General features: G+C 47.4%; 3 protein-coding genes across 5 annotated transcripts in view; 1 reads left to right on the top strand and 2 right to left on the bottom strand.

Annotated features, from left to right (window-relative positions):
• NR0B2 (nuclear receptor subfamily 0 group B member 2) overlaps positions 1-1,331 on the bottom strand; it is a 2,486-nt gene extending 1,155 nt beyond the window's left edge. The window contains exon 1 of the mRNA XM_069079118.1: positions 812-1,331. Coding sequence (XP_068935219.1) covers positions 812-1,331 — 520 coding nt within the window. The remainder of the gene's footprint in view (positions 1-811) is intronic.
• Positions 1,332-14,892: 13,561 nt separating this feature from the next.
• Positions 14,893-28,642, top strand: NUDC (nuclear distribution C, dynein complex regulator). The gene is made up of 9 exons (XM_069079224.1): positions 14,893-15,135; positions 16,392-16,469; positions 25,879-26,082; positions 26,201-26,281; positions 27,094-27,222; positions 27,306-27,500; positions 27,761-27,844; positions 27,942-28,060; positions 28,341-28,642. The coding sequence occupies exons 1-9, from the start codon at positions 15,055-15,057 to the stop codon at positions 28,390-28,392; spliced, it is 1,023 nt and encodes a 340-aa protein (XP_068935325.1). The 5' UTR covers positions 14,893-15,054; the 3' UTR covers positions 28,393-28,642.
• A 921-nt stretch (positions 28,643-29,563) lies between these two features.
• KDF1 (keratinocyte differentiation factor 1) lies at positions 29,564-44,858 on the bottom strand. 3 transcript variants are annotated; one of them, XM_069079223.1, is made up of 7 exons: positions 44,714-44,858; positions 34,866-35,036; positions 34,654-34,727; positions 33,455-33,597; positions 31,929-33,021; positions 30,797-30,871; positions 29,564-30,209 (listed from the first exon to the last, which is right to left on the bottom strand). In XM_069079223.1, exons 5-7 carry the CDS (start codon positions 32,998-33,000, stop codon positions 30,127-30,129), a joined length of 1,230 nt encoding a protein of 409 aa, XP_068935324.1. In that variant the 5' UTR covers positions 33,001-33,021; positions 33,455-33,597; positions 34,654-34,727; positions 34,866-35,036; positions 44,714-44,858; the 3' UTR covers positions 29,564-30,126. The 3 variants fall into 3 exon arrangements, with proteins under 3 accessions (XP_068935324.1, XP_068935321.1, XP_068935322.1); XM_069079220.1 differs by having other exon boundaries at positions 33,368-33,597; positions 44,714-44,854; XM_069079221.1 differs by having other exon boundaries at positions 33,368-33,597; positions 34,894-35,036; positions 44,714-44,854.
• Positions 44,859-69,892: the final 25,034 nt, after the last annotated feature.

Below are 69,892 nucleotides of genomic sequence, written 5' to 3'. Positions count from 1 at the left end.
TTCTGGGAGGGTGCTTAGAGGATATCTAGTCAAATCTAAGGACAGCTAGGTAGTGCAGTGAATGGAGTGCTAGACCTGGGGTCAAGAAGACCTGAGTTCAAGTGTGGCCTCAAACTCTTGCTAGCTGTGTGATCCTGGGCAAGTCATTTCACCGTGTTTGCCTCGTTTCCTCATCTGCAAAATGAGCTGGAGAAGGAAATGGCAAAACCACGTCAGTATCTGCCAAGAAAACCCCAAATAGGGTCACAAAGAGCTGGGTATGACTGAAAACAACTGAACAATAAGTCAAACCTTGCATTCTATAGATGAGGAAATTGAGGTCCAGAGAGTTTAAGTGGTTTCCCCAATGCCATACAACTAGTTAGTCCCAGAGGTAGCATTTGAACCTAGGCCCTCTGACTCCAAATCCAGCTCTCTCTTCACTATATTATATTAATTCTTTCCCTCTCCCAGCCAGACCAGGGTTTTGCCAAGAGGGCGTTTTCAGGCTCGGGAGCTGGTTATCTTGTCTGATACTTTGCCAGTGGCTTCAGACTTCTTCATCACCATACACGTGGTGATGCAACTTCTTCCTTCTTCCCTCTTCCTTTCCTAAGGAGGTGTGTAGGAGGGGAGGGGGGAGTCCTGGAAGTTTGGGAGTTCTCATTCTCCCTGGACATAGGGGCTTCTGTCCCCTAGGCTCCCCCTAGGAGCTTTGGCTATGTGAAGATAAGGCAAGAAGGGGACAGATGGGGGGTGGTTAAGGTACTGAAGTGATTAGCTAAAAGGGAGGTGGGAGTGGGCTAGGAAGAGGCAGGAAGCTTCCACTCACCAGGATTAAAGAGGATAGCTCCTTTTAGGTAGGCATACTCCTTGGGGCTCAGGTCCAGACTCCAGAAGGTGTGTAGACAGCATTGGAGTCGTTGTACCCCTGCAAGCGTGGGCTGGGGTCTTTGGGGTTCTGGGCTCCTTTCCTCCAGCAGGATCTTCTTGAGCATACTGGGGGCTGGCATCTCAGTCACTTCAATGGTTACTGCATCCTGGGCCAGCCCCAGGAGGAAGAGGGGGGCCCAGCAGTTGGCCAGCAGCAGCCTCTGGTCCCCTGGGGGCAGCAGACTGAAGGAGGGCAGGTTCTGCAGGAAAGCAACCGTCTTGGCCAGCACGCCCGCTGCTGCCAGGCAGGTATGCTGTGGAGCTCGGAGGCAGACTGTGCGGTGCCGGGCACAGAGGCAGTGGGCATGAGTTGATGGGCCCCGGGACTGGCTCAACAAGGAATAGAGAATGGCGTGTTGGCTGTCTCCACCTTGGCACTCACATGCTCTGGACCCTGTAGCTGGACTTCCCAGGCTCATGTTTGGGCAGCAGGCTGGGGCTGGGAGGTCAGGCAGGGAAAGATAACTCCAGCACACCGTTCACTCCCTCTGGGGCCGGCACAGCTATTCTGCCTGCTTGACACACCATCCCAGGCCTGCACTTCTGATTCTATTTATAATCCCTCGGGTGGGAGGGGAACCAGCCCCTACAACCTTGACTCCTCCAGGGAAGTCCTATTCATTGAAAAACAAGCTGACCCTGGCACGGTTGGCTGGGGAAGTGGCAGGCGGGGAGGAGGAGGGCAGGCGAGGGCTCCACGTGGCCCTGATAGGGCTTTTTAGTCAATGGAAGGACCAGCTGGGGTCACCAGGCAGCCCTCTTTATCGGATGACTCAGGCATAATAAACAGGGCCATTAACCCAGCCGGTACCAGGACCCCAAGGCTCTAGGTGTACAGTCAGCATCGGGGACATGGCAGGTGTCAGCGCACACACACACACACACACACACACGGCCCTTGTCTGCACCAGGGGCCGCCCAGAGGGGAAAACAGCCCCAAAGCCAGGCCAACCTTGGACAGCCCGACCTGGAAGTCACCTTATCAGCTTCTGTGTGTTTAACCTTGGGGCCCTACACTGGAGGTTCCTGAGGCGCTGACTTCTGGGTACACAGGATCTGTAAAACTGGAGGGTGCTTATCCGGGCCCCTGAGCCTCAGTTTCCTTATGAAAAAAGTGGGGATAATAATAGGCCACCTGGCTCATGGGGTCTCAGTTTCTACTTATGTAATATGATTTCTTAAGGTCTTTCTAGGTTGGACAGTTTGTGTTCTAAAGGAGCTGCCAGCTCTGACATTCTCTACTCCAAAGGCCCTCCCACCTCTGACATTGTCTGTTCTAAGATCCCATTCAACTTTGACTTATTCTGAGAGCCTTTCTCAGCACTTACATTGTATTTTCTTTTTTTTGCAGGGGAGAAAGTAGGGCAATTGGGGTTAAGTGACTCCCAAGTAAGCAGTTGGGGTTAAGTGACTCCCAAGTAGGCAGTTGGGGTTAAGGTCACACTAGTAAGTGTTAAGTGTCTGAGACTAGATTTTAACTCAGGTCCTCCTGACCCCAGGGCCAGTGCTCCATTCACTGGGCAACCTAGCTGCCCCTACTTACATTGTATTCTAAAGGTCTTTCTGGCTCTGACATTCTCATGTTCTAAGGCCTTTCAAACTCTGACATTCCCGTGTTCTAAGGGCCCTTCCAATTGTACCTGAAACAGCTCTTCTCTTACCGTAACCTAAAGTGGGGGCACCAGGAAACTCTAGAGGAGACTCTCAGTCAGTCAAGCTGATAAAGGGTTCTCCTGTTGCCTAAAGTTAGAGTCAGGCTTTGAGTTTTTGTTAATCATGTGACTCCAGGAGGCTCTCTCTTCATTGGCCACATTTCCTTTCAAAATGGCAGTGCTCTGTCTGGGTAGGGGTCACCTATGCATCTCTCTTAGCTTGGAGGGCAGTATTCAGCCAAGCCTAGCCCTCTGCCTCTTTGAAAAGAATCCCTCACAGCCAGAGGGCAGGACCTTTTATTAAGAAATGTAAGTGTTCCATATTCCCTGTCCTTGGTCATCCAACCAAGCACCAGCATACCTTGGACCCAATTGCCTTATTCAGTGTCCTGATTCTGCTCTGTTCATAGGGCAGCTAGGTAGCACTGTGTTTAGATGATTGAACTTGGAGTTAGGATAGACCTGAATTCAAATCCTCCCTCAGACCCTTTCTAGCTGTGTGGCCCTGGGCAAGTAATTTAACCTCTCAGTCTCAGTTTCCCCATCTGTGAAATGGGAATAATAATAGTTCCTATCTTACAGGGTTAGTGTGAAGATTAAATGCAATAATATTTCCAAAATGCTTTGTAAACCTTAAAGTGTTATATAAATACCAGCTATTATTATGACTTTGTTAAGGCACCTATCTTAGAACAAGCTCCCAGAAGGCATGCTATTTAAAACATGGAATATCAGAGCTGGGAGAGACATTAAAACATGAAAGATCACAGACTCTGTCATATAGTATGCCAGAGGTGAAAGCCTTAGGACATAGAGTACCAAAGCAGAACCTTGGAGATCATAGTGTCAGGGACTCCTTTGGCAGTCTGGTGGAGTCAGAGGTAGCATGGACTCCTGATCTAGTCTAGTGCCTTCATTTGACCATTGGGGAAACTGAGGCCCAGGGAGTGTTAAAGACTTTTCTTAGGATCTCAAATAAAGTAAGCGACAGAGCTGAGGTCCAAACTCAGACTCCTAGATTCTCAGCCTTGCTGACTGACTGACTAGTTTCTGCCTCTGGACATGCTCCCTCGCTGCATTTTATAGCAGAGTACTCCAGGGGCAGTAGCAGTAGCCACACAAGGTTGGAGTTTGGCATCTTTATGATCCACCATATTGCCTCTCAACATCTACCATCAGCACTACAGAAGAAACTTTGGATGTTCTTTGGTGATCCCTGAAGAAGAAGATGGGGGCACCAAAAAGAACAATTAAAATCTTGTACACAAAGCATCCCAGAGGCGAACGGCAGAAATGCTCACATCTTCTACCTAGAAGGAGGCTCAAGAGTTTATTTAGTCCAGCCCCTCGTCTCCAGGCAAGTAAGTTTAGCACAGAAGCCCTGGACTTTGAGTCTTCTCATTGTCTATGTGTGTGACTCAGGAATTGCTGAGGTAGAACTAAGCATACATACATGCATACAAACATGCATATATACATACACATGTACATACACACATACAAAAGGTGGCATCTGCTAATGTCTCAGCCTCTTTGCTTTTCTGCTGCAATCGAGTCAGGACATCTTTGAAATGGTCCAAGTTTGGGTAAAGTGTTTGGGAAAGGGTAACTGCCTGGTGTCATCTCCTCTTGTCCAGCAGTCACTGTTAGCACGTGGCTGCCTGCCTCTATGTAGATCCCTTTCCTTCCTGATAGAAGGCAAACAAGTCTGCCTGCCTCTGTGTAGATCCCTTTCCTTCCTGATACAAGGCAAACAAGTCTGCCTGCCTCTGTGTTGATCCCTTTCCTTCCTTATAGAAGGCAAACAAGTCCTCCAACATGGATGTGTCCAGGAGGCAACACGGTGAGTTTGGAGGATCCAGAGGTGCCATCAGAGGTCCCCCCTGCCCCGGCAATCAGGGTGGGCAGCAGAGTCCACCAGAAGCAATAGCCACAGGAAGTGGGAGGTGACTGAGAAATCATAAATATGCCTAGGAAGTGAGTGACCTTATGAGTACCACAAGTTCTAGGCAACAGGCGAGCCTGGCAGGTTGTCAGCCCAGAACCTGAGCAACAGCTCCCCTACCTCTGTTGACTATGGAGGTCTGCCATTCAAGCATGAGGGTCCAGCTGTGATTGTTTTGTTCTCAGGTGAGCAGACAAGATCCTGGTCAGGAGTGCCTGCCTTGTGTGGTTACTGTTACTGCCTCTGGTGATTGTGGCTGTAAATGTAGCAAGGCAGACATTAGTCAACTGGTTAACAACAACAATAATAGCTAACATTTATATAGCACTTACTAGGTATCAGGCATTGTGCCAGGTGCTTTACAATTATTGTCTCATTTGATACAAGTATTTATTAAGTGCCTATTGTGTGCAGGACCCTGTGCTAAGGCAAAAACAGTCCCTGCCCTTAAGGAGATTCCAGTCTAATAGAGAGACAACCTGCAAACAACTATGCACATAGAAGATATAGACTAGTAGATGAAGGTAGCCTTGGAGGGAAGATTCTCTAAGGTCCCTTTGAATGCCCACCTCCTGGCTGCTGATGACACTGCTCTCGCTTGGTTCTTTTCCTATTTGTCTGATTACTCCCCAGTCTCTTTTGCTGGGTAGCATCCATGACCCATTTCATAAATGTGGATCTCTCTCCAAGAGGTCTGACCAGCGACCTCCCTGCTTTTCTCTCTCCACACTCTTTCTTGGTGATCTCATCAAATCTTACAGGTTTGACTATCATCTTAATATATGACAGCTAGATCTAAAAAGCCAGTCATAATCTGCTTTGCAGCTGACTGGCGCAGTGGCAGAGCACCCGACCTGGAGTCAGGAAGACTAATCTTCCTGAGTTCAAATCTGGCCTCAGATACTTGCTAGCTGTGTGACCTTGGGCAAGTCATTTCACCTTGTTTGCTTCAGTTTCCTCATCTGGTGGAAATGGCAAACCACTCCAGGATCTTTGCCAAGAAAACCCAAAACGGGGTCACAAAGAGCTGAACGTGGTTGAAATGAGTGAACAACGAAGACCTAAAAAGTCAGTCATAGTCTTTCTCTTGAGTTCCAGTCATCTATCACTAACCACACATTGAACATTTTACAGTTGGAGGCCCCACAAGCACCTCGATCTTGAAATGACCAAAACAGAATGCATTTTTCCTTAGTCTTACCCAGTCTTACCAACTTCCCTACTTCTGAGGTCTCTCCTTCCGTCCCCTTTTGCCCCATTCTGTAATAAAGAGCTAGGCTTTCTCCTCTCCATGACCATCCCCTCTACTAGGACCCTGGATCCCCTTCCCTCCCAACTCTTCTATGGGAGCATGATCAGCCCCCTTCTCTCTAATCTTTCATCTTTCCTTCTCTATTAGTTCCCTCCCTACTTCTTACAAACATTCCTGGTTTGCGTCTATCCTTTAAAAACCATCACTAGACCTAGTTATCCCCTCAAGCTATTATCTTATTCCTTCCTTTCACTATCCTATGCCCTTCCTTTCTGTGTCCACTCTCTGCCTCTAATTCCATTGAATCTGTCCTCTCCAAAGTTAACAGTGTTCCTCTAATGACAAAATTCAAGGACCTCTTTTCTCAGCCCTCCTTCTTCTTGACCATCTGACACTGTGGACCACCCTTTCCTCCTAGATATTCACTCCTCTGTATTTCTCGTGATACCATCTCTCTTGGTTTTCTTCCTACTTGGCTGGTTACTTCTTCCCAATCTCCTTTGCTGGATCATCATACAAGTCCCACTTCCTACCTGTGGATACATCCTTAGCCTTTGTCCTGGACTTGCTTCTCTTCAATCCTTATGTACTTTCTCGGCAATCTTATAAAATCCTAGAACAGTGATGTGGAGCCTGTGGTCCTCAAATGCGGCCACAATCTCTCTATCATTTATCCCCTTTCCTTTGCTCATAGAAACATGGATCCTAACTCAGGTCCTCATCAGCTGTTGCCTATATTTTTGCAGTAATAATAACAGCATCTAGCATTTATATAGTACTTACTGTGTGCCACGGCATTGTGCTAAGTGCTTTACAAATATCATCTCGTTGGATCCTTATAATAACCCTGGGAGGAAGGTGCTATTATTATCCCCATTTTACAGATAAGGAAACTGAGACAGAGGTAAAGTGACTTGACTAAGGTTGTATAGAAAGTAAGTGTCTGAGGCTGTATTTTAAACTCAGGTCTTCTTGACTCCAGACCTGGTTCCATATTCATGGCATCACTTCATTGGTTCCTCTGCCCCTGGTCTGTTTAAACTACACTGTCTGGTTGGTGCCTCTCTTTTCAGAATGAAAATGAAAACGTTTTTAAAAAGTGAAAACTCCGAAACACTACTCCCCATGGAATTTTGATGTCCCTTAGTCTAGACTTTTCTTTCCTCTTTAATGTTGAGAATTCCTTGGCCATCCTGGTTCAGATGTTTCAGGACTTCCTCCTTGTCATCTAAAACCTTGGGTGTGGAGTCACTGACTTCACTAATTTGACCTATCTCTGTGTTTTCCCATTTCCATTCATTTACTCAGTTCCATATATTTATTCAGTATAGAATCAGTTGCTGCCTTTTTCTTTTTGGCAGCTAGTTGGTGAAATGGATAGAATTCTGGGCCTGGAGTCAGGAAGACATGAGTTCAAATTCAACCTCAGACACTTACTAGTTGTATGACCTTGGGCAAGCTACTTAACCTCTTTTACCTTAGTTTCCTCATCTGTAAAATGGGTATAATAATAGTACCTGCCTCCCAGGGTTGTTGAGATTATCAAATGAGATAATAATTGTAAAGTGCTTAGCACAGTGCCTGGTACATAGGAACATAAATGTTAGCTATTATTATCAAGGATAATATCTTCTGTAAAGTAGCAAGTCATCCATATGCATGGTATCCCCAGATTAATCAATTGCAATACCTGGGCAACAATAGTGGTGAACTTTCCAAACCATTCTCCATCTGTCAATAGATGACAAATTGAAATTCCTAAAGCATGGGTGTTTTCACGTCACTTCCATGCTCAGAACTCTCCAATGGCTCTCTATGGCCTCTAGAATGAAAAACAAGTAAAAAGCCCCCAACACACAAATAAGCAACAACAAAAACAAACTTTCTTCTCTGGAATTTGAAGCCTTCCCCAATATGGCTCCAGCTGACCATTTCTAAGGTTAGGATGTCTTACTCCTTTTCATTCACTCTGTGGTAAGCCACACTAGGCTTTTTACTGTCTCCTGTCCAGGTAATTCCCTCTCCTATCTCTTCCATACTTGAAATGAACTCCTTCCTCACCTCTCCTTAGAAGCTCCAGCTTTCTGCCAAGCTCACTTGACCGCCATCTCCTCCCAGCAAGGCCTCAGGGATTCCCCTTTATCTCTTCGTATTCCTTTGTATTTGGTATTTATCTGTTTATATGTTGTCTCCTCTCAAGAGAATGTAACCTCCCTGAGGGCAAGCACTGTTTCTGTTTTTGCTCTTGTATGCCCAGCAAATAGGACAATGCCTGTTAAATGAATACTGAAATGATGGGACTTTGGGGGCTCCATAACATATAGTTGTGGGAAGAGTAGGCTGATAATTTAGAATGACTTTGAGGTAACTGCATGGTTACCTTACCTAATCCAGGCCTTTGTCTCCCAATGCAGAAGGTCAGGATTGTTTGTACTGGACAAGTGAGAGAGGGAGAATCAGGCTTTAGCTCACACTGCCCCAGCTCCCAGAAAGAGGGTCAGAAAGGCTGGTTAATCATTTATAGTGAGGAAATAGCCTTTCCTAATAGGGAAGCCAACTTGTGAAACCAGATTAAAAATTCAGTTACCTAGAGAATATCTGAGAATGGTGTGGTTCTCCTGCTGGCTGGTTGGGGCTCCTCCTCCCCTAGCCATATTGGAGACTTCCTCCCCCATTTCTTATCCCGCTCTGCTTTTGTAATGGTTCTTTAGGCCAACTCATATCAAAAGGTCCCTGATTTTATATCAAGAGTCTGATCCCTCCTCTAATCTCTTAGCACTTTGTACTCCTGCTGTACTTATCAAATTAGAATTTTTATTACATTTATCTGAAGATTACCCTTGTAATCTTCACTACTAGGCTTTGATTTCCTTGGAGACAGAGGCACATCTTAGTCTTCTTTGTATTCCCCTCACCCCCACCCCCTAGTTCTGGTGCCTAAAACTTAACAGGTGTTTAATAAAGCATATGGTGAATGAATGAAGGCTTTCAGGGAGATGACCTCCGGGAGTCTTTCATCTCTCGGCCTATTACCACAATCAGCAAGGTAGGGCATTTGAACTGTAGGATCAGAAAGACAGTATTCCTAGTTCATAGCCCTAAAGAGGAAACTGATCTCTCAGGCAGAGATAGGATAGCCTTTGGTGCTGGGGTTAGACTTGGCTCTCTATAATGATTGTTGAGTTGAGGATTTTGGAAGGTAAGAGTGACAGGGAGTCAGAGCAGAGAATTAAAATATAGACACTGGGGGAAAACCACCCAAACAAGCAGATGGCCCAGAGCTGCAGCCCCAGAAACCTGGGTTGTCTCTGTCTATATATAGACCTTCCATTTACACAGCATATCTTGTTTGTACATAGTTATTTGCATGTTTTCTCCTCCATTAAAATGTATTGCTTTTGCCTCCCTTTGTGTCCCCAGGGGCTGAGCACACAGTGCCTAGTAAATAAGAACCCTTGGATAAATGCTTGTTGACTGATTGACTCAGTCAGTCATGTTCCAGATGAGGAAACTGAGGCCAAAAAAGATTAAGTGGTTTTTCCCTTGATCATGTTGCCCTTTAGTTTCAGAGGTGGGTTTTAGAAACCAGCTTTCCTGATGCCTCTATACTGTACTAGCTAAATAGTGCTGCATGGAGAGTCAGAGAACCTAGGATCGAACCCTTGGGCCTGCCACTTACTGCCCGTGTGACTCTGGGTAGTTCTCTTCAGTTCTCTAAACTTTGGTTTCTTCATCTGATAAAGATACAGGTTTGAGCAAATGGACTCTGAGGTTCCTTCCAGTTCTAGATTTATAATTCCATGAAATCACTTTGCCTCTCCATGAGTTTCCTCATCTGCAAAATTAAGGGATTGGACTCAGTGGACTCATGGGGTCCCTTCCAGGTCTAGGTCTATGATCCTGTGACCTCTCCTGTTCCCTTGGAGAAAGAGGACCCATCCTGAGGGCCTAGTATCAGAGGGTATCCTTTATTTTTTTAATTTAATTTAAATTTTTTTTAAAGCAATAGGGGTTAAGTAATTTGCTCAGGGTGACACAGCCAGTTATTCTGTGTGGGTGTTAAGTATATGAGGCTGGAACCGAACCCAGGTCTCCCAACTCTGGGGCGGGCGCTCTTACTCACTGTGCCACCTGGCCGCCCCTGAGGGTATCCTTTAGACCCACCCCTGGCCTGGAGATTCTGGGAACCAAGGCCTTCCCAAGCCATCTTGCCCATTTCCACATCCCTGCTATTGGCACCTTTATTTTCCCAATCACTCAAGTTGAAAGCCTGGGAATCTTCTTTGGCCCTTCCTTCTCCTTCACTGAGCACATCCAATCTGTCCCCAGGTCCCATCAGGCTTTCTTTGCAATATCTCTGAGTTTTACCCATTTCTATACATCCCAGTCCTTCTCATCTAACATCAGGATTACAGTATTAAGTTCTATGCAATAACTGGAGCATGTCTCCATGCCTTCCTCCTCCCTTCAGCTTGCCCAAACCCTACTGATCCTTTAAAACACCTTAAGATGCCACTTCTGCTCAGGTAGACTTTATCCTGGAGGCAATTCACTGGGGCCAGGGGAAGGGTAAGAGCATCCCTCTGCCTGGGCAGTCAAGTCCTCTCCTCTTCTACTCTGTACAGAAGGTTGGAGATCTAGAAAGATCTTACAGGAACTCTAATCCTGGGCACATAGACAGGTGTATGTTTACCTCCACCATTCGCTTCAGCAGGAATTCTTGACACTGCTTCTGCCTCAGTTGCTGAGAAAGTCCACTCAGAAAACTGTGGACAAGCCCATGCAAGTGTCATGTGCTTCTGCTTCAAGGCAGACATTAATGGCTTATTGGTGAGGAGGGGAGAGCTCCCTCCTCCCCCTTCCCTTACACTCAGGAAATAAGTTGAAAGGAAAAAGTTAAAGACAAAAGTCCTGAGAGCAGACTGCCTCTTCTCTCTCTCTCCTTTTTTTTTTCTTTTTGGAGGGCAATTAGGGTTAAGTGACTTACCCAAGGTCACATGGCTAGCTTTTGTGTTAAGTGTCTGGGGCCAGATTTGAACTCAGGTCCTCCTGACTCCAGGGCTGGTGCTCTATTCACCGTGCCACCTAGCCACCCCTGCCTCTTCTCTTATAGGACAGCCCAGACGGATGGCTCTCGCAAGACGCTGTCCTCTTAGCAACCTTAGTGTAATATGAGTTTGCTACTCTGGCTCCACTCTGAAGGTCAAGTCTGCCCTGACTACTCGGTAGGTTAATGCAAGACGTCCACAAAGGTACTAGTTCTTTTGTCTCTCAGAAGCAGGTCCCCAGAGGCTTTCAAGTGCAGGACTCTATGTTAGCTGATCAGGATACATTACTTCACATTTCTCTAAGCCTCAATTTCCTCATAAAATTAAAAACAGAGTTTGAGTAGATGAGCTCGGAAGTCCCTTCCAACTCTAGATTTATGATGCTGTAAAATAGCTTAGGTCTCTAGGTCCCCTCGTCTCTGGTCAATGTGGTGAATTTCCAGTGGGATTTTACTTAGAACTTTTGTTTATCCACTAGAATGTGAGCCCCTTTGAAAGCGGGGGGGGGGGGGAGCATCTTGCCTTTTTCATTTGTATTATCCGTGTCTCACACTGTAAGCACTTAGGAAATGCTGTGGTTATTCTTTCATTCACTCATTCATCTCTTCCTACAGAGGATATTTATGGACTGTATGGGGTGTTTAGGGAGGACTAGCATCTCTTACTGAGCCCTTTTTAGGGCTGCTCGTCTACCTTTGATGTCTAGCTTTCACTCAACTCTCACCTGTGGCTCCAAGAAGCCGTACCATGAATAGCAAGCATACCCAGTAAACTGTCTGGCAGACGAGCTAATGCAGGTTAAGTGTAACCAATGGGCCTCAAACCCACCAGTGAGTTCAGGGGTATCTACCTCAAGCATGTGAAGATTCCCCTTGTCAAGATGAGAACAATTTGTTCCAACAGCCATGAAGGTTGCTAAAGTAGGCATTGTTCAATGCTTACCATAGAGCTTGTTTAGACATCAAAGATGCCAAGGTCACCCAGTGCATCCTGGGACATAGCCAGTTGTCTTGCCAGTGTACTTTAATGACTCTGGAAGGAAGAGTGAAGCTGATGATTTTGTGCAATTCTGCTTCTGCTTTGTGCAATTCGTCGCCCTGTGATGTCATTGGTCACAGGGCGATGTCATTGGTCCTCTTCAAAAATGAAGGGTGAGCTAACAACAATTACTCTACACATATTGTTAAGAGGCAAAAGAAGACCCCTGTTTAGGTCTCAGTGACTGAGACTATCCCAAGATAAACTGACTGGTTTGGAGCTACTCCTTGGTGCTTCCTTAAGGGTAGCTTTCATAACTGGAAGACACTAGTCTCATATAAGTCAAAGGAAAAGACAGTATTCAAGAGTTGGGATAGTAAATAGGGTCAAAAGCTGCTGAGAATCATAGAAGGATGGAGACTGAGATGTGGCCATGGGATTTAGCAATTAAGATACAATCCTTGGTTCAAAGAGCTATTTGCAGGAAACTCTTTCCATTGGTGGAGACTGATTTCTTAGGGCTCATCATGCTTGAGGGCCATGAAGAGCAGAGTTGGTGAGAGTTTGGGAGAAGAGAGATTCTGGTTTTCTCACTTCCATCTTCAAAGAGAAGACACATGATGCCAAATCTAAGAGATCCCCAATAACTTACTTTGGAAAGAACAGTTTGAGCCTAATTAGAAGCCAGAATGCATGTGTTAAGCAGTGAGCTAAATCTAAGCAAGTGAGGAAGGGTTATCAACAACCTTTTCTGTTTTCCTTTTTTGGAGGGGGGAAAGCAAGGTAATTGGGGTTAAGTGACTTGCCCAAGGTCACACAGCTAGTGTCAAGTATCTGAGTATGGATTTGAACTCATGTCCTCCTGATTCCAGGGCCAGTACTCTATTCACTGTGCCACCTAGCTGCCCCGACAACCTTTTCTTTAAGGCCATAAATGGGAGGAAAAATATAGGGTGATAGTTGAGGAGATGGCAAAGCAAGATGAAAGCTTTTCAAAGATGGGAGGGATCACACTTAAAGGATGTGTGTAGGCAGCAGAAAAGGAGCCTGTAGATACATAAAGATGAAGGAAAGGAGGAAGGAATAACTAAAAAGGCAAGATCTCAGAGAAGATGGGATAAAGGCACAAGTTGAGGGGTTGCTACAAAAGGGCCACCTCTGCATCACAGACTGGAACAAAGGAGGACAGAGGGGCATGATGTATGAGATTTTTGAGATGATGGGAACTAATGACAGATGGCCTCTGCTTTCTCAGAAAAGTAGGAGGCAAGGTCTTCTACTGATGATTAAATCAGGGAGTACTTGGTGATGGAAGGCAAAATAGATGACATATCCATTAAAGGCGTTTGGTGTGCTCTAAGTGATGGGGTACTTGGGATCTATGTCTGTAATATCAGTTTGGAAAATCAATTTGTAAAACCAGTCTGTAAAATCACATTCCCCCACCCCAGCCTCAGAGCATTAACTCTGCCCCTTCCCCCTGCTAACACTCTGCCCAGCAACAGCTCATGAACTGTTTATTTCTGCTTGGAACAATAACAAGCTACACCTATGAATCCTTCACTAAACCATCTATAAACATTTTAGCTTAGGCAAATGTTATCTCCCCTTAGTAAAGTGCCCAGCTGCACCTATGAATCCTTCAAGGCACTATCTATAGGTTAACTCCTTAGCCAATTATACACATACTGAGTCTCCATTAGCCTTGGTTCCCAACATGCATCTTGTCAAACATGACACTGATGGGTGGCAGACTAGGCACAGTCAGCCTTTGACCGCTAGCTGACTTAGTGACATTTCAGGCCTAAAACCACACCTCCAGGTAGCCCCCATCCCCCTCACCTTGGGCTATTTCCCAGTGAATTATGGGCAATACGTCTTCGAAGTTGACATTAAAAGTGCATGTTCTTTTAAGCACTGACCACTTCTTAACTCCTCCCTAATCCCACCCTTACTCACCTAGTTAGCATAATTGACACCTGATTTACTGTCCAGACTCCTTAAAACTATTCCTGTGACTTTAAGTTTGCAGGTTCCCTAAGGACTCTCGATTCGCTGTACAATGTAACAATAAACTTGCAGGTTCCCTAAGAACCCCTGCCCGCTGTAAAGCTGTAAAGCGTAACAATAAACTTTTACAATCCTGACTCCAAGTCTGCTTGGGCCTACCGAATTCTTTCCAGACTGAATCGCAGGGATTCTGGTCATTGATATTGATCAGAGTTCTTGTATAACCTATTGCCTTCCCCCCCATCATAAGGGACCTTGATTTTAGCTGCACTTCTTCTCACCTTCACAGAGTCAATCAAATGTGGATCTTTGGTGATGGGAGAATGAAGCGTTCATGAAGCGTTTAAATTTAAAGCATTTGTTAAGACTTTGCTCTTCTTGTACATTTTTATTTTATCATTTTTGCACACATTTTTATCTTCTTATCTATCTGTGCTGTGTTGTTCCCCCCCCCCCCAAGGGTAGTACATAAACTTCTTGAGGTCAGAGACTATTTTATTTTTAGTGGTTTGCATTTCTACAGTCATTTCCAAAGCAATTGTTTCCAGTGGTTTGAAAACAGTTCCTGAAAGATGATGTTTAATAAATACTAGTTGAGTGACCAAAAGAAAACTGTCTAAGGCCTGATTCACACCCAGGTTTCTCTTTGCTCCGGGTTCATATTCTGTCTGGTACTTCATGAAAAAATGACCATGAATGGACAAACGAACCAATGAATGAATAAATGGCTCCAGTTGGGGAATAACACTGGAATCTGATTTGAGTTTCTTTAAGCACAAGAGCCTTGAAATTAGGCGCTTAGGCCTTCCCTAGTTGGAGCTGTCCTGAGAGAAAGACAGGAGAAAAGTCCAACCCTTGGATCTCCCAACCCGTGACTGCCAGGCTTTGAGTTAGGCCTAGAGTTTTCTGGAAAGCTCGAGGGCACCTGGTAACCATAGCAACACAGCCAAACAACCGGTCTAATTCATCTCCTCCCCTCGTCCCCGGATGCTCTCGCCAATTGGTCTCAAGGATAGCCAATCCTCGGGCGGAGAGGCCAGCTTCTCGCGCAGCCATTGGCCGAGGGCGGCGAGGCGGGTTGGGGAACTCCGAGCTCCGCGAGTCTGAGGCTGCGCGGCGGTGGTCGCGCTTCCGGTTCGGCTGCGGAAGGAAGGCGGAGGCGGAGGTGGCCGCAGGGAGCCGTTGGAGCGGCCCCGGGAGTGGTAGTGGGGCCGGGACCCGGATCCGAGCGAGCGGCTGAGCCGAGGTGCCGGCGAGATGGGCGGGGAGCAGGAGGAGGAGCGCTTCGACGGCATGCTACTGGCCATGGCCCAGCAGCACGAGGGCGGCGTGCAGGAGGTAACGGGGCCTCGGTGGGAGAGAGAGGGACCGGCCGCCCCCACGTGTCTGAGCTGCTCGTGGCGGGCAGGGTCCTGTCCCAGCTCCTCCGCCGCCCCCCACCCTTAATCCCATCTCCTCCCGTCCTGGCCCCCAGATCTCCCTTCTCGCACCTCTCTACGTCCTCTGCCCTCCCGCCCTAGCCTGATCTCCGGGGCCCATGACTATCTCCAGATCTCCCTCCTAATCCTGGGCTCCGGAGTTCTCCCCCCCCCTCCCCCCCCCCCCCCCCCCCCCCTCCCCGCCCCCCCCCCCTTCCTGATCTTCCCTTTTCCTCCCCCTCCCCCACCGGTCTGGTCTCCAGACATCCCCCACTCCCCTCCCCCCCCAATCCTGCCTCCTTCCCCTTCACCATCCTGGGCTTTTCCAGGATTCTTCTACTGACCTCCAGTTCTTCCCTCTCATTCCCTATCCCTGATTTTTTCATCTCCCTCCCACCCCCATCCTGATCCCTTCCAGGTCCCTGTCCCCCCCTTCTAACTGTAGATTTCCCCTCTATTGAGCTACTGCTCCCTAGTTCTCCCTGCGGACCCCTTCAGCCACTAACATCTCCTCTCTCGGGATTTCCCTCCATTCTGCTCCTCCAGTCCATCATTATTCCCCATGTTTTCCCTCCTTGTTCCATTCCTTCAGAGTCTGGCCCCCAGGTCTTTTACTTGCCCCTGTCTCCCCTCTTCTCCTTCCCCCTCCCGTCTGCAGCCTCCTTTTCTGGCCATGGCCAGCCTTCTCACAGCCATCATCCAGCAAGCCTTATTCTTCCCATGCCCTTCACTTCCAGCCTTGCATAGACCACTAGGCCAAGGCAGCACTTCGGTTTTTGTGCTCATTTTGGGGTAGGGGAAGGCATGGCTTCCTCCCTAAAGTGGGATAACCCAAAGGGGAACCCACTTTCATAGCCGTGGGGATCAGAATGCACAAGCAGCATTCTAAACCGTAACCAACGAACTACACAGAACTTACATTGGAGGAGAGGGATGGTTGTGGAGGGCCTGAGCAAGTGACTCTCTGGATTCAGGCCTGGAAAAAGGCTTGCTTGAGGAGGCTTGGAGGGTGGGCAAGGATGAGAGGAAGGAGGAGGATCAAATCCTAGGTGGGCCTTCAGCTACTCAGGCCAGGTTGAAAAATTGAACAAATTCATTATCAGACAAGTATTTAAAAGCATTTAGAAGAATCCCAGTTCCTTAGCCTGTATCCTCAGCTCTTTCTCTGTCTTCCAGCTTGTCAACACCTTCTTCAGCTTCCTGCGACGAAAAACAGACTTCTTCATTGGCGGCGAGGAGGGGATGGCGGAGAAGGTGAGGTGTCAGCCTTTGGCTGTTCTCTTGGGGGCTTAGAAATAACCTGTTTGTGGTCTTGCCTCTGTTCCTTCAGCGCACCGGGGCCCTCTTTTTGTTTGGGAAGTTGTCTATTGTACAGACCTTCTCTCCGTTGCCAGAAGTGCTTAGTGAGACATTGAGGGTAGCATAGCCAGCCCTTTTCTGGCCAGAGCCCAAATGGCTAACGACCACACACGGCAAAATGGTAAGAGTGAGGTCTGTGAAGACCTAGAAGGCCTTTTGACTCCCAGTAGTAGTGATGGCAGCAGCGAGGCCAGTGATTTTACATTTCATCCCTTTTGGTTTTTGTAATTTTAGAATGAGCTTTCCTAGCATCATAGACATAGAACTGGAAGGGCCCTTAGAGGTCATCTGTTATAACCCCCTTATTTTACAGATGAGGAAACTGAGACTCAGAGAGGTGAAGGGACTTGCTCAAGGTGGTAAATGGCAGGGCTAGTGATTCACTGGCTCAGATCTGTCTGCAAACCTTGGGGCTCACTGCAGTGCATACCAACCTGCCTTGGAAGTTAGAGCTGGCATTACAACTCAGCCCCTGGGCCGCAAACCCAGGGTTCTTTCCATTAGACCACACTGCCTCCTGTGATTCCTCAGGAAGGGATTAGATACCATCTAGGCCAGCCTCTTCACTTTACAGATGGGAAGCCGAGGCTTGGGGAAAAAATCATGAATTGTCATAAGACCACACAAGTAGTAAGGAGCTAAGAGCCTTTATTGTGGTGTTCTGGGCACTTGGGAAGATCCAGGTTTAGAGAAAACAGAGCAAGGCTTCATAGATATCCATCTGGAGAGGTGAGGGGTGAGCACTGACAGAATGAACTAATTCACCAGGTGCTGTGTGCAATCTGATGAGAAAGCGTACAAGGTGGATCTTCCACAGGGAGGGAAATGGCAAACAGAAGCATGGAGGTGGGAAAGTCTGGGCAGGGGCTGAGGCGTTCCAACAGCTACTATGTGTGCTTCTTGAAGAGGTCTGTTTCTCATCAAGGCATCCCCCTGTACCTGCTGTCCTGCACTGTGTGTAGCATAGAAGTCTAACTGTAAATACTCTGGTTTTAAGTAATTGCCTTCTCATATTTGTCCAGTTAAGTCTGCAAGCATTCATTCATTGCCAGCTATGTGCCAGGCTATGTTGAGCTGGAGTTCCCAGTCTGGGGGTGGGGGGCAGGGCTACATGCAGACAACGATGGATACAGGAAGGTGGAAATGGAAGATGATGCATGGAGAGAAAGGCCACACCTGCAGGAGCAAGTGGGATTTCAGCTTAACCTGGAAGGAAGCCAGGAGACCCAAGAGAAGGGAGAATACTGCTGGCACAGAGGACAGCCAGTGAAAATGCCTTCAGTCAGGGGCTGGAGAGGCCAGGGCCAGTGTGGGGCCTGGTGGAAAGCTGGTGGAGGGCAGGTTAGGAAGGGCTTTGAATGCCAAACGAGGATTTTATATTCAATCTTAGAAGTGAGAGAGCCACTGGAGTTGATGGAAGGGTATGTTGGGGAAGAAGAGAGTGTGTGGGGAGGGAGCAGGGAGGGAGGGAGGAGTGTCAGTCAGACCTAGGCTTTAGGAAAATCACTTTGATGGCTGAGTGGAGGCTGAACTGGAATGGAAGGAGACCAGAGGCAGAGAGAGCCCAAGCAGGCTGTTGTAATAGTCCAGGTTTATAGGGATGATGGCCTGCCCCAAGGTGCTGACAGTATTAGAAAAAGGGATATGTTTGAGAGATCTCATGAAAGAAGAGTCGACAGGTCTTGGCAACAGATTGGATATGGGCGATGGGAGGAGAGAAGGAGGATTCGAAGATGAGCCCTCGGTGGGGAGGCTGGGTAACTGGGAGGAGGGCGGTACTCCTAACAGTAATAGGAAAACCAAAAAGAAGAGAGTTTTGGAGGAAGACACCTAGGGGATGTCCAGTTTGAAATGTCCAGTAGGCAGTTGGAGATGTGAGTTGGAGCTCAACAGAAAGGTCAAAGCAGGTTAAGGAGATTTTAGAATCATTAGCACAGAGATGATGATTAGATCCATGGCATCTGGTTCGATCACTAAGTGAAACGGTATGGAAGAAGAGAAGAGGGTCTGGGACAGAGCGCTAAAGAATGCTCAAGGCTCACAGGCTTGTCCTAGATGAAGATAACACCAAAGGAAACTGAGAAGGGGTAGGTATGTAGGAGAAGAAGCAGGAGAGAGCAGTGTCAAAAAAGCCTAGAGAGATCACCAAGAAGAGGGGGCTCAGCAGTTTCAAAGACTGAAGAGAGGTTGGAAAGGATGAGGATTCAGAAAAGGCCATTGGATTTGACAGGAGATCATTGGGAATGTTGGAGTGGGCAGTTTAGGAAGGATGGGGGGTTGCAGAGAGAAGAGACTGAGCCAGAAGGACATGGGAGACCCCGACTGTGAATGGACTTCTCTAGTTTAGCCACAGAAGGGAGGAGAGAGGCTGACAGCAGGGATGGGCGTTGGGCAGCTTATGGGAGGGTTTTTGGAGAATGGGGGAGCTGTGTTTATGTTTGTAGGCAGGAAAGAAGCAGCTGGTGAGACAGGAAGAGTGAGATTGAATATTAGTGGAAAGTGGTGCTGCTCTGCTGGAGGTGACAGGAATAAATGGGGTCACTTGTGTACGTAGTAGGCTTTGTCTTGGCAAGAAGGGTCACCTAATTGTGTGATAGGGTGGTGAAAGGCATCTATCTGACTGAGGGGAGAGGGCGCTCTCTGCAGATGGCTTCACATTTTCCAGTATGTCATGTGAAGTCAATGTTTGTTAGCTCTTAGCTCCCCAGAAAGCTGTAAATCAACAAAATCACCTTTATCGACTTCTTCATTTCTACAGTTATTTAAAGATTGCTTTGCTGATTCTGCCCCTCCAGTCTTTCAGTCTTAATTCTTGACCCTCAATCCCCTAGGCCAGGTTCTTCACTTATACCTGACCAGGAAAGCCTGAGTCCTGGAGTCATACAAATTCCTTTCCTTCACTCAACCTGAGTTTCTGTGAAATCTGTGAAACGAGAAGGTTGGAGTTGATGGACCCCTAAGATCCCTTCCAGCATGAAATCTGGGATCCTGTCAGAAATGAGCTAAAGGCATCTTGGGATCTGAGGAATGGCTCCAGTGTACGGGGCCTACTGGCTGAGGTGCTGAGATGCAGGGCCGGTCACCCATCGGCATGCCAGGCCCCTCAGTAGATGCCATGGTCACTAGCGACAGAGGTCCCCTTTCCCAAATGGAATTGTCTGTGTCCTCCTTGGCCACGAGCAGCGATGGCAGGTATCCGTGGCTCACTTGGATGTGGCCAAGGCTGTGGGTGTTGTGGGAAGGGGATGAGTTTTCTTTCTAGCTTTCCTTTGTGCTAGGTGACCTTGGGCAAGTCACCTCTGGATTTCCTTCTGTGTGAGCTGAGGGGGTTGGCCTTGGGTAACGCTGGTCCTTTTTTGCATCAGTGGATGTGCTTTGTATGACATTTTTCAATTCTGGTGTCATGAGTTTCCTGCTTTCCATCAGTTAAAATGTAACTTAGATGCAGCACTTAAATATGAAACTTGTTCCTGAAAACAATGGCCAGGAGAGTATTGGTTCAAGACCAAGTCCTTATGTTCTGTGTTGGTAGCCAAGGCGTCGGATTTCGTGCCTCACCATCATTTCCTTCCTCATCTTTCCCTTTGCTGACTGTCCGTCCCTACTGGACACTTAGGGGCTCAGCTGCCCCTCAATCTTTGCTTCTCCCATCTCTCTTCTCCTGGCTTTGCTCACTTGGGTTGGTGGTCATATGGATCTCTACATTCCTTGTGTGGGTCATTGCTTGGTTGTCAATGGAATGTGGCATGTGAACATGTCTTCACCTCCATTCAATGTATTCTGGTGAGCACAGCTCTGTTTCTGGCCTGTTCTTTCAGGCAGTTTCAAAAGTGAATGGATTTATGGGGTGGCTAGGAGGCTCAGTGAATAGAGCACCAGCCCTGGAGTCAGGAGGACCTGAGTTCAAATACAGCCCCATACGCTTGACACACTTATAGCTATGTGACTTTGGGCAAGTCACTTAACCCTAACTGCTTTCCAAAAAGCAAAAAAAAAAGTGAGTGGATTTTCAGCCTTGTTGGAAGCATTTTGTCATTTTGGAACATGCGTTTGTCTCCATTTTGTTCCCTGTATTTAGTGTGATTTCGAGGAATGCATTTGCTGGCCTCCCTAAGTCCTTGATGTTGGCCACATCACCTTCCTTCTCTGGTACCCCATTTCCTTATCTCTAAGAGGGTGATAATATCGGTAGCACCCACCTCCCAGGGTTGTCTGAAGTTTGTGAGCTGATGTAGGAAAAGCATCAGCTGGACTCTGAAACTGCCTAAGGCTTGGTTTCCCCTGGTCATTGCCATGCTTGGCCCTCCCAGGTGGGGCTAGACAAATTTGATCAACAAGCGGCCAAGGGCCCTAAGGGATTCCATGCTGGCACCAGGGGTTTGTTTGGTTTTGGTTTTGAGTTTTTTGGCCAGGCCTTGCTTGAGATAGAGGCCTTGGCCCTGTTCACCTCATGAGCCTGAGAAGTAGCCCTGTTCTTGCCCAGGGATGTTGGCCGGGTTAGCAGATGGGTTGAAAGGACCCATGGCCCTCGTTAAGGGTCATCTTCTTGAGATCAGCCTTTCCTGGGCACCTGTGCTAAGCTGTCATCCCCTCAAACTCCCTGGCCCAGAGTTCTCTGGGAGGCCTCTGACTGGAGCCTAGCTCCTGGGCAGGGCTTCCGATAGCCCCCGAGTCTGCACCATTCCCTGTGGGGATTGTGGCTGTTAGAGAAGATAAATCTGACCACGAAAGTTTGCCTGAGTTCTGGCTCTCCTACTCAGCACTTTGATCCCTTTGGCCAGTGCTGGACCAGGCTGCTCTGATCCTGCCTCCCCCCACCTTGATCAGATATGGAGAATAATAGGGATGAAACTGCCCAGAGTTGTGGTGGAAGTGCTGGGGGAAACCCTAAAGAGCCACCTCAGGGTCAGAAACAAATTGGGAGCTCTGCCCCACTGCTTTACTGTCAACCATCCAAATGGAGCTGAGCCTGCGGGTGCAACCAGAGGATGGAAGAAGGGCAGCAGGACAGAAGGGAAGAGAAGGGGGTCCCATGGAGGCCAGTGAGAGTGACTGAATGCTGGCAAAATTTTAGATTGTGTTCTTAAGGAAGGTGTGTGTAGGGAATGCCTAGAAGAGGGGACCCTGTGATCAGAAAGCAGTCAAATCCAGGCCAGACAAGACTGATCTCCTGACTCTGGCAGATTGGGGGATACTTCATCTTTAACCTGAGCTAGCTTTTCTCAGAGCACCTCTCCTCTAGGAAGGCTGGCCCAGAAGGCATCTTCTAAGAGGAGGCAGGAAGGGGGATTATGATGACTAGAGGGAATTCCCTCCTCCGACTGCCTCAGAACCCTAAGGGGTTCTGCTTGACACTAAGCAGCTTTGAACAGCATTTTAATTTGTTGGATAGAGGCATAGTGGGGTGCTTGGCACATTTACAAATGTCCCATTGTTGGGGAGACAAGCAAACGCCCAAATGGTCTCCAAACAGGCAGTCAGAGTCAGGTGAGACCAGCTAGAATCAGGATAAAGTCTTAGACCAGTCCAGAAAATCAACTTCTGAAGTCCAGAGGGGAGGCATTGTTAGATACCAGGGTCGGGGCAGGAGGGGAGGGTTTACTGGCCTGCCAGCTTTGTGTGAGTCAGTAATATTAGAAAGCAGCCAGAGAAGTGACTGTAGCTTTGGGCTTCATTAGACTCCAGGCCAGGCAGGCCAGGAAGGTAAGAGATTCTCCCTGATTCCTCCCCTGATGTAGCCACATCTTCAGGACACCGATGAGCTAGGTCAGGTGAAGGAGCTAGGGATGGTGAGCCTGGACAAGGTTGCCCCAGGTGTCTGAATGGAAGAAATCCCCAAGCCCCACCCCATTCAGAAGTGGGAGGGATAGTGATCCCCCTCCACCACAGGCCTCAGACAGAGGGCGGATGTGGTTCTTGTTCAGGGACAAGATGACTTTTTAGGTCCTTTCCAACTCTGATAGCCTGTGATAATGGTGGGAGCTGCCCTCCTCCCTAATAGTTGGGTGTCATGGAGCCTATACCTTTTTTCTAACTCACTCCCTTTGTTTTTGCTCAAGGCTCCCTAGTCCCTGCCTGTCTCCATTCTGCTTCACAGACAACATCTTGCTCAGTCAAGAGACAGATCATGGGCCTTGCCATAGTCCCTCTTCCCCATTCTAGACCATTGGATGCCTCCTGGGTTGTTGGCATCCCAGGGGGTGCCTCAGGCCAGGGGCTTGCAAGAGCCACAAGGATGCTTGGAAGCATCCCTTGTTTTCCTTGGCAGCCCTGGGGCCCAGTTGTTCCAGGCAGGGCCCAAAGCCAAACCTTGTGGCCACACCCCCACCACCCATATCTCCCAAGCTGCTGTGTGGGTGTGGGAGAATAGCAGCCCTCTTGCCATCACTCCTCCTTATTTCTGGGCTTCCGCTTTCAAATATGTCAGCAAAAGGGAGACTTGGATCTGTTCCACCTGTCCTCACTGCCAGCACCAGATCTGTGGCATGAGCCTGAATCAGCTTGAGGGCTGCCCAGCCGAGGCCCAGTGGCTATTTGGCCCACCTGCTGGGGAGGTCGAGAGGCTAAGGCATTTGCTGTGAGTTCTGTTCCTTCCCAGTCCTTCCCCCCTTCACTCAGCCCCAGGGCACCTGGGAAGGGGACATGACTCACTGAGACACCCTGAAGCCCACAGCAGGTAGGCTGTGCTTCCCTGTGGCCATTGGTATGAGCAGATGGCTTGAGTTCAAGGTCTGGGTAATTTGTGCCTTAGGACCCAGATTCCTGGGAGGCGGTCTCTGCATGCTGACCCAGTAGCCCAGGCAGTGATGACTTTCTTTTGGTTCCTTTTCCTCCCTGGGTTATAAGGGGTGGTAGTAGTAGCCTCCCTCTCTCCCCTGGCACTGTTTTGCCATCCTCATCCTCTGTTTCATTGGTGCCCTTTGTCCCATGGTGGGGCTGCATCATCTGGTGGTGGAAGGGGATGGAAGATGGCAGATTTGATTGGCCCAAGCACTGAATTCTTGGCAAGGACTTTCCAGATCTTAAATTTGTAGTTAATCTCCTGGCCTCTCCCACATGGAGCCCTCACCCTCCCTTCAGCTCAGGCTGCAGGTGCTTGAGAGCTGATTTGTTCGAGGCAGTTGGTGGCACATCAGGCGGCATGCTGGGCTGGGAGTTGGAGAACTGAATTCTAATCCACCCTTAGACATTTCCTAGCTGTGCAGCAGATCTCAGCTGTAAAATGGGGCTCATAATGGAACCTGTCTCTCCAAGATGTGAGGATCAAATGAGATATTTGTGAATGCTTGGCAGGAACCTTGGACTGTATGAATGCTGTCACCACCATCATTATTCTTATCATTTGTTGGCCTTGGTGAAGGCTATGACTTCAGGGTGGTAGATCCATAGAAGAGGCTTGGGCCAGGTTACAACTTGTGGGGCAGGAGGACCCTCGGTGATTGTCTGATCACCCTGTCCCAGGTACATAGCCTCTTCTCCCTCCCCCAGCTTACTCTAATAGAGCTGGTCCACTGTTCACTGACCATGTGGATCGATTCCTTGAGAGATTGCTGCCACCCCTTCTTGTGGGCATCTCTAGGAGAAAGCCCAGGAGAACAGTGCAGGCAGGGAGGTAGGGTCTGACCTGTAGCAAATGGGGGAGAGGATGTGACCCTGCCCTGCCTGGGCCACAGGGACCATCTCACAGCTGTGGACTCACAGAATACCACAGCTGGTGTTAAAACTGAGGCTGCACAGGGCAGTGGAAAGATCAATGGCTTTGGATCCCAGCTGATCATGGGCAAGTTTGAGCCCTCAGTTTCCTCATCTGTAAAATGACCTCAAAGTCATCTTAGGTTTGGGGGGAGTCTGCGTTTAAAAGGCTGGTACAAAGGGGTGTGGGATATACAGATGTCTCATGGGGTGTCCAGAAAAATCAGTGCTTTGTATGAGAGGTACTTGTTTGTTTAATTTAATTGGAAGGTCCTTTGAAGTAGGTCTATGAAGCTGGATAGGACCTTACTTAGCACTGAGTCTGACAGAGCTGAATCTTAGAACTCCATCTTTCTCAGTGCCCTCATTTTACAGAAAAGTTGAGACCCGGAAAGGGGGTATGTTTATTAACTAAGGTTATGTAGCCACTTAGTGACCGAGCTGGGCCTGGACCCCATATCTGTTGCTGCCAAGCTCCTGTCGGCACACCCACAGCTGTTACTTCCACCTTGGCCATCCTTCCCCCTCTCTCTGTCTCATTGTAACAAGCAGTGATTTGAAGAGAGATGAATCTTTTAGCTTTGCCATTTCCAGGGTGGCAGAAGAAAGGGCAGCCCCCTTTGCTATCCAGGGAATGGAATCCCAAGCAGGAGTCCTTTACCTTGGAAGCAGAGGAGGAGTTCTTTCTGCTCCTTCCTTTCAGCTGGAGAGGGAAGGTTTTCAAGAAAACCCATGGGGTTTGCTGACATGGGGGTTAGGAGCTGGCAGTGCCATAGGCTTGGGCTTCAGGAGGTTGGCCCTGACCTTTGGGGCATTTGCCAAGATTTCCCTGGGATCACCTTTGTATCCCCCACCCCAAGCCTTCTCACTAACATCCCCAACTTGGAATCTCCATCCTCAGAAGCCATTATAAATGGGAACCCCGAAGGAGAACCATGTCATGGGACTCGGAGAACTGAGGGGCTGGCTCCCAATCAGAAGCTCTGCCATTTGTATCTGCTTGGGGACAGCCTGCTCTTCCAGCCAAAGAAGGGAACAGTTCCCTTGTGGCCGTTATTAGACAGTGCACAGGGTTTCTTCTGTGGCATAATAGGGTTATTGAAACTTGCCCACATCAAGAGGGAGAGTAGGAAGAAAAGGTGGTGGGAAGAGCTTGAGCAGCTTTCTCAAAACCCAATTTCATCATAAATTCTGGGACAAATCACTTCATTTGTAAAATAAAGGGGTTGGACTTGGATAAGCTCTGACATCCTGTGCTCTAAGGGCCTTCCAAGCTCTGACATCCTGTGTTTTAAGGGCCCTCCCAGCTCTGACCATCCTGGGTTCTAAGGGCCCTCCCGGCTCTGACCATCCTGTGCTCTAAGGGCCCTCCCAGCTCTGACATTCTGTGTTCTCAGGCTATAAGTTTTAGACTCTGTCCTGTACAAGATGGACGAGGGCTGGGATGAGCAGGGAAGACTTTCTGGAGTTTGAACTGGGTCTTGTAGGGTGGACTGGCTTGGACTGGCTCTTCCTGGGGCAGGGATGCAGGAGGATGCAGAGGAAGGAGGAGAGCTCAAGTGTCTCCCATCTCAGCTGTTTTCAGGCATCACCTCTATCTTTTCTCCTCCAGCTCATCAGTGAGACATTCCGCCACCACAACCAGTTGGCCCAGAAGGGGCGTCGAGAAAAGCAGGCAAGGCAGGAAGCTGAGCGGCGAGAAAAGGCTGAGCGTGCAGCTCGACTGGCCCGTGAGACCCACCAGGAGGCCTCTGGGCCCCAGATCAAGGAGCTGACGGACGAGGAGGCCGAGAGGCTCCAGCTGGAGATCGACCGGGTGAGGCCCGGACCTGGGGCATGGCGTGCATGGGCAGTTGGGCCAGGGCACCTGGCATGGCGTGCATGGGCAGTTGGGCCAGGGCACCCGGCACACTATGCTTGTTTTTTCCCCATAGAGGAAGGACGAGGAAAACAATGAGAAGGGGGATGGACCAGCTCAGTCCTTGAACAACTCCTCCAACTCAGCGATGAAACAGGTGAAGAATGGCAGGTGTCTTCACCTCCCCCTCTCCCAGGGCTTTATGTTTGGCTTATTTCTCTTACACTGCTCCCTTTCCTAACTTTCCTTACATCCTAGAAAGAGCCAGACCTTGGCCATTCTAGATTTCTAGATCCCCTTGCCTGGAACAGATTAGGCAAGTCATGTTCTCTGTTGAGGCCTTAATTTTCTCACCTGCAAAATGGGGATAATTCCTACCCCACCTGTTTCCCAGGTCTGTCATGATCAAATGAATATAGTTGATTTAAAGGCACTTTTAAAACTATAAACATGTGGGATGGAGAGCTGGGTTCAGCTCCTCCCTCTGGACCCCTGCTGGGTGTGACCGTGGGCACACCTCAGGGTTCTAGGCAAATTGACCTGAAGTGGTAGAAAATGTCCACCCCCAGAAGTTTCTGTATCATGAACCAGTGGAAGGTATCCTATCACAATGGGCCTTCTCTGCATGAAGGTGGGCTGACTTTCCAGCATCCCAGGGCAGGCTTCCTGCAGTCAGGCTGGCCCGGCTGCAGTCTTCATCAAGGGTAGGGTACACATCAGACAGAATGACCAGTGCCTGATGGAAGGGGCGGGTGTAGCACTGGCCATCTTTGAGCTTCACCTTCTGGACATGCCCAGCTCTGGATTTGTCTGGCCTGGGAGGTCCAGAGCATGGTGTTCCTCATTCCTCTCCAGCTGGGGACAGGAGATCACATAGACCAGGCTGGCTCTTTTCCTGAGGGCTTCCCACAGGGGTGGAAGGGGGAGGTGAGCAGGGGAGCCAGGAGCCTGACCTCTGGTTCTGAGCAGGAGGCTGATGAGGAGGAGGAAGAGGAGGAGGAGGAAGATGAAAAGGATAAAGGGAAACTGAAACCTAACGCAGGCAATGGAGCCGATCTCCCCCACTACCGGTGGACACAGACCCTGTCTGAGTTGGATGTGAGTGGTCAGGGAGTCGGGCGTGTGGAGGAGGGCCCCCTGCAGCCCAAGAGGCCTCACCTGCTGTAACGTCTCCTCCCCAGCTGGCTGTGCCCTTCCCCGTGAGCTTCCGGCTGAAGGGTAAGGACGTGGTCGTGGACATTCAGCGGCGGCATCTGCAGGTGGGGCTGAAGGGGCAGCCCCCAATCATCACTGGTGAGCTCTACAATGAGGTCAAGGTGGAGGAAAGCTCCTGGCTCATTGAGGATGGCAAGGTGGTGACGGTGCACCTGGAAAAGGTGGGGCCCTAGCAACTGGCTGTCACCCATTGAGGGTTAGAGATGCCCTAGGGAAGCTGAGGAATCAGGGACAGTGGTTTGGGGTGGGGAATAGAGGCTGAGGAAGCAGGGGGAGGTTGGGGTGGTCCAGAGGGTGAGGATTGGAGAGGAATCTCAAAATTCCTCAGGGCTAGTCTTGCTGTCTGGTGGGAGAATCCAGCGAGATTGAACCCCGAGAGTTACTTCCTGTGTACAACCCATCCTTCTTCCTTCTGCCCCAGATCAACAAGATGGAGTGGTGGAGCCGCTTGGTGTCCAGTGACCCTGAAATCAACACTAAGAAGATCAACCCAGAGAATTCTAAGGTGAGCTAGGCAGCTGGGTGCCCAGGCAGGGCTGGCATTGGGCCCAGGGTGGCTCAGAGTGGGGGGTACTGATAATTCTTCCTGCCTCCTGTGCCAGCTGTCCGACCTCGACAGTGAGACCCGAAGTATGGTGGAGAAGATGATGTATGACCAGCGGCAGAAATCCATGGGCCTGCCGACCTCGGAGGAACAGAAGAAGCAGGAGATTCTGAAAAAGTGAGTGTTGTTGGGGCCCTGGTGGGTACCTGGGAAGGGTTGTACTGGCCCAGGGCCATGGTGGCTGCTGCCCGCCATCTTTATGCCTTTATAGCACCCACACCCCCATAGGGCCATCTCCAGGGCAAGAGTGGTGTAACAAGCAGGCATCACCCCAGCCTTGGGAATGGTGCTGGTGTTGGCACCTTCCAGCTGCTTTGGGGATGTTCCTGGTCATCAGGAGGAAGACCTCATCCTTTGCCCTTGTCTCCTGGCTTTTAACTCTCTCTTTCTTCCCTAGGTTTATGAAACAGCATCCGGAAATGGACTTTTCCAAAGCCAAATTCAACTAGAGCTTCGGCACCCCCAGCCTTCTTTCCTTTGGGATTCTAGGCCCCTTCTCCCCCTTGCCTGACCTCTTTGGACACCTCCCTTGGAGGAAAGATTGTAATGCAGGAATAGTCACAGGCCCCCTGGCCCCAGGGTGGGCCTTCAGCCCCAGAGGCAGCTCCCAGGATTTCCTGGAGCCTCCAAGGTGGGAGGAGAAAAAAGCTTGTAATCCCCACTATGCCTGTTACAGAAGTAAAGGAATGTTTGACCCTTGTCTTGCCTTTTCATTAACATCTCCCAGGGTGCTCCCTGACAAAAGATGGGATTCCCCCCCCCCCCTGCTGTCCTGTGCTGTGAGGGTAAGTGCCTGAATGGTCTCTAGCCAGAACTAGGCTCCTGCCTCCTAGGCCCTGGGTAAAGTCCAGCTCCGAGGCCCCTTGTTTGTTCCCCTGCAAGGAGCCAAGGTCTTTTGCTGTGCTTGAGGTATCTGGGGCCAATGCCCTGGCAGCCAGTGGGGAGGACACAGCCACCTGCCTAGAGTGATTTGTCAGGAGCATTCCTGGGCTGTGGGCCCCCAGAGGCTTCAGCAGGACACTTGGGGGGGACCTTAAGTTACCACACCTGCACAAGTTTACAAGCCCTAGGATCGTTTTTCAGAGTTGTTTCTGCCTTAGCACATTACTTGTCTGTTGTTGGGGGAGGTTCAAGTTCCAACTGTGATGTTTCATACCAATAACTTGTTCCAAGTCCCTTCATTTTTCTGCCCTGCAGGGGAAGATGTTGGGGGTGTGGGTCAGGTCTCTCATCCTAGACCTTGGCAGTGCTGGTCAGAGCCTCCCCAAGGCCATTGGAACAGGTGTTTCCTTCAGGTGACCTTACCCTTCCCAGAAAGGAAACATTCTTCTGAGAAAACTAGCCTCTGGCTCCCACCCTGGGCAGCACTGGGAGTGGGCACAGGGTTCGAAGCTTGACTGCTGCTTGATGGTCTTTCAGACTATCCCTTGTCTCCCTCCCTACCCCCAAGCCACAGGACTCTAGGGTAAAGAGTCGGTTACCTGGATTCCTGCTCCAGGCACCAGCTGTGCAGCCCGTTATTGTGTGACCATGAGCAAGTGTGTGAACTCCAATCGTCCCTCCTTTGCTGCCCTGCTACAAACAGGCGCCCAGAGGGGCCTTAGATGAACTTGACTCAGGTTTGCGAGAACAATTAGCCAGCAATTTTATTAATCTCATACAAGCTTCTCGATCAGGTGAGAGAGTTTCATGTGTTAAGAACCAGTTGAAGTGTAGGTAGCCAGTAGTAAGAACCAGTGGATCTATGGCACAGCTTTGCAAAGTTGAATGGCCATGCCCACATGATCCACAATGAATCGGTAACCCAAAAAGGCTGGGGAGGGCTTAAAAGTGGGGAAAACACAAACCCCCAGCCCTTTGTCAGTGATACTCACCGTATCCACTAGTAAAGCAGAAAGCCCTTGGGGATTAGGGGAGAGGCCCTGAAACCCAGTGCTTCCTGGTATCAGGAAATTAATCGGGTCTGGGGAAGGGGTAGACAGTGGGTACACTGAGGGAAGGGTGGTGGAGGATGTCATACACCCAAAGCCATTTCCATCTGCAGCTTGCAGTCTGCTTAGTTCAGGTGCAAGTCCTCACCCCCAGATCTGCTTAGAAGGTGGCCCACTGGAAGGGGGAAATATTGTTGGTGGGACCCATCTGTCCTGCCTGCAGTTCCAGGAGGCCCCAGGGCTGGGGTAGGGCTAGCTGTACACTTGGAGCAGGGGTGCCCCTGAGGAGTCTGTCTCAGTTCCCTGGAAGGAGGAGTCGTGGCTTGGCAGATAGCCTAAGGAGAAAAGACACGGGGAGGGAGGTGAGGTTCAGGTTCCTGGGGCTGCTGCCTGGCTTTCTCCCCATTTACCCTTAACCAGCCAACAGCAATGGGAAACTTCTCCTCTGGGCTTCAGCTTCCCAATCTGCAAAATGGGAAGAATGTCCATCTTCCTCCTTCATAGCCTTGTCATGAAGACGTCATGGGGTCACAGCTGATGAGTGAATGTGGGTGGGGCTTGGCTCCATCTCTTCAAATCATTTTGGCTTAGGCCCTGCTGCTGTCCCTTCCCCCCACAAGGCTGCTGGATAAGGTCCTTTTTATCAGATAAGAAGGATGCTAAGAGATCACCCATCCAGAGAAACTGAAACCCCAGTATCATACTGAGAGGTGACAGGCTACTTAGGGGTCATTTTATAGATGAGGAATTGGGCTTAGAAAAGCTGTGACTTGGACAGAGGTGGATGGGGAGCATGCAGTAGGGAGCAGAGCTGGCATCAAAACTCTGGTCTTTGGACTCCAAGCCTCCATGGTTCTGCCAGGCCCCTGCCTCCCCTCCCTGCCCCGCCCAGCCCCCTGGACACCATGTAGGGGATCTAGACCTGGAGCTCCATAGGGCCTCAGTTTCCGGGCGATGGCATCTGACGTCGTTTCCTGGGAGATCTGCACGGTCAGCTCTGAGAACAGGAGTGATATAGGTTGTCTCAATGTCCAAAGCCGCTCATGAGCCTTGGGTATGGCTTACCTTCCCCCAGCTCCCATTCTGCCCTTCAAGGGCAGACGGAAAGCTCTGGGGTTTGTTTAACCAGAATACAACAGAGGGAAATGAGGACAACTGTCCCTGTATTAGAACACCCCCTTATCCCAAGACCTCTCAAGAGCCGACCCAGGAAGAGTGGGTAGCAGGAAGCTGTTCAATTATCAAGGCTCTCCCAAAGTGGAGTGGGTGCAGAGGTGAGCCCCATCACTACAAGTGGATGGCCCCTTGCTAAGGACGTTCTCATATAGCTACAGGTTGGACTGGATGACCTCTTGAGTTCCCTTCCCGCCCAAGCAGGCCTCTCAGGAACCCGGGCCACTTCCACCAGATCTAGACCAAGCTGGTGAAGGCAGAGGCCAGGGATGAGTGCAGGAACCACAGAATGATGGCCTAGAAAAAGAGCTTAGGGTTGGGAGTCAGGAACCCTTGTTCTAGGCTTTGTTCTGCCATTGGTTAGCTCCATCACCTCAGTCAAGTCAGATAACCTGCTGGTGCCTTAATCTGTCAAATGAGGATAATATCTGCCCTTACATCCTTCCTTCACAGGGTTGTTATGACAGCCTATTAGTGTTTCATAAATGAACTCTAAAGAAAACATACAAAAGGAGTTATTGCTAGTGAGAGGTGAGAAAAACCCAAGAAAAGGCCCCTTCTGGCCAGAGAGCCTACAGAAATACATGCTATTCTGGCTGCTGTATGTGGGTATGTGTGTATGGATCCAGCTCCCTTCGGCCTTCACCCTGTTCCCTTTCCTAATCCATGACCTTATGCACACATCAAATCCTATTACTCTTCAGCTGAATGATTTTCCATGCCCTTCCACCACCTGAGTTCAAATTCTTTTGTCTGGTACACGATCCGCCCCTTGCCCAAAGTCTGGTACCACCCACCTCGACTGCTCAGGAAGGATAAGTGACGCAGCCAGGAAGCCTAGGACGGCTGGCGGAGCTGGACGGGGCAGGGGAGGGACGTACCGTCCTGGCTGAGCGCCGAGGCCACCATGGTGTCCGTGCCGCTGTCGGGGGCGGGGCCGCGGCTCAGGCGGCTCTCGGCGGTGGTGGCTGGCCGGTTGCGGCTCTTGCGGGTGCTGATGCGGATGATGCCTCGCACCAGGCGGCACTCAGCGTCCTGCTCGTCCAAGTGGTAGTCCTGTGTGATGCTGCTGATGAGGTCGGAGATCTTGTTGGTCTTCTCCAGGAACACCGTGTCCGAAGTGCACTTGGCCAGCTCGTCGATCTGATGCATGCTGAACAGCTCCGTCAGCTTCTTAAAGATGAGCACATCGATCTCCCGGCTGCTCATGGAGCCGCCGCTCAGCTCGGGGAGGTCCAGGTCCGACTCATGGAAGGAGTAGTACTCCTCCGAGCTCCGGAGGCTCCCGCCCAAGGTCCCAGGCAGGCTGTCTCGGGGCCGCTGCTCGGCCAGCGGCTCCTTGTAACAAGAGTCGTTGTCTTGGGTGGAAGCTGGCGTGCCCCTATACGGGTACACAGGGATGCCCTTCAGCTTGACATCAGGGTAGCTGAAGCTGCTGCCCATGGGCGATTTGGACCTCTCTCTGTCTCGCCGGCTGGGAGAAACGATGGCTGGGCTGTTGGGGGGCGGGCCGCCATTATGTTCCTTGCCCCAGCCCTCGTCGGCAAAGCTCTCCGGAGGGCCCAGCGAGGGCAAGCAGGTCTCGCAGCTACGCATACAACCCCCGCAGCGTTGATAGCAGGCCCGGCACCGGCGGAAGCAGAATACGGCCTTGCATAAGTTCCAGACCCACGGCCGGGGGAGGCAGCAGGTTGTTGTGTCCAGGGGGGCCTCGGCTGAGCCCGAGATGAAGGTGATGCTTTCCGACTCTCGAGCACTGGGGTCTTTGGGACTGGGCCTGCGGACCCGTCGGGGAGTGGCTGGCTGGGCTGGCCGGCGGCTTGGCTTGACTTGGGGCGGAGCTGCACCATACACCTCAAGACAGACCTCTCGGGGGCGTTCCCATGGAGAGGCCTGGCCTGGCCGGGCAGGGCAGGACTGCGGGCGAGAATGTCCAGAGCGCCGGCCAGGCATGGCTCACCACATTACAGGTGCCTGGGGGCGGGGAGGGACAGTGAGAGGAAGGCTGAATGACCCCAACCTCCCCCAACTCACACCCTTTCCCCCTGCCTTCCTTACTTTGGAAAACAGCAGGCCTTGTGTTGGGAGGTGAGGAGGACAAGAGTGAGAAAGGTCATGTGGACCAGTTACCCTGGGCATGTGCCCAGCCAGATACCTCACACCTCCCTCAGCTCTTTCCCCAAGGCCTACAAAATCATGGGAACTCTAGAGGCCCAGGAAAACAACTCAGGAGTCTTTATTCCCAAGTCAATTGGCCTGTGCCGTCTCCCCCACATCAGGCCAAGAAAACAGGGCTGGAGTGAACGCTGGTAGCTATTACCTCTGTCCAGTTCTTTCTGTGGCCACCAGTGGTGGTAGCAGGAATGGGCTGGGGCAGGAGAGGGCACACCACCCTGCCTGTGGTCACCTGGAAAGGGAGGTCGAGCTTCTTCCACAGTCTCTCCCCTCCCAGTCTCCTCCTTCTCTGGAGCTCCAAAAGGTTGGCTGGTAAGTCTGCCCAGCCTGGGGCCTGCCCATGGCAGCCTCTCTCACACACACCCTGCCCAGGAACTGACAACAAATTCCTCATTTTCAAAGCAGCCCAGAGAGCCTTGTCCCTTACCCTCTCCCCACCCCCTTTTCCTCATCCTACCCACTCCCCCAGGGAGCTCCCAGCCCAAGCACAGTTGGGGCTCCGAAGGGCCCTGACACCCAGGCCCAAGGGGATGATGCATTCACTAGTCACTGCAGCTAGGTAGGGCCCTCCCCTCCCACGTCCCTCGTCTGACTCCCTTCTGAGGTGTCAGGAACCCAGCCCCTGTTTCCTGACAGGCCCAGTATTTGAAGGACGGAGAGTAGCTTGGGTACTTTGTCCATCCAAGGCAAACTCCTTCACGGGCTTCTCTCTACTTGCCTCTGAATGGCCATTCCCCGAGGTTCCCCTCATTCATGCCTCTGGCTTTAGCTATGTATCCCAGGCTTTTCTCAAATGAGATCTCTAACCCTGAGCTGCATCTCCAATGGCTTTAGAATATTCTATTTCAAATAAGATAGTAGTGGTGAAAAGCACTTAGGCATGGTGCCTAGCACAGAGTAGATGCCACTAAAATGCCCATTCCCTTCCCCTTCCCCTCAGGTGACGTCTCCCACCAGCACCTCAAACTGAGCTCACCTGCTCTTCTCCCAAACCGGCTCTTCCCAACCTCCTTGTCTTTGCCACTGGCTCTGAACATTCTCCCAGGTCCCAGGGCTGGATCCTGCAGAGCCTCCCTCTGCCCTCCCACAACCAGACTGTTGCCAAATCTTCCTGGCTCCCCCCACCCCCACCAGTGTCCAGACCCTCTTTTCTATTTCCTGAAAAACCTCAAAGAATCTTCTGACTGGTTCCCTAACCTCCTTCATCCACACTGTTCAGAGCCTGTTCCAAGCCAGGGCAATCTAGTTTTTTTTGAGGCAATCAGGGTTAACTGACTTCCCCAGGGACACGTAGCTTGGAAGTATATGAGGACAAACTTTCATTAAAAATATCACTCATGATCCTCTAGCATCCTGCCTCAGACTCTAGCATTAGGCCCCTCACCCCATAGCTTGGCCTCTACTGCTTTCCATGATCTGACCCCAACCTACCTTTCCAGTCTTATCTTTTTCTTCTTTCTTTTATATTCTCCACACTGTGGCCAGGCTAGGCACCTTGCTGTCTCCTGTATATCCATACAAATGGAAATAAAACATGTTTATGTTCCCAACCCTGTGCCTTTGCCCCAGCTATTACCCTTACCTAGGATGGCCTTCCCTCTCCTTTCCATCAAACCATGAACATCATTTTGACCAAGACTCACCCCCTTCAAGAAACCTTCTTAGACTGACCCTGAAGCCTTGTTCCTTAGAGTCACACTGTTATGTGACCTACATCTTCTTGGCTTTGCTTCTAGTTTCGTGGTCTTTGTTCTTTGATCACAATCTTCAAAGAGGGTCAAGACTTTGGCTTCCTTGGGTTCCCCTTCAGCACCCTGAGTTGGAGGGAGGTAAAAAGGTCAGATGAGCTGGTCATCTGGTCATCAGAAAATAAAAGCAGACTGGTCTGTTGGACCAAATGGAGCTATCCTAACACTACAGAGAAAAGTATAGATTTGGCAGTCATTATCGACCTGGACTGTGGAAACAGCCTCCTAATGGATCCTCTCACCCTTGACCCTCCATATTGTTCTACCCCTACCATCCTTCATGATACCAAAATAACCCCTCTTTTTGCATAGATCTATCATGTCATTTCTGCTTTAAAGTCTTCATTGATTCTCTGTTGCTTGCAAAATGGAAGCCCTTTATCTGGCATTCAAAGCCTCAACAATCTGGTGCCACTCTAACTTCTGCAGTCTTAGTTCAAAGGACCACTTGCCACATAATCTGACTCCAGCCAGATGGAACTCCTTGCTGGCCCCAAAACAAACCTGCCCTGCATTTTCTTATTCCTGTGCCATGGCTCACACTGTTCCCTATGTCAACACGGTCTTCCTTTCCACTCTTTTCTTCCACCAACTGTCCAATTCTTGCTAACTCAAATGGCACAGGCTTTTGCCAGGAAGTTTTTCCTGATCTCCCTAGTCAACAACGATCTTCACCGAGGACCTCATAGAGCACTTTTTTGCTCTATTATTATGTACTAAAGTTATTTGGGCCACATTCGCTTATTAGACTGTAAGTTACATGAGGGCAGCAACTATCGCATTTAGATTCTGTATTTCTCTTAGCGCCTATCATAATGATCTTCACATAATAGGCCCCTAATGAATGTTTGGAAACAGAATCCAGAATATTAGAACACTGTCTGAATCTGAACGAAGGTTAGTGTTTCCCTAGTCCAGCCTTCTTTTTCCCTGAGGAGGAAACAGAGGCCTAGAGAGGGAGTCAGTGACCCAATGCAGGGGCTTTGGGGTTTTTGCCTGTATTCCCCCTTAACTCCAGTATCACTTCCTTGTGCATCCTACAAAGACAACTAATGCCAAATCTTTGCGGTGCTTACCAATACTGCATTAGTCTATCCTCACTGATGAGGCCACCATCCAGCCTCTTGGATTAGCACCCCAACTCAGCCTGAGGGGAGAGATGTCTCACCGGCCCTACTCAGATCCCTTCTTTGGTTTTAAGGTCAGAGGTAGCTCAAGGTGGGTGAGAATCGGTCCTGTGACTGGCATGTTCTCACCCTACCCTATCCCACTGCTAAGCCTTTGATTAAAAGAAGGGAAGTGGCCCTGGCTCCCCCCATCCATTTGGGGTACTTGAGAATGGAGTAAATTGCCCTTTCCTGTAGAGGCTGTTAGCCCTTAAGTCCTTATCCCATCTTCCATCCTCCCTGCTCCAAGTAGGGCACCCCAGCTGAAGAGAAGCACTATCCTGAACTTTCTAGAGTGGTGGTATCAAGAGAAAATTGGTGCCACTAACCCACACCTAAGGATCCCTACAGGCTTCATATTGACTTAGAAAACCATATAGTCACATTATCTAGGTTCTATTTTTTATCTTGGTAAATATCTCCTAATTACATTTTTTTGGGGTCTTTTTTGGAAGGGGAAGGCAGGGCAATTGGGGTTAAGTGACTTGCCCAAGGTCACATGGCTAATAAGCATTAAGTGTCTGAGTCCAGATTTGAACTCAGATCCTCCTGACTCCAGGGCTGGTGCTCTATTCACTGCGCCACCTAGGCCCTCCCCCCCCCCAATTACATTTTAATCTGGTCCCCCTAGCATTCAAGGTCATATACCTTCCCTGGTCAGTATGTTTGACACCCCTCCGGGGAGAGAAGGGGGAGAGAGGGGTGGTGCCATTTCCATCAGCCTCCTCCCCTCCAACCTAAACAGAGTGCAATGTCTCCCCTCCCTCCCCCATAATGGTAAATATGTCCCAAATTCCTCCCACCTAAAGCAAGACTTAGTGGACCTAGCAAGGAATAGGTGCTGAACAGACAAATGCTGACTTAGTAACAAGAAGCATGCAGACATTTCTACAGGGCCTCAAAGCAGTTTAAGACGAATATCCCATCTGATCCTCACAACACAGTTCGAAGGTACCTGAAGCCTTTCCTGATCCTACCCACTGCTAGCGCCCTCCCCAGCAACTTGTATTTACTTTCTTTATACTTGTGTGTGTGCACCAGTGCGCAGCATAAATATACAATTTACATATAAATCCTTGTAAGCCTCTTGTGGAAATTGTTCCATTTGTTGTATGTCAGTCAGTCAATCGATGAGCATTTATTAAAGACCTATTATGTGCCAGGCACATGGAAGATATGTAATAAATTCTTGTTGATTGAGTTAGATGCTACAGATATCATGATCCCCATTTTACAAATGAGGAAACTAAGGCAGAGGAATGAGATGATTTCTCATCGTAAAACAGCTAAAAACTGTCAGACTTGGGATTCAAACACAGGCCTTATTAACTTCGTGTCCAGATCAGCCGCTGCACCACACTGTTCCTTGGATACCTCTGATACTTTATTGACCATTAAGAGTCTACTGTGTACACAAGCGTCTGTGTCTGTGCTAAGTTAGGGACACAAAAAAGGGCAAAAAACAGTTTAGTAAGGGAGATACCACGTAGACATCTACGTACAAATGAACTACAGACAAGATAGATTGGAAATAACCAGTAGAGGGGAGGCATTAGAATTAGGAGGGATCAGGAAAGCCCTCCTGTAGAAGGTAGAATTTCACAAAGTCAGGGAAGCCAGGAGGAAGAGATGAGGAGGAGAGAGAGCATTCCAGGCATGGGAAATGGGCAGCGAAAATGCCCAGAATTGGGAGATGGCCAGTCTTGTTTGGGGAACAGCAAAGAAGCCAATGTCACTGGATCTAAGAGTGTGGGGGGGCAGGGGGAGGGGAGAAGAGGGGAAGAGAAAGAGGGGAGTTGAGCATGATACCTATGATGCAAGCCTGTGTGACTGGGAGGATGGAGGTGCCTTCAACAGTAATAGGGAAATGAGAAAGAATGGAGGTTTTGGGGGGAAAAGATGAATTCCTTTTTGAACATGTTGAGTTTCAGATGTCTAGACTTCTCAGGCAGCTGGAGATTTGCTATTGGAGGAGAAAGGTCAAGGCTGTATGAGTAGATTTGAGAATCATCAGCACGCAGATGACAATTAAATCCACAGCATCCCAGGTGACATAGTACAGATAAGAAGAAAGGGCTTATGGCAAAGCCCTGTGACTTTGAAAACACAGTGGACTGGTGTGACCTATATGAAGATTCAGCGAAGGAAACTAGAAAAGAGTTGTCAGATAGGCAGGACGAGAACCAGGAGAGAGAAGTGTCCTGAAAGCCTAAAGAGAAGCAGGTGAGTACCAGAGGTCAAGGTGAACGAGGATTGGATTTGGCCATTAAGAGGTCCCTGGTAACTTTGGAGAGAGCCATTTCAGTGGAAGCCAGACTGCAGAGAACTGAGATGGCCTTCTCAGGGAGTTGAACCACAAAGGGAGAAGAGATATGGGATGAAGGATCCAGGGAGGGTCTTTTTCAGGAGAGGGGAGCCATGGGCTTTATAGGCAATGTTTATAGGCAATAGGGAGGTAGCCAGTAGATGAGGAAAGAATAGAGATAAATGAGAGGATGACGGAAGGGGGTTTTTTCGTTGGAGAATATGGGATGACACGGAATCATTTGTGCGCGAAGAACGGTTAGCATTGGTAAGGATAAAGGCCATCTCCTCATGGTGGAGGACATGGTGGCAGAAGGCGAGTGATAGGGGATGACAAAGAGGCTGGGCCATTGGGAGGGAGCCTGAAAACCCCATCTACTATTGATCAGCCACGTAGTGTGGTACGGTAGGAAAGCATTAGACTCAGGGAAGAGACTGAGGTCTTACTGGTTCAGCCACAAACAAGCTGTGGGGCCTGAGATGACTCTGAGCCCATTTCCCAATTTTAAAATTAGAATTACATTTACATTCTCCAGCTCATAGTATTGTTGTCTTGTGTCTTGTTGCCAGTACCCTTCCCAATTCTGACCTTCCTTGTTCTAAAGTCCTTTCTTGTTCTGGCTCTAAGGGTGTTGTCAGCTAACAAAAGTGCACTCTCTGCTAACACTCAGTGCTCATCTCTGGTTTTGAAGTTCCCCCAAATTGGGGTTTCCTGGCCTTTCAATTCCCTTTGGGATTTTTTTTTTCATCTGCAGGAAGGGATGGTAAACAGACAGTTGGAAGGGGTTTGGGGGCAGGGGATAGAGAATGCATTTACTCAAACAAATGTAGAAGAAAAGGACAAATGGCCTAGTCCTGGTATTCAAGGTAGCTTAGTTTAAGGTCTCAGTCACAAACTTATTATGTGACCTTGGGCAAGTAACCTCACCTCTAGGCCTCAGTTTCCTCATCTATAAAATGGATGGACAATACCTGCCAGACTTTCACGGAAGTGTCTTGAATATCAAATGAGAGGATGATGTGAAAGCATTTTGCTAAGTTAAAAGTATGTATGAGTTAGTTAAATTTTCTCAGGGATCTGGATGATCACATTAATCTTCCTTAAACACGGGACATGTCATGATCCTTCCTCTCCTCAAAACCTTTCCTTGGCTTCCTATTTTCTGCTGAAGCAAACGAAAAATCCTTAGCCTGGCATTCAAGGCCCTCCCTAAGTCTGGTACTACCTAGCTTCCCCGTCAGATCTCATGTTACTCCCCTCCATGAATACTATGCACTAGCTCAATTGGACTACTTTCCAGTTCCTGTTTATCAATTAACAAGCATTTAGAAGACAATGTAGTGGCACAGTAGATAGAGCCCTGGGTCTGAAGTCAGGAAGACAGAACTTCAAAAATCCTACCTTAGATACCCATGTGACCCTAGGCAAGTCACTTAACCTGTCTGCCTTAGTTTCCTCAACTGTAAAATGGGGATAATAATAGCATCTACCTATGAGGATAAAAATGAGATATTTGTAAAATACTTTGCAAAGCTCAAAGTGATATATAAATGCTATTATTATTAAATACCTGTGTGCTAGGTACTATGTTAAACACTAGAGACACAAAGACAGGAGTGAGAAAGTCTCTGCCTTCAAGCATTTCACAGCAATGGCCAAGATGGCGCTGCAATAATGAGAATAGCAGTAAACATTTCTATAGTGTTTCCTACGTGCCTGGCCCTGTGCTAAATGCTTCTCAAGTATTATCTCATTTGATCCCCATGATAATCCAGGGAGGCCGGTGTCCTTTTTATCCACATTTTACAGATAAGTAAACAAAGGCAAACTGAGGTTAAGTGACTTGCCCAGGGTTACCCAGCTAGTGTCTGAGGCCTGATTTGAATTCAGGTCTTCCTGATCTCAAGCCTGGAATGGTATCTACCATGTTCATGTTCCCATTCCCCACAACCAGGGTGGTATATACCCAACCTCATCGCTCCTTTAACCTAAATGATATGGACTTCACCACCCTTATTGCCTGCATCACCTTAGGCAAGTCACTTGACAAGTCTCTGGGCCTCAGTTTCCTCCTGTGTAAAATTAAGGACTTAGTAATTTAATTAAGGTAGTAATTTAGGGTCCTTTACAATTGTGAATCTGGGTGCAGAACACTGTGCTTGGCTCTAGGGGAGACACAGAGCCCTTGAAAGGCCAAATCAAACGCCACCTTCCCCGGGGCAGCCTTCCCTAGCTAATGTCAACTTGATCTTGCTAGCCGGCTACTTCATGGAGGCCCCTGTCATCTAGCATCACCATTTATGCTTTTGTCTGCTTCCTTCACCAGGTTCTAAGCTCCGTTGGCCCAGGGCTAAACATAGTGTTCCAAATACAGAAGGAAATTAGAAGCAACAACATTTTTAGTTGAATCAAAACAATTGAGGGCTTTGTGTGCCAACTTCTCATCACCAAATTGGGGTTCATTGCTCCAGCGGGAGGTGGGCAGGTCAGCATGACCATGCCAAGCTCCAGGCAGATGCCAGGCCTAGGGGAGGTAGGGGTCCCCCGTACAGCCTCCATTCTTTCTACCACACCTGGGTAGCCATGAGTGGGGGAAGAGGAGAAGGCAAGGGCAGCGGGAACCAATTGTTTTCACCTGGCCCTTAGATGAGGTTGTTTGCAAAGCACTCAGTGTGTATTCTCTTATTTAATCCTCACTACAGCACTCTCAGAGAGCCATACAAAGTACTACCCCATTTTGCGGATGAAAAAAACTTGCAGAGGGAGGGAGGAAAGAAACACTTATTAAGCACTTCCTCTGGGCCAGACACTGTGTTAAGTGCTTCACAAATATTCTCTCATTCGATTCTCACAACAATCCTGGGAGGCAGGGGCTTTTATCTCCATTTTACAGGTGAGGAGACTGAGGCCAGCAGAGGTGAATGATTTGCCCAGATTTATATAGCTAGTAAGCAGGAGGCAAAATTTAAACTTGGGTCTTCCTTATTCCATACTCACTCTGTCACTCTCTGATAAATGTCTAAAGTGGGATTTGAACCCAGGCATTCCTAACTCTAGGTCCAGTCCTACCAGACTGCCTTTCCAAGGGATGATCATAAAGGGGACTGAATCTCAACACCCTTAAGCATAAGCCGGGTCTTCCCACACTGACTACCACAGCTAGGTAGCTGCAAATTAGACTTGAAGTCAGGAAGACACAAGTTCAAATCCAACCTCAGACACTTGCTAGCTGTGTGACCCTGTTTGCAAGTCATTTGACCTCTGTCTGCCTCAGTTTCCTCATCTGTAAAAGGGGGCTAAGGGCAGCCCTAACCTCCCAGGGGTGTCACAAAGATGACATGAGATAATTATAAAGGGCTTTGTAAACCTTAAAGTGCTATATAAATGCTACTATAATTATAATCGTTTGCCCACCACAGCCTGAGGCCATCTGTGCCCCTAAACACTACAGGTGTTTGTTGGTCATCTTATCTTCTCCTCCTTAGGCTGGAAGGAGGATCCCAAAGACTGGGGCCTCCATCGATTAGCTTCCTTCATTCTTTGCTCTATTTCTCATCCACCAAAAGCCCAAGTTCAGGTTCCAAACACAGAACTCGGGCTGGGCAGAGCTGAGGTCTGACTGCAGACACTCTCCCCCATGCTCCCCTCCAGAGAGGAGTCCCAGATTCCTCAGGGGATAAACCCTCGGCTAAGCTGTAGCCTTGTTTATCAACAGACTGATTTAAGCAACTCCCTTCTCCCAGCCAGAAACCATCACCTCCTCCCTCCCTAGCCAGTCAGCTGATGGACAGATTCGCATCTCCTTCCTTTTTCCATCAGCTGGCCTCCCCAGCCCTGCCCCAAACCCACAAGTGCAATGAGGCTAGCTAAATGTTTGTTGGGATGCCCAAGGACCTGCTTTGGTGATTGCTTTCCTTCTCCTCCTCCTCCTCCTCCCCTGGTCCAGCTCTTCTAGCCTCCTTGGTGATGCCTTTATGGGGGCCTTTCCATGGCCAACAACTGACTTCCCATCACCCCAGCCTTGTGGAATCCTCAGTGTCTTAAGACTCAGACCACCTTTAACATGAAGACTTTCTGACACTTCCCCACAACTCCATCTTAGAATTACACCCACAATTTTACATCAAAATCTTGGGTCTTACTGCCAGGCTTTGGGGCCTCCTTTTTTTTTTAAAATAAGTTTTACAGATGCCAGAGGCATCATGGTGTAGCAGACAAGAGAGCTAGTCTCAGACCTGGGTCAAGGCCCTGTCTATTAGATGTACTGGCTATGGGATTCTCGTCAGGTCACTTGCTTCAAGCTCTCTAAGTTACAGAGAAGGCACTGACCCTCACTGATAAAAGACTTTCCTCATCCAGGACCTCCTCCTGGAACACAGTTCGGACAGGGTCAGTCCCTGTTGTAATCATCACGAAGTTTATGAAAGCTTCCAACTGCACTAAGACTTTTGGGACACCGTGTGTGTATGCTTGAGCTCACGAATGTGTGCGCATTCTCGAGAGCACACATACTGTCTCTCTCATAAAATAAAATTCTTGAGGGCAGAGACTATTTCACTTTTGCTTTTGTATTCCCAGAACCCAATAAAACTTGTTGATTGATTGGGAAGGCCTTCCCCCCTACTCCCCCCAACTCCCTTGGATGCCATCCACTCTCCCTTGGATAGCACTCCACTCTCTAGGCTAGTTCTGTTCCTTTCAAACAGGTTAGGACCATTCAGAATCAGCATTAGGACATGCCAAATGCTACAATAGCTTCTATTTTCTTAGCTGTAGCTAATGCAAAAAAAAAAAAAAAAGAACTATAATGATTTCTCCCATTCTCCCTGTGGAAACTGATTGGGCTAAAGGCACACAACTGGTTGCTGGAACATTCAAGGCTAGAACCCAGGGTTCCTTCATTGCAACAGTGTCTGTCTTTCCCAACTATGTCGTGATGTTTCCTTGAGGAAGGCAATTACTGTAATTTGTTACAGCTGAACCTGGCATCAGGCAAGTTGCAAGTTACCTCTAACACTAGTTATGTGATCATGGGCAAATCACTTTTGACTCTGAAAGCCTCAGTCTGCTGGTCTGTAAAATGGAATAATACTTGGAACTTCCTCACAGAGATGCTGTTAGGAAAAAAGCTTTGCAAATATTAAAATGTTATGCAAGTTACTGTTAAATATCCAAGCTCCTCGGTTGAGGAAGGAGGGCTCATTGCCCCTACCCACCATCATTCCCCCCCACCCTCATCCAAGATTTCCACTGCACATCAAATATGCAGAAGTCCTGTCTCCCTCACTTAGCCAATACACATCAAGAGGCCACTCTGGGCTAGATGAATCTAAAAGGGTCCCTTAGCTTCATAAGTCTATTGGTAGGGGAGCCCTCTCTTTCCTGCGTCCCCTGCGCAGGGGCCGGCCAAACACAGATGCTGGGTAAGGAACCTGTTGAGCACGATGACCAGAGAGAAAGTAACAGGAAGCAAGGCCTGGGGAGCTGCTGGGTTCACACCTCCCTGGCTACAGAGGTCAGACTCTTCCTTTAGTGCTCTATCCCACCCCCAGTCTCTATCCTGGGTTTCTCCAGAAGCCCTCTCACCAGATATACAGTTATTTGTCCCGAGGCTGCCAAGGGTGGGAGCCCTCGGAGACAACAGGTGCTAAAGAGTTTGACCTCGGCGAACCTCGGCTATCTGGCCGGAATGGGGGAGAACAGGCTGGTTTGGGGTCGGGGGAGGGTATCTAACAGTCGATGCAACGCACAGGATGGAGCTGCAGGGTGGCACAGGCTGTCGCTGGGTGGGGGGTACGAATCTGCTACCACTGGGGGTGGTGGTGGTGGTGGTGCACACAAGCTGTCACTTCGGGGTAGCACAACCCAGAGCTGCTCGGGGTGGGGGGACACGCAGGCTGCAGCTGCAGGGGATGGGGGGGGACACGCAGGCTGCAGCTGCGGGGGAGGGGCGCGGGCAGGAATGGGGGAGCACGGAATTCCCCGGAGCCCCAGTCCCCCCCGCCCCGGCCCTTGCCGGGGGGATCCCGGGCAGCGCCAGGTTGGGCGGGCCCGGCCGGGTCAGGGTGCCCAGGCCCCTCCGCTCCGCAGCCCAGGACCCGGCCGGCCCGGAAGCGGCGCCCCTGGGAGCGGCCCCGGCCCAGCTCCAGCGGCCAGGAGTGCTACAGGTGGGTGCGGGACAAGTGAGCCCAGGTGAAGTAAGGCCCAGGTAAGGGAAGCCCAGTCCAGTCCGGTCCGTTCCCGACAGTCCCCCCGCCAGCGCCCCCGCTTACCTGTCCCGCCAGGTGAGCAGCCTCAGCGCAGCTCCTCCTTCTGCGCTCACCTGGGGCCCAGGTAAACGTCTCGCGGGACACTGCGTACGGGCTGCCGCTAGGGACACGCTTCCGAACTTCGCGAAGCCTCGCCTCTCTTCCCCCGACCTGAGTTGGGCCCCCTGCTTGCCCCACCCCCAACCTCACCTTGCCAGGAAGAGTTCCACCCTGGGCCGGAGCCCCACCTGCACCCTCTAACCGTCTCCGCCCGTCCACCCCCGACCCCTGGGGAGGGCCCTGCTCCCAGATTCCTCCAGGCTCCCGGACTCAGAGTTTTTGTTTGTTTATTTACCTTTGAGACGGGGGAGGAGGATTGGTTTTACGTATTTTTCTGGGTCAAAACGACTCTCTCAGTCACTCAATCAACAAGCATTTTATTCAGCTTCTACAAAAACAAAAATGAAACAGCCCCCGCTCCCAAAGAAGCTTGCTGTACAGCGCTGGAGACAGTATGTGCATGAATAAATACATGCAAGATAGTTAAAAGGTGACGGAGAGGAGTAGTAGACAGTCAACAGGCATTTATTAAGCACCTACGGTGTGTCAGACACTGTGCTGATTTCCGGGGATTGAAGGAAAGGCGAATGACAGTCCCTGCTCTCTAAGAGGTCAAAGCCTAATGGGGGAGACAATATGCAAATAACCGTGAGAAAACAAGACACAGACAGGATAAATTCACAATAAACAACCAGGGGAAGGCACTGGCACAAAGGTTGACCAGGAAAGGCTTACTGTCGAATGTAGGATTTTGCTGGGACTTGAAAGAAGCCTGGGAACCAGAAGGTGGAGATAGGGAGGGAGAGAGCTTCAGGCATGGGGAATGGCCAGAGCAAAAGCTTGGAGTCAGAAGATGGAAGGTTGTGATGGAGGAACAGCCAGGAGGCCAGTATCACTGGATCAGATGCTGTGGCTGGGAGTAAGGTTCGAGAAGACTGGAAAGGGACCAGATTATGAAAGGCTCTCATAGCCAGACAGAGGATTCTGTAAGTGAGAGGGAGCCACTGAGTGGTGGAGGGCCATGGCCAGACTTGTGCATGGCATAGGATCATAAATCCAGAGTTTGAAGTCAAGATCATCTGTTCTAACCTCCTCCTTTTACAGTTTAGACTGTGTGCTCCTTACTTCAGAGACTATCTTTCGCCTTTCTATGATGCATCCCTGGCATTCACCACCCTGACTGAGATGTTTGTTGACCTCAGACTGTAGGCTAATGGATGGAAAGCTGGGTGGCCATTGCCTCAAATCCCCTTATTTTACAAATGAAGAAACGGAAGGCCAGAGAGAAGGTCTTTGTGAGGGAGACCCAGAAGACCCATCAGGGGAGCCCTAGATTAGCTGGAGGAACATTCTGCCATGCAATTCATTTGAGGCTTTCATTTAGTCCTCCTGGTCTGGGTTGGAGTGGAAAGGACCCTAGAGTGGGAAGCAAGACGTTAACTACTTAGGATTGTAGGGGCAACCCTGGAAGAGGTCTTGACTTAGAGGATATCTAATTCAACTTTCCCATTTTACAGAGGCTCAGAGAGGTAAGATGATTTACCCAAGATACACATCTGATTGATATCTGAGCCCTGGTCCTCTCGCTCCAAACTCAGCACTCGTACACTGTGAGATTTCCCTTGGATAATTCACTTCCTCTTTCTGGGCCTCAGTTTCCTTATCTGTATAATTAGGGAACTGGACTGGATGATCTCTAAAAACCCTTTCAAGCCTGACAGTCTGTCTTCAAAAGTCCCTTCTAGTGCTAACATCCTGTGTTCTAAAAACTTTTCCAGCCCTAGAATCTACTCTATTTTCTGTCTCCTGGACAGTTAATTGGCACCCATCACCTTGTATTGTTACTTCTCTTTCACTCTGCCTGTGTGCTTTCTATCCAACTACTGACATCCTGTGTTCTAAGGGCCCTCCCAGTTCTGACATCCTGTGTTCTAAGGGCCCTCCCAGTTCTGACATCCTGTGTTCTAAGGGTCCTCCCAGTTCTGACATTCTGTGTTGTAAGGGCCCTCCCAGTTCTGACATCATGTGTTCTAAGGTCCCTCCCAGTTCTGACATCCTGTGTTGTAAGGGCCCTCCCAGTTCTGACATCCTGTGTTCTAAGGGCTCTCCCAGCTCTGACATTCTGTGTTATAAGACCCTTCCCAGCTCTGACATTCTGTGTTCCCTTCTAGTTCCAACACCATATGACTTTATGACAGGGCAGTTCCACCCAATCCTCACAGTTGTTTTTCATCATTATACCCCCAAGGGGTATGAACCAGGGCTTTCTGCTTTGTTTGTAGAATTGCACTGAACTGATCCTCAGAAGAGTCAGATTCCTCCACCCAGAGCCCAAAGACCCCAGCCTTGACTTACAGTCATTACAGTGCATTTCCACTCCTACCCCCAGGGACAACCCTATCTGAAGATGAGTTTGCTGAGAATGCATTATTCTAGTCACTAGTTGTATGATCATAGGAAGGTCAGCTTACCACTCTGACCCTCCATTTCCTCATCTGTAAAATGGGAATGGTTAAAAATAAGGTGCACAATCTGTTTCATAGAATCAAACTTTATATATGTGTATATGAATATATATTTATATATACATATATGTAAAGTGTTTTGCAAAACACTTTAGCTGTTATATTTATTGTTATACCAAGAGACCTTGGAGCTCATAGAGTCCAGCTCCATAATTATGCAAAAGAGGAAACTGAAGCACATAGCAGTTAAGTGACTTGCCCAAGGTCACCCAACTCGTGTCTGAGGTGGGGTTTTAATACAGGTCTTCTTGAGTCCAGTGTCCTATCCATGACCAGTGCTTTGTTATGAGGAAAATAGTTTGTAAAGCAACAATACCTTGAAAATGGGAGTTATTCAAATAGCTCTGAGCCAGTGGCTTAGCTCGACCCCCACAGAATATAGAGCCTTCTCCAGGCTGTCAAGCTCTCTTTGTCCTCCAAGGCCCCCATCTTCCAGGAACCTGTTAAATGTCCTCCATCACCCTCTCCATTTCAGTGGTGGTCATGTGCAATGAATCTCTATTTTCAGCAAGACCAACACCGCTGGAACAACAGAGAACTCTGAAGCAAAACTGCAGCATCTAAGCCAAGCAGTTTAAGCCTCAGGTCCTCACTTGGGACCAATTGACTCTTAGTTGACATACAATTTTAAAAATGAACTTTAAGAAGATTGTTCTTCACCATGGTAGAACCAGAGGCTGGGTCACTCAAACCTAGCCCGATGGCCCTATGCCTACCCAGCTACACACACTGGGGAATAGGAGAAAGGAAATATGGCAGATGAGGATGGGGTTACTTGTCCTCGTCATCTGCCTCTATCTGGTTCTGGGGCTTTCTATACTATGGAGGTTGGAAACTGCACCTCCTCCAAGGGGAACCATGATCGTTTGGACATTCTCCTGAAACCGGACTCAAAATTGCCTACAGAGTTAGTAACTAAGCATGCCAGTTTGTTAGAGAGAGCTTGAAGGCGTGACTCTGACTATAGCCAATTTCCCCAAATTCTCCAGGCTAGCCTTCATGTTATTGGATGATTCCTTCCACAGAGGGGCTGGGATCTGACACTTGGTACCGTCCTTTGGAATGAAAGTACAGGATAAGCTAATAAAGCCATCAGCTACCAGCGTGCTCCCGTCCCCCTGGCCTGATTGTGCCATGGCTGCAGCTGCTCCTGCTCCTGCTCTGTCATTACAGGCAAGTTCTTGGGACCTGGATTGAGGACCAGGACTCACAGGGAGTCTGAACTTGGTGTCTGTGAAGGGTTCTGAGAAGTACGTCAGAGGCAAGACTGCCCCTGGTATCACCTACCTGAAAATCATCATGCAGTATCCAGAACAGTACAAGGGCTCACTCTGTCCTGGCTGGCAGGACCTGTGAGATCCCCAAGATCAGGGACCATGTGTTTGCCTTTCTTTATATCTCTACTGCTTAGCAACTAAGAGGTGTTTAATAAATGTTTGTCCGCTACTGAGTGCTTTCAAGTGACTGAGGGACAGTGTCTACAAGGAGAAAGTGAATGACTCTGATGGTTTATGGAAGGTAATAGCCACTTGAATGCCCAAGGAGCCACTTGAGATGCCAGTCCTTAACTGAGCTTCATTCAGGTGGCCATCATGGGATACCGCTTCTACCATGACCTCATGGGCCAAGAGAACATCCCAACTCTGAGGTCATCGTGGCGCTACAGTGGCCACTATGCCACGAATTGGTCATGAGCATGGCCACTATCAAGGATTTCTGGACACACAACATCCATTGAGAGAAAGAGTTCCTTCAGGAACTGGTGAAGGCTCATGTTATTGCCAACTTACCTGTAGGATTTGTGAGACCCAGGACTTGACCAGGCCCACTCTGTCATGGAGAGAGCTGCTTTTCTGCCTTGAAGATGGACCCTGGGCTGGATGAGAAGCCTCTGGGAGGACAAGTGCTAAGGGCCTGTTGGTACAAGAGCAGGTCGCCATTCCTGGGCCCTTGAGGTGATAGCTGAGGCCAACCAACACCAGCCTCCATCCTTACACAGTCCAGCTAGCCGGACCAGGGCCTCCTGGGACAGAGGGTTAACCCAGCCTGGGCCTTTCCCAGGACTGACTGATCCTACCTAGGACTAGGGGGCGGGTCCTGCCTGTCCCTGAGGATGCTACCTAAGACTCAGGGACCCTGAGCCTAGAGGGTCCTTCTCCTAACACTGATGGACTGTCCAGGCCTGAATCTGGCTTGGTCTGTGGGGCCCTGGGGAGAATTTCTTCCCTCAGTTTCTGCTGCATTTTATTGGGGAATAGGAGAAAGGAAATAAGGCAGAAGGTATGGGGGAAACCCTTATTAATCCAGTTTCTTAGCCTTCATTGGACCACAAACAGCATCAAATCAGAAAGCAGGTGGTATTCTCCATCCATATTTCCTTTACCCTCAGCAAGCACATTGATCCCCCGCCCCCTGCCTTCCAGGGAGAAGGGATAACAATGGAAGAGAAAGAAAAGCCCACATGAAATATAATAACCACAATCATGACCTGGAACCATCTAGGCAAGGTGAAATTACATCCTCTACTTATGGCAACTGGGACCCAAAGAATGTATTTTAGAAAGCTGCCCCTCTGAAGTGATAAAAAATATAGAGAGAGGAAGTAACTTTTATGAACTGAAAAAAATGAATGTGTATGGAACATTTGAGAACCCACGAAATAAACAGGGATGCAGTATAGTGGATAGGGCACAGAAGAGTCAGGAAGATCCGGGTTCAAGTCCCACTTCAAACACTAGCTGTGTGAGGGACTTTAGAACATAGAATTCAGAGGTACAAGAGGACTTAGAACACAGAATGTCAGAGCTGGGAGGGAAGGTTAGAACAGAGAATGTCAGAGCTGGAGGGACCTTAGAACCAAAAATACCAGAGCCAGGAGGCGCCTTAGAGGCTATTTAGTCCAACCTCCTCATTTTACCGAGGATGAACCTAGGCCCAGAAGCCTACAAGACCTGTCCAAAGTCAGGCACTAAATATTGGAGCTGGGATTTGAATCTTGGTTTCCTGACTTCAAGGCCACTATTTTCATTTGTTGCCAGCTCTATGACAGTATGCCTACATGTATTCTGGATAATGGATGATATTCTTGAGTTTTCCCATTCACCAATGGAGTGAAACAGGACTGTGTGCTTGCTTTTTAGCATGATGTTCCGAGTGAAGTTGTCAGATATGTCAGATACTTTCAACAAGGATGGAAACATCATCAAGGTCAGCTACCACACTGATGGTAAACTATTTAACTTGGAAAGGCTACAAGGCAAGATTAAAGTGGAGGGAGAGTTGGTGCATGACTTTTTGTTTGGAGATGATGGTGCACTCAATTCAGCCTCAGGCTGAGATGCGACAGACTATGAATCGATTCCATGCCTCTTGTGCTAATTTTAGCCTAATAATCAACATTGAGAAAACAGAGGTTCTCCACCAGCCAGCACTGTACCATGGAACCATTGCTTACAGAAAATAGAGAAATTTTGAATGCTGTGGATACGTTCACTTATGTTGGTAGTACTCTTTCCAGGGATGCATACTCATAGATGATGAGGTGACACACACTTTACCAGAGTTAGTGCAGTGTTTGAAGGAAAGTGTGGGAGAGAAGAGTATTAGGCTCCCTACCAAACTGCAGGTCTACAGAGCCATTGTCCTGACCTCATTGTTGCATGGCTGTGAGACCTGGACAGTATATAAGCTCCATGCCAAGAAACTGAATTGCTTCCACTTGAATTGCCTTAGGAAGGTACTGAAGATCACCTGGCAAGTTAAGGTATGGGACGTTGAGGTCCTTTCTTGAACTCAACTGCCAGGCATTCAAACTCGATTGCAGAAAGCATGACTCCAATGGGCTGGCCATGTTTAAATGCCAAATGTATGTATGTATGCCTCAAAGACTATTTTACTGAGAACTCACACAAGGCAGGTGCCCACATGATGGTCAAAAGTAGCAATATAAGGATGCTATCAAGGTCTTTTTTTTTTTGCTTTTTGAAGGGCAATTGTGGTTAAGTGACTTGTCCAAAGTCACATGGCTAGTAAGTGTGTCAAGTGTCTGAGGCCGGATTTGAACTCAGATCCTCTTGACTCCAGGGCCGGTGCTCTATTCACTGAGCCACCTAGCCACCCCTCAAGGTCTTTTTGAAGGACTTTGGAATTGATTATGATACATGGGAGACTCTGGCATTGGACTGCCTGGCATGGTGTGCCCACAACAAAGAAGGCACTGTGCTCATTAGTAAAGCAGAATCACAGTAGCAGAAGGGAAACATGAGATGCATAAATCTGGAGACATTTCCACTCCAAATGTTCATGCTATTTGCACTTGACTTGTGGTAGAGCCTTCTGAGCACGTATTGATCTGATCAGTTATAGTCAAACACACTGCACCCTGACCCTGACATTGTCATATTATTGGTCCTCTTCAAGTATGAAGGACAAACAACAGTTATTATATGGAAAGAAATTTGGAATTTTATCCAACAATAACTAAACTGTGCATAATCCATGACCTAGTGAGATCAATACAAGACCTAAACCCCCAAAGAGATCAAAGAAAGAGGAAAAGAACCCATTTGCACAAAAATAATTATTTATTTTTTGTTTTTTTTGTTGTGGCAAAAACCTAGAAACTAAGGGGATGCCAGTCTATTGGGGAATGGCAAAACAAATTATGGCATATGAATGTAATGGAATATATTTGTACAATAAGAAAGGATGAAATGGATAGTTTCAGAGAAAATTAGGAAGATTAGAATGCACAGATGAAGAGTGAGCTGAATGCAATCAGAAAATGTATACGGTATACTGCTCCAAGGAAACATGTGAAAGTTATAACTCTTAGAGAGCACACTTCCATGACAGAGGTACTGCAGTGGCTGTTGGTGTGGGAAAGGCAAACATTTCAAGCATTATTCAAGTCCACAGTGAAACAGGATCAGTAGTAAGAAAGCCAAAGAAAGTATGGTTAAAAATAAAAATGTTAAATATATTATATAATAATAAAATAAAATAAAACACCAAGAATTAAGAAAGAAAGAAAATGTATACAATAAGAGCAACATTGTAAAGACAAACAATTTTGAGAGACTTAAGAACTTTCATCAATGCAATCCAGAGGCCCAATGTTGAGCCACGGCTATCTTTTTCCAGACTGGGAGGTCAGGAAGATGAAAGTCATAAAGCAAAAGAATTTTTTTATTTTGGATATTTTTGGATATGGCCAACACGAAATTCGCCTGTTTTGGCTATGCATATGTTGTTACAGGGGCTTTGTTTTCCTTTTTTCAATTGGGTGGTAGGTGGGAAGAAGAGAAAATAAGTATTTATTTTTTGAAAAAAATTAAAGGCTCCTTCCAGCTCTGACATTCTGAGTTTTAAGATTTAACAATCTTTTCGTTCGCCCCTCCCAGGGCTCACGCAAGACGCTGATGTTCCTGACAGCAAAGTTTTAGTTTCACTGGCACCTAATGTCTAAAGGAGGAAATTGCTGAAGAGTCAACCTTGATTGATTATGATTTTAGGAAGCTGGGGGTAGATGCTGCCCTTTATAGGGGCCTGACTTGGTTTCTAGGACTATTTCTTAGTTGTTTTCTTCTTGGGGTGGTAGCAGCTGGGTGGAATGGATTCTGCTACCTCAGGCTGGGGAGCGTGGGGTGGGGGGGACAGCTCTCTCCTGGCTGACTGCTGCCATGCTCTTGACCAGTGGGTGGCAGTGCAGCCCATGGAAATGTGGAGTCTAGCACTGGATGGCTCTGACTTTGGGTGACAAAGTGATTGGAGGGGGTTAGGGAGTGCGTGTGTGTGTGTGTGTGTGTGTGTGTGTGTGTGTGTGTGTGTGTGTGTGGTGCCACTTCCAATAGAGAGAGAAAGGCAGTGTGGTACAATGAGAAGTCTGGAATCAGAATCTGAGGACTCAGACTCCACTGCTTGAGTGATCTTATAACTACTCTCTTTCTGGGCCTCAGTTTCCTCATCTGGAAATACTAAGGAGTTAGACTGGATGGCAGCTGAGGTCCCAAACAGACTGAAAGCTGTGATCCTATGATTCATTCATTCATTCCTTAAACCTATCTGAGAATCCAGGATAATTTCAAGCTTTTTTTTTAAAACCAAAGTTAGAGGAGCTCTCAAAATTCAAATTCTGATGACACAAATGCACATTTTAGGTGGAGAGAGGGAGAGAATTTGGAAATGAAAATAAAAATTTAAAAACAAAAGAAAACAAAAGAAGCCCGTTGAGACCCAACCACTAGGCAAAGCCCCCAAGGTGGGGCAAAGACAGTGCCCACATATAAAAATGATTTATAGCAGTGCCTTTACAGGAGCAAAGAATTGGAAGGAAAGTAGGGGATTTGTTGATAGGGCAATGGCTGAATAAATGGTGACATATGAATGTAGGAGAATATCAAGGTGCCAAGAGAAATGATGGATATAAGGAATTCAGAGAAACCTAGGAAGAGTCTTATAAACTGAGTAAATCAAAGTAAGCAGAATCAGATGAAGAATGTATACAATGACCATAATCACATAAAGGAAAAGAACACTGGAAGACACAGAACTCTGAGCAACGCAGTGAGTAGTCACGCCTTTGAAGGATTGATGGTGAAATACGTCTTTCTCCTCTATGCAGAGTGGTGAATTATAGGTGCAGGATGGGGCGCACCTTGTCAGATAGGACCAATGTGTTGGGGTTGTCTGTTTTTGCTTCATTATATTTATTTGTTGCAATGGAGGGTTTCATCACTGGAAAATGACAGCACTATACATTTTTGTTGTTCAGTCATGTCCAAATCTTCATGACTCCATTTAGGATTTCCTTGGCAAAGATACTGGAGGAGTTTGTCATTTCCTTCTCCAGCTCATTTTGTAGATGAGGGGACTGAGGCAAATAGGGTTACGTGACTTGCCCAGGATCACACAGCTAGTAAGTGTCTGAGGCCAGATTTCAACTCAGTTCTTCCTAACTCTAGGCCCAGCACTTTATACACTGTCCACTGTGCCACCTAGTTGATACATACACACGCACACATTCATGTGTGGACACACAAACATATATGTTACACATGTATATAATATATGTATATAATATGTATAAGCATCAACAAAACATTTTAAAAAGAAAGAAAAAGGTTGAAAGAGTATGAGAGATGAGAAATAGAAAATTTTTCTTATATTACGTTCCCAGTTTTTAGATACAATTGGAATCTTTTAATTTAAAATTTTTTTTATTTTTTGCTCTTTGGAGGGCAATTGGGGTTAAGTGACTTGCCCAAGACCTGATGTTGGGAAAGATTGAAAGCAAAAGGAGAGGGGGATAGCAGATGATGAGATGGATAAATAGTGTCATGGAAACAATGAACATGAATTTGGATAGTTTTGAAGAGATAGTGGAGGATAGAGGGTATTGGTGGGTCACAAAGAATCCGACATGATTAAACAATAACAATATTAAGGTACCAGCATCCTGATATCAAAGCTGAATGGGAAATACACTTGAGAAATTAACACCCATGTAATACCACTCCTGACATTTACTTTTGGCCCAGAGGACGATGGATCTAGAAGGTAACCAAACAAATATAGGTTCAAAGTTAACAAAACTCAGGGCTCATGGCCCCAGAGAAACTAAAGAAAGATGAGCACTTCTTTGGAGAGGACTGAGAAATGTCCTCAGAGCACACATCAACAGGTTAAAATTTTACAGCAAAGAGTCCTAACTTCACAAAACAATCACAAAGGCTGACAATACTTCCCCAACACTGGAACTGTGGAATGGCTCATCTCTCACCAGAGCCCATAGGTCCAGAGGTGGAATTCAAAGGGGTTCCAAGGACAACATCCAAAAATGTCTTTCAAGAAGCTGCAGGACATCTGTGAGATGAAAGAGTTAGATTAGATGTCTTCTGAAGGTCCTCCCACGGGGATCTTGGGACCTAAGACTCAGTCCCTTGAGAATAGGCAGGGAAGATGCTCTGGAATGAGAAGATGGGCAGGGTCAAGGAGGGGCTCAGAGGCCAGAATGAGAATAGAGGTGGATGATGCAGTTCAAGTCCGTATGAGGAAAAGTAATTCTTAATAGCTAGAGCATTGGAATGGATGATAGTGAGTAGCCCATCATCACAGGAGATCTTCAAGCAAAGACCAGATGAGAGGGGTTGGATGAGACAACCTCTGTGGTCTTACTTCATTTTGAGGTTCTATCTTGGGAAAAGGCTTGTTTGTATTGTTGCTATTGAGTCATTTCAGTCTTTTCTGACTCTTCATAGCCCCATTTGGGGTTTTCTTGGTAAAAATACTGGAGTGGTTTACCATTTGCTTCTCCAGATTATTTTACAGATGAAGAACCTGAGACAAACAGAGTTAAGTGACTTGCCCAGGGTCACAGAGCTAGTGAGTGTCTGAGGCCAGATGTGAACTATCCTGACTTCAGGCCCAGCACTCTTTGCACTATGGCGCCACCTAGCGATCCTTTGTTTGTATATATAGGACCAATAGTGATCTGTTTCCAACCTCCAAACCTGTGTGATACCCCTGCCAGAAATGCCCATTCCACATCCTGGACTGGTATCTCTGGTGCTACTGTATAATAGAAGCCATTTCACACCTGACTCTCTGGGACACTGTTATGGGAATGGGAATCTAAGATCTACCCTGCCCCTAGGCCCTTTGATAGGCTTAAGTGACTCTGAGAACCTTCCTTGATTTGAGAATATACTCTGCCCCCTAATAGGCTGAATGTGGTCACATGGAGCTTGTGGCGGGACGCTTGGTTTTCAGGAATGCCCATACCTTGGTGCTGTGTGATTGGGCGGTGGGTCCAGAGGGTTGTGACATTCTCTGACCCAGGAGAAAGCTATACCTACCCTGATGTGAGATTTTACTTTGGGGTCCACTTTCAGAAGAGTTGTATGATTTGACCGGATGAGACTCTGGGCAGTTGTTGAAACCCCCTGGCTTTGAAAACCCACATGTTAGTGCTTCCCTCTCTAGTAACAGACTAGGTATGGATGTAATGGTTGGACAGTTGGAAGCCTGTCTGCTGATTTGTTTCTCTGTCTGTATTTTTCGTCTGCTTGTAATCTCTGTATTCTCTGAAGTTCAAAGTGCTGACCTTTTCCCCTGAACTAGGTAAATGACATATGTTTGATTGAAGCAAGATTGTTAACCCACTTTGAGTTGCTTTCCTTTAGAAAAGCAGATCTAAGAACCTGTGTTGGCAGCCACCTGGGTATGCTAGGGTGCTCGCTGCTATAGACTCAGGTTCCCATCCCTAGGAAGGTTTGGCCGCATCTGAGAGGGGAGAGAAACTAGAATGCTTGGGGGCAGGAGAAGCCTTCTTGATACCCAGTAATGGAAGTGAAGTGGGTGAGAGAAAGCTTTGGGGCAAGAGGCAGAGAACAGAAACCCATGTCCTGGGGATCAACTCTACCCCATAGACTGGTTTCACCCAGAAATGCATAATATATGTATGTCACATGAACACATATCAGTGTAACAGCAATAAATCATGTTCCTCTTCTAATTTAAGCACAAAAGTTTAAATTTAGAAGCTATGCCATCATCAAGCATTTATTAAACACCTACTATTTGCCAGGAACTGTGCTAAGAGCTGGGAATACAAAGAAAAGGAAAAATCACTCCTGCCCTCAAGGAGCTCACAATCTAATGGTGGAGACAATATGCCAACGGCTGGGTACAAATGAGATCATAAGGCAGGACAAATTGGAGATAATCTGAGAGGGTGCTAGGCAATATAGGTGTTGTTATTCCCCCTTCACAGTCAAGGAATGAGTCTTAGAAAGGTGAAATAGCTTGACCACAGCTAGTGAGAAGCAGAAGCAAGATTTGAACCCAGGTCTCCACAAAGTATGACAAATTAGAACATAGACGATGGATGCCGGAGCTGGAAGGGTCCTTAGATCTGCGAGGCAGTGTAATATCATGGAAAACGCTAGATTTGAAGCCAAGGGACTCGGGTCTTCTCCTGACAGCCATGTGAACTTGGCTAGATGATTTAACCTGTGGGCCTCAGTTTTATCAGCCATAAAATGAAGAAAATATGTCTTAGGTCACTTAAATCCTCTCATCCGATGAGTGTAGCATGTTAGAACAGGGAATGCTTGAACTGAAAGTGACTTTAGAGATCATCTGGTCCCATTCCCTCATTTTACTCATGGAGAAACTGAGTCTGAGACCCAGAGGTGACAGAATGCATTCAAAGTCTCATGGTGAGTTTATGGCAGAGCTGGAACTCCTTTCCAAGTAATTCAGTGATTATTTATTAAGAAGCTACGATGTATCTGTGGGGACCGCTAGGTGGCGCCATAGTGCATAGAGTGCTGGGCCTGGAATCAGGAAGACTCACCTCAACTCAAGTTCAAATCTGGCCTTAGAGACTTTCTGGCTGTGTGACCCTGGGTAAGTCACTTAACCTTGTTTGACTCAGTTTACTCATCTATAAAATGAGCTGGAGAAGGAAATGACAAATCATTCCAATATTTTTGCCAAGAAAACCCCAAAGTGAGTCACAAAGAGTCAAACATGACTAAAAATGACTGAACAACCCAGGATTATTATGTGAATAAAATGAAATAATATTTGTAGAGTGCTTTGCATGAATGTTCTATATAAAGCTAATTACTTTGATGATGATGATGACAATCTGCCTTCCCTTTTTGAGCATTCACTTTCTCTTCAGCTCTTAGAATCTGGCTTGCATCCCAACTACTGCCTATCTGATGAAGCTTCACTTCTTTTTCCTATATATAAGGTAAGCTCCTTCAGCAGGAACGGATTCATTTTTATCTTTGTATTCTCAGGGGCTAATACAGTGCCTGGCGCATAGTAGGTTCAGTAACTCAAAAGAAACATGAAATGTGCAAATTTAGAGACATCTCTATTCCAAATGTTCATATGGACTGAACTGTGTATGGTCGGACACGTTGTATTGACCTTGCTATACTGATGTAATTTTGACCCAACTTATCTGGCACCTCCTTCCAGGAAGCCTTCTCAGACATCTCCCTTCTCCTACCAAACTTTCCTCACAAGATCATAGAAATTAAAGCCAAAAGGGGCCTTTGAAATTATATTGTATCTGGGGAAACAGAGGCCTTGACAAGCAAAGCCACTTAAATGCCCAAGGTCACCCAGGAGCCAGAGCTGGGATTTGAATTCAGACCTTCTGCCGCCAAGCCAAGTGTTCTCTGTCCTCCGGTTACTGCCTCCAAGATAGCACAGTGTTTCCCTGGAGACAGTAATGCTTCCACCAATGACCTCCCACTTCCATCTCTGCCCAATTCTTCTGCACTTACCTCACTCTCCCTTGAAGCGTGTTTATTTCTGTCCATATCTTTTCCTCTTATTATCTTGTCAGTTCCTTGAGGTCAGGGACTTTGTCTTACCTATTTTGGCATATCTAGCCCTGAGCCTTGAATTTCATGTGTTTTTTAATAAACGTTTGTTGAATCATATGCAGTTGCTGAAAGAGAGACACAGCTCTTGATTTGGGGGAGATGGAGAGACAAAGGTAGAAATCCAGGGCAAATGCAACAAGACAGACAGACGGTATCCAGTGATCCTGAGCTCAAAGAATTCAGAACTAGAAGCGACCTTAGGGGTCATCAAATCCAGACCCCTCATTTTATAGAAGAGGAAACTGAGGCCTGGAGAGGTGGGGTTTTTTTTGACCACACCCTGGTGCAAGTTAGAGATAGATCAGTGCTGGGAGAGTAGAAAGAGTCAGCGTGAGAGGCAGGGTGGTGGAATAAATAAGGCACTGAATTTGGAGTCAGGAAGAACTGTGTTTGAATCCCACCTTAGACACTTATTAGCTGTAGGACCATGGACAGGTCTGTGTCTTCATTTCTTCTCCTATAAAATGAGGAGTATGGATTGATGGTCACTAGGTTCTCTACCTGTTCTAAATCTGTGATTCTGTGACCTACTGGGTTATTCTTGGGTTCCTAGGGGAGGGCTTGAGGAGAGCAACATAGCTTAGTGGAGATGAATAGGGAGACTGGTCAGAGCTGCAGGCTTGGAGCCCAGCTCCTTCCCGGACTTGCTACATGACCTTGATTTAGCCACTCCCTTTCTCTGAGCTGCCCATCCGTATCCCAGGGAGACTCCCTCCCCCACTGTCTCCAAGCCGGAGCACTTTGAGGATGGGAAACATACTGGGATAACTGCAATAATGGATAGGATAGCTTGGGGTTGGGAGGAGGATAAAATGATGAAGGTGGTCTGGAGAGGAAGAGGGAGGAGCTCTGGCTTCTACTCTTCATTCAGCCATCCCCAGACTGATTGCCCTAGCTCCCCTCCTTCTGTCCTCAACTCCCCACTCCCACCCCTAAGCGGGGAGCAGCAGGGCTGGGGGAGAGGTGGATCCCAAGAGCTTGGTGAGGCAAGGTAGGAGAAACATCTGTCTAGAGATTAAGTCATGGCTACAGGCAGGCAGGCACAACTGGCCAGCTGCTGAGTCCCCCCAGCAAATGGGCTGGGGATGAGGTCCAAGAGGTTTCAGTCATTGAGCTTTCTCTCTGTACCCTTTCCTCCAGTACTGCCCCAATCTCTGAAAGACAATTTCGAAGAACTTGGAGAGCAGCCCAGGTGAAAGGGTGCTGACAAGGCTCTGTGTGAGGGGGAGGAGGGAGGGAGAGGAGAATAAGAGAGGGAGGGAGAGGGAGGGAAGGAGAAAGGGAAAAGGAGAGAGAGAGAGAGAGAGAGAGAGAGAGAGAGAGAAGGAGAGAGAGAGAGAGAGAGAGAGAGGGAGAGAGGAAGAGAAAGAGAGAGGGGGAGAGGGAAGAAGAGAGGAAAAAAATGGGGAGAAGGAAGGAGGAAGGGAGGGAAAGAAAAGAGAATGAAAGAGAGGAGGGAGAGAGTAGAGAGAGAGAGAACACAGCACCTGCCACCCAGAGTCCTAAGGGTAGGTAAATGAGGGAGAGTTGGGCTGCACAGATGAAGGAGAGAACCCCTCAAACTGTCTCCTCCAGCTCCCTAGTTTGGGGCTCTTCCAAAGCCAGCCCAGATGGCCTTCTTTAAAGCATTTTAGGAAAACCAGTTCCTTTGACTGTAGCCCCACCCCTGTAACCTTCTTCAGTGCTTCCTTCTTCCTGCTTAGGAGGTTCTTGACTGTGTCTAACTGGAGGCTTTCTAGCTGTCCCAGAAGGGGAACAGCCCTTGACTGTTAGAGTGTTCCATTTCTGTTTGAGATCCTTTAGCCTCACAACCCCATTAAGCAGCAATGATGATATCCCTTTCCAAAGTGTGTGTGTGTGTGTGTGTGTGTGTGTGTGTGTGTGTGTGTGTGTGTACAGTAACAAGCAGCTATATATCCCTGTGTGGTTTACAAAGCCCTTTACATACATGATTTCATTTGACCCTCACAACCTTATGAGGCAGGTGTAATTATTTCCTCCATTTTACAGATGAAGAAAATTACTTACCAAGGTCCCAAAACTAGTTAATATCAGAAGCAGCATTTGAATCCAGATCTTTCCTGACTCTCCAGTCAGAGCTCTTTCTCTTTATCCCATGATGCCTCTCAAGTAATGCAAGAATAGTTTATTCTCATTTTACAAATAAGAAAATGGACAGTCAGAAAAGGAGAGTGACTTGTTTAAGGTCACACAGGTTAAACATCAGAGCCCTAATTCAAATCTTGATCATATTCCAACTTTGCATCATATTTATTTGCATGTATATATCATGTCCACCTATTTATTGTATTACAGATCCCTTGAAAGGCAGGATCATATCACTTAGCATATTTATGTACCCAGCACAGAACATGCATTTGCATGCAGTGGGTGCTTAATAAGTGCTTGTCAAACTGAACTGACGCCAGGTCCCCTGTTCTTTCTATCATCCCTAGTTCTCTCCTCACAACAGTCCTGTGAAGACAAGGCAGATGTTAACACCATGGGGACGTAATAGTACCTCCCTCCCTCCCACACTGTTATGAGGAGGAGATAATTGTAAAGCGCTTAGTGTGATGCCTGGTACATAGTAGGTGCTATGTAAATGTTGTAGTTGATGTTGTTGTTATTATTCACATTTTCATTTTATAGAGGAATACAGTTCTAGTCCAGAGAAACTGCCTTGTCCAAGATCCCTCTGCTAAGCTAAACCAAGATTCCAGGACACTTGATCCCTAGAGTAGGGATCTTTCCCCTACCTTCCTTTCATCTTTTCAAATGCTCTCTCATAGGACTTTAGTTACCCTCATCTATCCTTCCTCCAAAGGAAAACAAATCCCACCCCTTTTACCTTTCCTGAAAGGGCCTTCTATCTCACCTCGTCATCTATTTTTCTTTTCCTCTCATTATTGTTCAGGGTAGAACCTTGAGTTGAGTCTGGCTTTTGAAGAAGAAGCAGTCATTGTTGGAGGGGCTGTGGAAAGACGGGTACACTATAGAATTATTCAGATCATTCTGGAAAGCAATGTTTGAGAAAAGTCACAAAAGTCACCAAAAAAAGTCACAAAAGTCCTACTCTTTGATTCCTAAATCCCATTACTGGGAATATGACTCAAGAAGGTCTATGGCAGAAATAAAGATGCCACAAATAAGAAAATATTAATAACCATATTCTTTGTGATGGCAACAAAGAAATAGATCCCAACCAATTAGAAACAAAGTCAGTACCCATTAATTGAGGATCCTAGACCTAGAAGGAACCTCATGGACTATCTAGCTGAACCCCTTAATTTTATAGAGGAAGAATCTGGGACACAGGGAAGTTGTGATGTGCCCAAAGTCACACAGTTAATAAGCATAAGAGGAGGAATTTGAACCCAGATCTTAGCATTCCAGAGCCAGAGCTATTATCTACTGTATTACACTGCTTTTTCCACTGGGGACTGGCTGAAGAAATTGTGATATATGAATGTATGGAATATTATTGCCCTGTAAGAAATGATGAATATTTTTTCATTTAAATAATATTTTATTTTCCCACAATTACATATAAAACCAATTTTTAACATTTTTGTTGTTGTTGTTCTTAAGTTTTGAGTTTCAAATTCTATCCCTCTCTTCCTCCCTTCCCAAGACAGTAAACAATCCAAAACAGGCTATAAGTGTCCAATCATGTGAAACATGTCCATATTAGCCATTTTATGAAAAAAAAAAACTCTAACTAAAAATAAATGAGGAATGTGAGGAATTTGGAGAAATTTTGGAGGATCTTTGGAGGATCTTCAGAGGAAGAAGAAACTACCAGAAGACCAATAATGCAGAGCAAAGAAAGTCAGAAAAAGTGAATAAACATAAAGATTGGTCCGGATAAGATAACTTTATTGGTGTACAAAGCTATGATAATATAAATAGAAATGCTACTAAAATACAGGTAGCTTCAGATTAATTGCAATGAACAATCTTGCTCCCACATTTTACAGATGAGGAAACTAAGCGTGGAAAGGTCAAAGTGACTTCCTTGTTCAAAGTCACACAGGTAACACTGGCTTTTGAACTCATGGTCTTTGACTCCAAATCCAGCATTTTTCTCACTGTACCAAGATACTTTCTCTTATGTGGATAGTAGGAGAATAAGACCCAAATACAGGAAACCACAATAAAAAAAATTCAAGTGCAAATGATATGCTAGGTAAAACCCAGAGGACAAAGATCATTAATAACTAGAAGAAATCTGGTCAGGCTGCAGAGAGGAGGTGGCATTTAAGTTGGTCTTTAAGAACTGGCTAGGATAGCTAGTGGTAAGGAGAAGATAGAGCCACGCCAGGGACAAGGAACAGTATAGACTAAGTCATGGAGACTGAGCAACAGAGGGGATGTACAAAGGAGAGTCCTCCAGTTTGGCTAGAGATTAGAGTGTTGGAAGGGAGTGCTGTGCCATGGAAGGCTAAATGCTAGACTGAGGAGTGTGAACTTTATTCAAGGGGTCTAGGGAACCACTGGAGGATTTTGTGCAGAGGAATGACATAAGATAAGAGGTAAGTATGGCATGAAGGGAAGAGTAATGGGTCTGGACTCAGAAACTGTTCACTTGTTTCAGTCATGTCCAACTCTTCTTGATCTCATTTGGGGTTTTCTTGGCAGAGATCCTGAAGTGATTTCTCATTTCCTTCTCCTGCTCATTTTACAGATGAGGAAACAGAGGGGGCGGCTAGGTGGCACAGTGAATAGAGTACCGGCCCTGGAGTCAGGAGGACCTGAGTTCAAATCTGACCTCAGACACTTAATACAAAAACTAGCTGTGTGACCCTGGGCAAGTCACTTAACCTCAATTGCTCTCCAAAAAGCAAAAAAAAAAGATGAGGAAACTGAGGCAAATAGGGTTAAGTGACTTGCCTAGGGTCACACAGCTAGTAAGTATCTGAGGCTACATTTGAACTCTGGTTTTCCTGACTCTGGGCCTGGTGCTCTATTCTCTGTGCTACCTAGCTGCCCAGGCAATCGGAGGACCTGGATTCAAATCCCCACTCTGACATTTATGCCTGTGTGACCTGAGGTAAGTCACTTCACCTCTGGACCTCAGTTTCTGGATTTGTAAAATTAGTTAGTTGGATTAGATGATGTCCTCTGAGGTCCTCCCAGAATCAAAATCATGTGAAAAATGTCCTGGTAGCTGTGTAAAGGATGAATGGGATAAAGGAGAGACCAGAGGCAGAGAGGCTGTTGTAATAGTCCAGGTGAATGGGAATGAAAGGCCAGGAATAGAGATGGTTGTAGGAAGAGTGGAGATGGATGGAAGAGATTGTAGGGAAGAGATGGGCAACATTTGGCTAATTCATTGGATGGGAGAGATGGAGGAAAGGGCAGAGTTCATAATAGCCTCAAGGGTTTCTAACAGATGAGACCAGGTGAATGGTGGTGCCTCAGGCAGAAATGAGTGAAATCTGGAGGAAGAGCAGAATAATAGTAGCCATTCCACAGAACACCTGTAGCCCGTAGGACCTATGGGGCTGAGATCATGGGGCAAGCTAGGCAGCATGATTAGTCCTAGGGAGGTAGGGCTTACACTCCATGGCTCCACTTGGCAGTTACGGAAGACCAAACCATAGAATATGGCAGAATTTTAGGAAATAGCTAGACCTCTACTGATTACAGGGCATTTTATTGACTCATCCTGGGTCCTTGTTCAGAAACAAAGGAAGGATGATATTCTTACATGATGAAAAAACTAAGAAGTTATCTTTCATCGAGAGATATTAATGACTGATAGAGGCAGGTCAGCTTTAGCTCATACAAATGAGAACCATTGACTTTGGAGTGTAAACTTGTATTTTAAATATCTGGAATGTAAACAGGATATATGTAAAGTGGATTTTTGTTTCTTAGGTACTAGTTCCCAGGATCCATGGCCATAAAAATCTACTAGTTCCCAGGCTCATGGCTTGTAAACAATCTCATCACACTTGAGCATCATATTATAATCTAAGATAATGTAAACATTTGAGTTTAGTTGTAAAAACCCACTTTGAGTGCACTATGATAAGTCATCATGATATTGATAAAGTTAATGCAAACTTGTGAGGCTATTGCTGGCAAATTGCCTTCTTTGTGTGTTCCTCTATATATCAAGTGAGCACTGGTCAGTAAGTGGGGAACCCACAGGGAGAATGCACAAGCTGGAATTCTGTGGGTGCCTTGATTGGTCCCCATTAAGGATTGGGGGGATTTGTGAATTCATGTGCTTGTTTCAATTGGCCCCCATTGAGACTTAGGGGATACATTGGAATTTGTGTCAGCAATCTCCTTGAGAATACTAAAATAAATTACTTAGCCCCTCATTATATCTCTAATACCATCCTTCTGGCTTCCCAGATCAAGTGTGAACCTATTAAAAGCCAGAACTCAAAAGCTCCAGTGGCTCCTGCCTGACACATGGTATAGTTGGTGTCTTCTTTCCTACACAGGGTTTAATAGATTTGTCTGGTTGTCCTGAAAATCATAAAATCATGGAATGTCACGGCTGGAAGCAACCCTGGAGACCATTTAATCCAATTACCTTCTTGAATTTTTATTTTTTTTAAATATGTTTTATTGATACTTCTTGGTTTTGAATCACATTTCTCCCCCTAAATATACCTCCTTTCCCCACTATTTCCCCCTCATTGCAAACAAGGAGCTAGGTGGCACAATGGATAGAGTGCTGGACCTGGAATAAGAAAGAATTGAGTTTAATCCTGTTTCATATACTTGCAGGTTGTGTGATCCTGGGCAAGTCACCTAACATGTCTGCCTATTTCCTGATCCGTAAAGTGGATATAATAATAACAGCTACTTCCCAGAGTACTCTCCCTTGTAACAAAGAAACAACAGTTAAGTAACATGAGAGGACACAGTTGCTCTGGGTTTGGTTTCCTTTTCAATTCTCCTTACCTACATTACTGTAGAGAAGGATCATCCTCCATTCCTCACTAAAATCATATTTCATCTACTAGAAAGCTGCAGCCAAGGAGAGTTGAAATCTGGAAACCTCTTCTTTATCAGATGCAGCATCCCACCCCTTTCTGCTCTCATGAGGTGAGGAGGGCCAATACCAAGGGACTACTCAGGGTAACGCAACAGGGAGTCCTTTCTGAGCTGAGACACCACCTGGCCTGAAGCATCCAGGGAGTTCATTATTCCCAGAGGCCCAATGAATGAGTCATTTTGTCCTTGAAGTCCTAGAAGTTTCCAGAGGAGCTCCAAGCTCTTTGGGATGGCCTCTATAGGCTCATTCAGCCTCAATACAGGGGATTTATTTGGTCTAGAAATATCAGCCTTCAGGTACTTGTGAACATTTCTATGTCCCTGCCTTCGGCTTAAATAATCAATCAAAAAGCACTTATTAAGGGTCTATTACTCAACTTTTCTGGGCCTCAGTTTCCTCATCTATAAAATGAGATATTTGAAATAGGTGGCCTCTAAATTACTTTCCAGTTCTATATTATAATCCTAGGACCCTGTTATGTGTCAGGAATGTATGCAATGTGCTTATAAGTATATATATACATGTCTTTCATGTGTATGGATATGTGTTTTTGCACATGTAATATGGGGTGCTTGTGTGTGTGTGTTTGCACACATCTGAAGCCCAGCAAACACAGAACAGGGCTCTGCCTCCTTGTGTCTCTGTCCTCTCTGGTGTACATTCATGGCAGGCTTCCTGGATGGTGTAGGTTTCACAGAGGTTCAGTTGGAGGCCTGTTTGTGGGGGAATGAACTTGTGTGTGGTTCTGACTAATTGGGTCATGTACATGTGGGGATGATAGTGTGTATGTGTCCTCTGTATGGCCTCCACCCACATGGGTGTGAGTTGGCAATATATATGTACACAGGCATTTGCATTGTGTGTATTTGTGGGCATGCATGTGTATGTCCAGATGCATGGGTTTGCATGTCCATTGTTGTCAACCCCTTCACAATGTATGTGAAGAGTTCAGGTCTGTGTGTGTATGAGGTGTGATGGAGAGGAGCCTGAAAGGTATCCATCGAGGAAAGGGGAGAAGAAGGAGGTTAGCGTCCTTGCTGGCTTATTTTCAGGATTGCTATATTTGTCCGCATCTGCTAAATTATTAAAGTCAGCTCTGCTAATGCTGAGATCTCACCAAGAAGCTCTTCCTGACCAGGGAGCAGGAAAGGGACAGAGAGGGGGGAGGGAGGAACCTTAGAAAAGGTCTGAATTCTGGAGCCTCGATTCCTAACTTCTGCTCCCCCCCCCATTACAGGATACTAGATAGTAAATCTTAAAAAAAAAAAAAAACAACAGCTGTTATTTATTTTAATTTTTTGTGTTTCTTTTAAAAATGTTTATTTTAACCATCTTTTTAAACTTGTGAGTTCTGAATTCTCTCCCTCCCTCCCGCCCCTCTCCCACCCACTGAGAAGGTAAAGCAATATCATATTAATTATACATGTAAAGTCATGCAAAATAGATTTCCATATTAGCCATGTTCCTCCCCCCCCCAAAAAAAACAATAAAAGGCAAAAAACGTAAAGAAAGTTAAAAAGTATGCTTAGATCTGCACTCAGATTTTGTCAGCTCTCTCTCTGATAAGGCCTCTGGAGAGCGCTCCCTGGGCTACTTATGGCTGGGTCCAGAGAGAGAACTGCATATCCAGGAGACCCCTTTAGGGACTGATGTGTGCACAGGAGGGACCCTCATGGACCAAATGGAGATGCTAAAAAGTGGGAGGAACCAATGGGGGACCTTGCCCTTGCCGGTACTAGAGACATCCAGGCAGCAAAGAGCCATGGGCCCTGGGACGGCAATAAACATCTATCCATTCACCGTACCTATGAGTCATATAGACTCCCTCCAGAGGGAGGCAATATGTATTTCTAAAGCACCTATTAGATGCTAAGTGCTTTTAATAAATCATATCTCATTTGGACCTCACAACAATACTATCATCCCTATTTTACAGACTCAGAAACTGAGGCAGATGGCAGTTAAGTAACTTGCCAGAGTCCCACAGCTAATAAGCATCTGAAGCCCAATTTAAACTCAGGTTTCCCTGACTCCAGTCTCTATCCACTGCCCCACCGACTGCCATAGTGGGTGAGGCCACCTCGGAAGGTGGAACCGATAGGGAGAGTTGGTTATGTGATACTTTCTGGAAATGGAATGAGAATTTTCCCCTTGAGTTTATTGTGTGTTTTCTGTTGAGTTAAGTAGAACCTGTTGTCTATTCAGTGTCTTCTTAGCATGAACCTTTGCAGAGCAGCTCAGGGCTCTATGGGGACAGCAAGATGAACCAGATGCTCACAGTGCTAGGGTTTCCCCAGGTGGAGAAATGAGCCAAATAGATTCTGTGGGAGACATAAGCCAGATATGGATGTTGTCAGGGTTTCTCTGGGTGGGCCCATGGGCCAGACAATGGATGAATGAGCAGATTAAAAAGAAAAAAAACCATTTATTCCTTGCTGGCTATGTGCCAAGCATTCAGCAAAATGTTGGAAATTCAAATTGCGTTTGCTCCCAGGAAGCTTACATTCTAATAGGGAGAGATAACACATAAGGGAGATTTCATTTGGAAGTCCCATGGTCCTCAGGGTACAAATGCAAAGCAGATGATAACACAGCTTAGTCAGTGTTGTTTCCATTGATAAAACCATATTTGTTTCTAATGTCTAACCATCTGACAGTTAGATTGTGTATGAGAAGGGGCAGTTAGGTGGCAAAGTGGACAGAGCTCGGGAGTCAGGAGGACCCCAGCTCAAATTCAGTCTCAGATACTTACTAGCTGCATGACTCTGGGTAAGTTACTTCACCCTACTTCATGCCTCCAAAAAACAACATCAACAAAAAAATATTGTATATGAGAGCCCATTTAAAATCATATCCTGGAGGTCACATATAACCAGACACAAGGGCTCTGTGTGTCCCAGTAGAATGAGCTAAATGATGATTCACATACAAAAAAGACCAAGATAATGTTCAGGGAAAAAATAACTAAATTATAATGATCAATTTTGAGTCCCCAAGAAGAGATATGAGAAGGGGAGGGGAATTATGGGTATGGATTGGTAGACATTTTTTTTTAACATATTGGTTTGCTTTCCTAGACTGTTCCCCTCCACCTTTTTTTTTTTGTTGTTATTCTTTATTATAAGAGATGTCCTGGCTAAAATCCCATCTTCTACAGGACACCCTCTTAATCCCTCTTAATTCTAGTACCTTCCCTTGGCTCATTCTTTCCCACTTATCTGATCTATCTGCTGTTTGAATGTTGTCTTGCCCCTTAGACTACAAGCTCCTTAAGAGCAGGGACTGTCTTTTACCTTTCTTTGTACTCCCCATGTTTTATCTTTGTTGTTGTTCAGTCTTTTCAGTCATGTCTGACTCTTCCTGTGATCCCATTTGAAGTTTTCTTGGCAAAGATCTTGGAGTGATTTGCCAGTTCCTTCTGCAGCTCATTTGACAGATGAGAAAACTGAGGCAAACAGAGTGAAGTGACTTACCCAGGGTCACACAGCTAGTAAGTGTCTGAGGTCAGATTTGAACTCAGGGACACATCTACCTGACTCCAGGCCCAGCACTCTACCCACTATGGCGCCACCTAGCTGCCCTGTGCCTTATCTTAATAAATGCTTAGACTGACTGGGAGTGGGGATAGGGATATGTTGGAAAATGTAGGTAATGTAAAGATGAGGTAGCAATAGAATTTTTTTCTTTTTAAAGGAGAAGATCTGGGGGTTTTAGTGAACTTCAGGCTTGATCTTGTGGCATGGCAGCTTCCAAAGATGACCTGATCTCAAGCTATATTAAAAGGTGTATGTAGAGTGTCCAGAATGAGGGAGATGATGGCTATACTGCCCTGCTCAGTCCGTACCTGGAGCAAGGGAAAGTTCTATGGTGGGGGAGGAGGAGTCATCAGGGACAAAGAAAATAGCATGAATAAAACATTGAAAAAGAACAGAAAAAAAGAAAAAGCCTGGGTCCTTGCCCTGCCTCTCACTGAGCTACCTTGGGGTTTTTCCTTACCTGTAAAAGGGGATAATCCTGCTGCAATGTCTCCTTCACTGGGTTACTGTAGGAACTAAATGAAGTAATGAATGGGAAAGCACTTTAGAAAGTAGGAAGCAGTAGCAGGCATGCATGAGGTCAGAAGCTACTGAGGCTCCAGCTAAAAGGGAGGAGGAGGAGGAGGATGCAGCAGCAGGTGGTAAGGGGCACA

Source organism: Petaurus breviceps, unplaced genomic scaffold (assembly GCF_028583685.1).
Source record: "Petaurus breviceps papuanus isolate PSGF00001 unplaced genomic scaffold, PetGlider_PUasm1.0 91041, whole genome shotgun sequence".
Lineage (NCBI taxonomy): Eukaryota > Metazoa > Chordata > Mammalia > Diprotodontia > Petauridae > Petaurus > Petaurus breviceps.
This window is presented reverse-complemented; position numbering and strand designations above follow the sequence as displayed.

Bases quoted from the DNA above. Each gene is read 5' to 3' on its own strand.
- NUDC (XM_069079224.1), top strand. From the start codon at position 15,055: ATGGGCGGGGAGCAGGAGGAGGAGCGCTTCGACGGCATGCTACTGGCC. The intron at 15,136-16,391 runs GTAACGGGGCCT...TCTGTCTTCCAG, and splicing joins ACGAGGGCGGCGTGCAGGAG to CTTGTCAACACCTTCTTCAG. The intron at 27,845-27,941 runs GTGAGCTAGGCA...CTCCTGTGCCAG, and splicing joins TCAACCCAGAGAATTCTAAG to CTGTCCGACCTCGACAGTGA.
- KDF1 (XM_069079223.1), bottom strand. From the start codon at position 33,000: ATGCCTGGCCGGCGCTCTGGACATTCTCGCCCGCAGTCCTGCCCTGCC. The intron at 30,872-31,928 runs GTACGTCCCTCC...TCCTGTTCTCAG, and splicing joins CTCGGCGCTCAGCCAGGACG to AGCTGACCGTGCAGATCTCC. The intron at 30,210-30,796 runs GTCTAGATCCCC...TTTTCTCCTTAG, and splicing joins GAGGCCCTATGGAGCTCCAG to GCTATCTGCCAAGCCACGAC.